General features: G+C 34.4%; 2 protein-coding genes, 3 long non-coding RNA genes and 1 pseudogene across 5 annotated transcripts; 1 reads left to right on the forward strand and 5 right to left on the reverse strand.

The window, feature by feature from the left end:
* Window positions 1-3,562: 3,562 nt before the first annotated feature.
* Window positions 3,563-4,128, forward strand: LOC123205112. Its single transcript, XR_006499780.1, has 3 exons — window positions 3,563-3,580; window positions 3,697-3,772; window positions 3,873-4,128. It is a non-coding gene; the product is annotated as an uncharacterized LOC123205112 (long non-coding RNA).
* Window positions 4,129-6,547: 2,419 nt separating this feature from the next.
* On the reverse strand, window positions 6,548-9,007 carry LOC123205210. Its single transcript, XR_006499826.1, has 5 exons — window positions 8,605-9,007; window positions 8,051-8,123; window positions 7,173-7,349; window positions 6,882-7,085; window positions 6,548-6,806 (listed from the first exon to the last, which is right to left on the reverse strand). It is a non-coding gene; the product is annotated as an uncharacterized LOC123205210 (long non-coding RNA).
* A 1,375-nt stretch (window positions 9,008-10,382) lies between these two features.
* Window positions 10,383-14,684, reverse strand: LOC123205213 (disease resistance protein RPP2B-like). Its single transcript, XM_044622143.1, has 6 exons — window positions 14,551-14,684; window positions 14,167-14,403; window positions 12,437-13,517; window positions 11,814-12,185; window positions 10,650-11,690; window positions 10,383-10,415 (listed from the first exon to the last, which is right to left on the reverse strand). The coding sequence occupies exons 1-6, from the start codon at window positions 14,682-14,684 to the stop codon at window positions 10,383-10,385; spliced, it is 2,898 nt and encodes a 965-aa protein (XP_044478078.1).
* Window positions 14,685-18,401: 3,717 nt separating this feature from the next.
* On the reverse strand, window positions 18,402-20,420 carry LOC123205114 (transcription factor TGA1-like). Its single transcript, XM_044621933.1, has 5 exons — window positions 20,359-20,420; window positions 20,184-20,261; window positions 20,000-20,063; window positions 18,864-19,135; window positions 18,402-18,661 (listed from the first exon to the last, which is right to left on the reverse strand). Exons 3-5 carry the CDS (start codon window positions 20,025-20,027, stop codon window positions 18,410-18,412), a joined length of 552 nt encoding a protein of 183 aa, XP_044477868.1. The 5' UTR covers window positions 20,028-20,063; window positions 20,184-20,261; window positions 20,359-20,420; the 3' UTR covers window positions 18,402-18,409.
* Window positions 20,421-28,446: 8,026 nt separating this feature from the next.
* On the reverse strand, window positions 28,447-36,971 carry LOC123205214 (annotated as a pseudogene).
* A 6,835-nt stretch (window positions 36,972-43,806) lies between these two features.
* On the reverse strand, window positions 43,807-44,622 carry LOC123205115. The gene is made up of 3 exons (XR_006499781.1): window positions 44,532-44,622; window positions 44,374-44,437; window positions 43,807-44,155 (listed from the first exon to the last, which is right to left on the reverse strand). It is a non-coding gene; the product is annotated as an uncharacterized LOC123205115 (long non-coding RNA).
* Between the last annotated feature and the right edge of the window lie 21,509 nt (window positions 44,623-66,131).

Here is a 66,131-nt window from a genome sequence, read left to right on the forward strand (position 1 = left end):
TCTTCCTCAGGCAACAAAATGCAACACTGGTGACTCTTTTCAGAACCTCTTCAGATTCTCCTGTGTATTAGTTTAACAAGTGATATGCACCGCATTACTGGAGTGCACACATGCTATTAACACAACTTTCTATCTTCTGTTAGTACACTCCTTCCACCGTTAACTTCTTCCTTTATTAAAAAATTTTACTCCTAACATCCTCCCTTAACCTTCCACTTGTACAAGTTAGAATTGCTACCAGAGTGACTTTTTTGAAATCTGCTGCAAAAAAAAAAACAAATCACCTTCTTTCACTCTTCTTCTGCAATTTACAGAGTTCCAAAAAAAATTCCTCCCTCAAATTTATCTTGGTCAACTCATCCTTCCTATTCATTAGTCCTCCCTTAACCTTCAACTGCTTTGTCATCAACCCTTTCTGCTATTTCATCTAGATCAAACTCCACACAACCATCTTCTGTATCTTCTACATTTATCACTACTTGCAGTCTTCTCATCAACGTCTCAAAACGGGTAGCTTAAAGAGGTTTAGTCAACACATCTGCCACCTGATGTTGTGATGGCACATATTGTATAGACACTGTCTTAGATGACACTTGCTCTCGAATGTAAGGCGTGTCTATCTCAATATGCTTCGTCCTCCCGTGAAACACAGAGTTAGCTGCTAAAAATGCTGCACTAAGATTGTCACACCAAATCATAGCCTTTCCAAACAATTCTACTTTTAATTCACTGAACAAAGTCTTTAGCCATGCAATTTCTATTGCAGTCGGGCTCAAGGCTCTGAATTTACACTCAGTAGATGAAAGAGCCATAACTTTTTGCTTCTTGGAGCTCCACTGAACCAAATTTCCACCAATATAAATGCAATAACCACTAGTTGATCCCCTGTCCTCCAGATTTCCAGCTCAGTCAGCATCAGAGAAAGCTTCCAGTTTCAATACACTAGATGGTTTAAAGATAATCCCATAACTCAGAGTACACTGCACATATCTGAGAACATGCTCCACTGCTTGCCATTGTATCTGAGTTGGTTCCTTAAGAAATTGACTCAGTTTATTCACTGAGTAAGAAATATCGGGCTTTGTAAGTGTGAGGTATTGCAATTCCCCTATGATGCTTCTGTATAAAGTAGGTCTGTCAAATAAGGGACTTTCTCCTGCAAATAAGTTGAGATGTTGAATTGCTTGTATGTTTATTTAGAAACAAATGAAAATTTGCAAAGGGGTATGTATCTAATGATTGAAAAGTAAGAAACCATTGTCTCCTCCTCAAAGATTCTTGGGGTGTATTCAGATGATATGAGTCTTATGACAACTTCTCAGAAGATATTGTATTTTAATTTTTAATTTTTGTATCTTTTGTTAAATAAATTTGTTTAAGTGCAAGTGCCCACTTTGTTAACTAATGTCTTCAAATAAAAAATTCATAAAAATATGTATGCTTACTGTTGCCGCAATTTGATTTGTCCATAGTTTTTTGGCTTTTTGTTTGGTTCATTTGGAAGTGCATGCTTAAGGTTGATATAATTTCATTTGGAAGTGATGCAGGGAACATGTAGGCATAATACTTCTTCACTAAAGGGAAGACAAGAGGACAACGTTAGATCACATCATATCTTTTAATTATTACGTATAGAGTTATATTTTGAGTCTTACTCTTTTATATATATATATTTTTCTAATACAAACAAGAAAACCCAAAAAATCATAAACACGAGAAAAAGACAACCAAAGTAACAATTTAATTTTCTCAAGAAGTTAGACAAGTTATACCTCTTAATTGTAAGTGTGATTAGGGCTGGATTCGAGTCGAGCCGAGCCCGGCTCGATTCAAATATGCCCAGCTTGAGTTTGGCTCTGCTCGAATTCGGCTCGTTTTTCGTTATCAAAACGACATCGTTTTTAATATATATTGATTAAAACGACGTCGTTTTGTATAAAAAATTTTAAAAAAAATCAACCAAGTCAACTCGAGCCAGTTCAAGCTCGGCTCGAGCTCAATCGAGCCAAGCCGAGCTCGAGCTCGAGCTGGCTCGGCTCGAATCCAGCCCTAAGTGTGATATAATTTTGACGAGTATTTTAATATTTATTTAATTTTGCATTGTTTTATTTTTATTGTGGATTCTACTGATAATTTTGGTAACGTTACAATTAAAAGTTTTCATAAAAGATATGAAAACCTATTGTCTTAGAGTTATCTTAACAATTATATAACTGAAATTTCATTGGAAGAGATATTAAAAAATCTGTTTTTATATAGGTTTCTTTCCCACATAAGTTCTTGTATTGATTCCAAAGATCTTTTTTTTTTTGAATTGAAACAATCCCTTGTTACCCTAAAGGTGCTTATCCCTAAACCCTAAACAAAAAATCTATTTTTTATTGGTTTCTTTCCAACACAAGTTCTTGTATTGATTTTAGAGTTTTTTTTTCTTTTTTTGAATTGAAACAATCCCTTGTTACCCTAAAGGTGCTTATCCCTAAACCCTAAACAAAAAATCTATTTTTTATTGGTTTCTTTCCAACACAAGTTCTTGCATTGATTTTAGAGTTTTTTTTTCTTTTTTTGAATTGAAACAATCCATTGCTACCCTAAGGGTGCTTATCCAAAATTAGTTACATAATTTTGTAGAAGTTTCAATTATGACTCTAGAAACTTGGTAGAGGTAAAGGTAGGCTTACAGTTTTAAGTGTAAAAGTGATACATTTTGCAGTTGCACTTGGTTACACTCTGGTTTTTCAAGACATATTTGGTGTGGCAAAAAAAGATATAAATTTAAGTAATGAGAATGAATTTTCAACTTTTTATCGGATAGCAAAGTATGAGAGATAAAACTCTTCAAGATACTTTAACTTTGTGGGTGGCACCAAATATGTGGTAAGAGTTTTACCTTCCATATTTTGCTGCCTAATGAAGGGTTGTAAATCCGTTCTCATCATTTGAGTTTATATCTATTTTTGGTGCACCAATTATGATTTGTAAGACTAGAATTAACCAAGTGTAATTGTAACATGTATCACTTTTATATCTAATACCGTAAGTCTACCTCCATCTTTACTAAGTTTTTTGAGCCATAAATGAAACTTCCAAAATTATGCAGCGGAATTTTGGATAAACACTTTTAGGGTAGCAGTGGATTATTTTAATCCAAAAAAAAAAAAAAAAAAACTTCTAATCAATACAAGAACTTATGTTAGAGAGAAACCTATGTAAACTTTTATACTTGAGAGGTATAACTTTTCTAGTTTCTTGGGAAAATTGAAGGGTTACTTTGGTGGTCCTCTTGTCGTGTTTATGATTTATCTAGTTCTTGGTTTTTTCTAAAAAAAATAAATAGAAGAGTAAAACTCAAATATGGTCTTGTACACAACAATTGAAAAATACGATGTAATCTAAAATACACATTGATGAAACATGTTTAAAATGGTAAAATACAACAAACATGTATTATACACATATAAAATGCATATTTACTAACTAGCTCAAATTTGGTGGTTTAGTGCAGCTGAAATAGGTGAAATATTTGCCAACTATAAAAGCCTCGATATACTTACCTCTCAACAACCAGAAACACCTGCAAGTATTGTTTCATTTAGAACCTTGTTTCTTCCAACTTTTTGACCCATGCAATTCATTGTTGCATTGATTTCTAATTCTGGGTGATTTATTTTTTATGATACCTCGTCAAACTCTTAGAAAGTTTAAGGATGGACACGTGTGGAGCAAAAAGAAGGATGGAAAGACTATTCAGGAATCTCATGTCAACCTCAAGGTTATTGCATAATTTGATTGAAAGAGATTTCAAAATGCATAGAAGTTCATCTCTGTAAATTTGTTGACATGTTACTAATTGCTAAAGTTTATTCATGCAGGCCCAAAGAAGAAACACCCTGAAGAAATCCAGATGCAGCAAAGGGAGAAAGTGGACTTGGGATGTACATGTCAGCAGCTCTAAATAATGACAAACGGCCTAAGACTGGGATGGAAATAGAAGCGGTTATGAGAATTAAAATGGGAGTGGGAGAGCATTGCCGTGTAGAAAGAATCATGTAGAAAAATTTGTATTGAGAGTTTATTTTTGTGGGGAGTACTGGCCTCTCATATTAGCCAGCTTAGTATTTTCATCTTATTGGAGTGTGTTTTTTCTTAAGCAGTTTCCAGTTTATTCCTATTGACAGCATAGTAATGAAATGAATTGAGGAGTGATTGAATATTACATTGATAAATGAAAGAAACATTTTCTGATAACATTCTGTGCTGCCCCCTATTTTTCTACTATTAAAGTGCTTCATATTGGTGGGTTAATGCTGTGAAATTGAAATTTGCTTGCTGGAGTAGTGATTCTGTTGTGCACTTGTTGATTGTGCTCTTGGGTGGCGGAGGAGAAAGGGTCTGAAGTGTTGGAACAAGGCTGAGTAGAGAGACTTAAGATCAACTTAAGTCAGAGAGAGGCTGTAGAAATTGCAGCAGCTGCCTTTTCACTGGTAAAACAACCAACGTAGACATCATTTGTATTCAATAGTTTCAGTTTTGCTAATAAATAATTTTGAGTTCTTTCAGGTGTTCAGCGTTGAGATGTTGGAGTGCTTGTATGTCCATGGACAAGAAATGAAAATTTTCAGACACTTGGTGATTAACAGTTGAGAATATATGCTCTCACAGATTCTTTGGGTTTATCCAGATTTTGTTCAGAAGTGCTTCTTTCACTGAATTTTTTTTTTTAAATCTCTTCTCTAATAATAGATTTGCTTAGGTGCCCCATTGAATTAAAAAATAAAATAGAAAAAGAATTAGTTTTTTAAAATTCATTTTTCAGGCTTTGACCGGCAGTAGAGATCGCTCTTCTCAGTCACCAGTTTCTGAGAATGTGGTTGTATGCTCTGTAAATGCTGATTGCTCTGACAGTCTGATTTGTTCCTTATGTTTTTCAGCTATTTTTGTTTATTTGGAAGTAAATGCTTGAGCTTAATATGATATCCATTTCCCCTTTCATTTTGAAGGAAACTGCATTTTTTCTGTTTTTGGCTGTAACCTAATTGAATACTACAGCTGCAGAGGGCCTTCAGACATAGCTCTTTTTCACCACTGAGAAAACAAGGTTAGTTCATATCTTTCTATTTTTGTGCTTCGTCTGTTCTCATCTAAATCTGCTTCTTTATTTCATGCCCTTCTTAAGTTCTAATCGTCACATTGTTTCTGAGAATGTGAGGAAGCCAGGAAATATTGCAAACGTGGTAAGAAGTCCACCAAAATATCAACTCAATTTAAGAAACTGGAAATACAATACCCATTTAAGGGGTGTTCTTGTTCTTATAACTTTAATTACAAGTAATAAGTTGATTAGCTTGCTTTGATTGGTTAAAATCTGTGCTTTCTGTTCCAGGAGATGGAATGCCGTATTACAATTCTGAGTTTGAAAATAAGCCTTCCCCCAAGAGACTAAGAATGACTTCCTCCCTAATCCTGGTACATCTAGTTGCCATTATGATTTGCAGGAGTCGAAGAAGTCCGTGGAACAATTTTCAGAGGTAAAGCTTGATAAGCTTGAAAACTGCCCTTTAGGTCAATCTCATTCTCTTCAATTTTTTTTAAAGAACATAAATTTGTTGTTTCAACCACAAAAAAGTATACTTTCTGAAAATCATTGAAGTGGATGTGTCTGAAAATCATTGAAGTATACTGATTGTTCATTCGTTATATATAGATATATTAGTTACAAGATTTTTGACAAAAATGGGAATCTTTGAATTTGTTTATCACAATGAGAAGAAAATTTGAAAAAAAAAAAAAAAACTCTATGAACAATTATTATTCAGTATATTAATGGAAAATTTCTCGTTAAGCATAAAATAATTGGTCTCTTATCAACCACTAAACATAAATAACTCCAAATTAACAACATAATTAATTATGTTAAGCATTGATTTGTTTAAGGATACTCAATTCTTGATTTAATTATTTCAAAAACGGAATCCCAAAAGAAGTTTCAATTCTGCTCTAAAATTGATTAAACATAATATTAACATTGTGATCCAGTGATGACCCCGAGCCATATGTAACAATATTAATTTTTATTTGTTAAAAAAAAATATTAATCATAGGATTTCGTTATTTTTGTTTCATTAGGGAATTGATGACTAATTAATTAGCTGAGAGTGAGATGGACATTTGTCACATGAGAGGTGAGGAAACCATTTAGTTTCGGTGTGATTAGAACGCTAATTAAGTTTGTACTATATTAGTTAACCCATTATTAGCAAGGTGAGTAGTAGATAATCAATTCAATTAGGAGTTGTTGTTTTCGGTGGTGACGTTATATTTGCTTCATAATTTTAATTTAAAATTAACTGTTAGGTCATATACAAGACAGAAGACATATATGCAACCAATTTTGTTGAATGGTACAGGGCGATTCAAGTGAGAGTAAAACAGTGCAGATGAAGATGTAAAGAAAAAGATTTAAAGAGTGAGCTGTAAGACTCTAGAGAATATTTTAGAAAAATACAATTTACCTTATAATATTTGATTATAGGACAGAAACACATTTTATAAGAATAGCGGAATAAGGGATAAATTCTCTGCATATCCACTAAAAGTTGCATACAAATACTGCATTTGATAACTACATAAATGGCTGGTGTGAAGACTGCACCTTAAGAAGTTAGATTAACTCTATCATCTTGGGGATAAAACATATTCTTCGATCATTTGGTTGCTGAGCAAAAACAGGCTGGCCAGGAACTTGATAATCATGAGCGTTTGGACCAGCCTGAGGGTATCTCTCAGGCATTCCTCTATATGCTTCCCTGTCAGAGAAAAAGTTACATTTCGCTCATTAAGTAAATTATAAACACATCAGAAAACAGGCAGAACATTCATACCGGGAGCTGCCTTGCCACTGTGAGAACGAAATCCACAGTATCCTCAGTTTGCTCTTTGTTTCTTGCACTTCTTATCAGATACCTCTCCAGTTGTTCAATCCTTTTCTGAAGTGGATCGAGAGGTTAGTAAGGTTCAAGCCTGTACTCTTGGACACAACTAACTACAGCTTTCAAAGCAGCAAGTTCCTGTGCATTTACATCAGTCTGTATTGAAAAGAAATTTCTCATTTAGCATTTAGTTACAAAGGAATTTCCAAGCATCACTCATTATGCTTTTGTATGAAAATTAACCTGTGCACTAGTATCTCCACCCAAACTCACACCCTTCCCCTGTGAGTTTCTCCTTCAATTCTTCAAGTATGTCTTCAAGACGGGAACAGAGGGAAAGCTTTTTAGTAAGCTGGAAGGCATGAATGAAATGTACGGCATCAATTTGTTTCCCACTGTTAACCGAGGACTCAACAACCCCTGTACAGATGGTGAGGCTAGATGATTAGCAAATTTCACATCAAATTATTTCTCCAAGTTATGCCAAGCAGCAATGGATGTTAAAACCTATCTGTAATAACACCTAATTAATTACTAGTTAATAGCAAGCTTACAATACCCTCTCTTAGCTTGGAGAACCAAATAGTAGTTAAATAGTAGTTAGCAACATAATCCAATTCCAGGCAAGAAAATCCAGAGAATATTAAAATGACAGTCAAGGGAATTTGTGTCCACACGCCTAGTTGCCAGCCTGAGATAAAGCCAACCTGAAAACACACTGAATAACATTTAAAAAAAGAGGCACTTCAACATTCTGTAATAGAGAACTACAGAGCATAGACCACGAATGTAAACTGCAGAAAGTTAGTCAAATACTTCAGAAGGCAACATGAAGTAAGCTTTACCTTGAAACTATTATACTACCATGCAGTAAGCCACATCATCTATAAAGAATACCATAGGAAAAAGTTCCAAGATTAGGCATATCGTGAAGATTAGGCAAACAAGAAGCCCTAGAAATGGAGTAAATTTCCTCTGGAAGCAGCACCTGCTTTAGTAAATTTGCACAACCATCAGCCATCCCTTTACCACATGAGAAAGGGACATGGGGACATAAAGGGGATCTCATCAACATGTTCTGACCTAATATTATAAGCTCAGGGATTTTGTACTTACATTACCTTTTCTATAACAACATTTCAACCTTCAAGTTTCAATCGCTTATGAGATCTTTCATCAATCTCATAAATCCATCTGTAAAATACAATGAATATTTCCATCAGTAATAACAATAATACCAATAACCGCATACTCTTATATAATTTCTACATATGACAAATTGAGTGACAATACCATTTTCCATAGACTATGGGTTGAGATCACTGTATAACCATTCTCTCTAAAATAAGAAGTAAAAAATAAGAATAAAAATCTTAATCATGTGAAGTTTATTGACAGCTGGAGTTATGAACAAAATCTAGATAAACCAATTTAAAAATATAAGGCATCTTTCATGCTTAACTTATAAAATGCATATTAGAAATGAAAGGGAAATAATTTAGAAATAACAAGAGGAAACAATTAAAGGATAGGTTACAAAAAATATATAATAAAATAAAATAAAGGATACCTTGCAAAATGTTTATTGTTATAAAAACTAAACAAAAAACAGGGTCTGGGAAAAATGTTTGCGTAATGTTTATATTTTTTCAACATTTTATTTAATTCAACTTACAGTTCATGTAACAACCGTCGCTTGTATATTTTTATTGGGGAAACCATCTATCTAAAATTTCATAAGATCTCTCCAAATCATGAAATTTGTGATGTTAACCGCAGCAATATAGACCACACTTCAATCAATCATTAATAGAGCAACTTATAGAACTCAATCTCATATCTTCATCCACTCTTGCATCTTTTCTCCAATCATCATTTTTGTGATACAATAAAGTCACTCCACATCTTTTCATTGGGCTTCGAACCATACCATTCTTAGTTGCATGTTCAACGAAGAACTCAACACCACCCTGGCTATTCAAATTGAGTGGAGGAAATTTCCCAGGCAGCTTAATGCAATTATAAGTTATGAATATATGATCTGATTTAATAACGTTCTCATCTTCAGGAGACCCAAGCCAAAATTTTAATGAGTCTGTTAACGCATTACGGGAAATAATCTCTCCATTAATAATCAAGCGAAATCCAACTCGAAAATTTCTAAGTTTTTGATAGTCTTGTGATGATACAACAACACACAAAGCGAAACCAAATAAGTTATCATTAACCCAGTCTTCTGGAAACTTTATAAAAGATCCATTACTTTTTATGTCAAACCACTTTGGAATTTCGCATCCAGGGTAATAAATGCTCGACCATTGCCAAAAAGGAACGATATTCTGCATGTACAACAGTAGTCCATTAAATACTATATATTTTAATAATATGTCGTAAGAAACTCTATATTCATAAATCGGTAGTCCAAGTAAGATCTTCAGATAGAAAATATTTTAATTAAAGAATTATCAACTTTGTCTTAGATTAAAACAATATAGTATTTCATTATATCAAATAAAAATAATTAAATATATTAATTATTTAGTTAACAATGGTAAATTTATATGTATAAGAATATTATATAATAAGAAAGCTATATTTTAAATGTAATTTTGTATAATATAATTTAAAGTTAAGATATGATGAGAATATAAATTTAATAGCATGTTGAGAATAAAAGTGTGAGAACTACAAATTGGTAGATCTGTTTATAATTGTGAAGAATATTACGGTGTTAGAATAGTTTTCATAAATTGGTGGACATGTTTTATGTTTCTCGAAACAAGTGGTGGTTTTTGGTTAATAATGTAAAATGGTGAGTTTCAAACAAAGCAGACCATTCCATAATAAAGGACAGCGAGTTATAAAAAAGGTAGAAGTTTCACTTAGACTTTCAATTCTCTTTCCTATTCTTTATTTTTTGTTTTGTCTTTCATCAAAACCTACATTCTTCTTTCATCAAATTTCTTCAATGTTTGTTCTGGATAGTTTAATTCAATATAATCTTTAATTAATCCTTAATTCAAAATCACTCTATCACAAGATGATAAATTATATATGTGTCTAATACTATACTCAATACTGAGTGTATATATTATTATTATTTTGTAATTATCCTTACAAATGCTTCTCCCTTAAAATTTTTATATACACAAGAAGTCAATTAATCTTTTCTTGAGATTATATTAAATTAAATTATCCACTAGTTTCATAACTCAGCATCATTAGGTGTGTGTTGTCCAAAAAATTCCATCAAGATGCTGAAAATAAAGGGAGTTATGTTTAAGAGAGATGTTTAGAATAAAGGTGACTCAACTAATAAAGTTATGTTTAAGGGGAGATGCTAAAGATAAAGGGAGTTATAAATTCCCTTTAAATTATTAAGTTTATTATTATGAAATTTGAGTTTAATTATTATACATTATATTGTATTCAATCTAATATAATTTTAAAAACTTACTGCAATCCAATACAACGTTCCAAATGCTCCTAAAAAATCACAAATAGGCAAGACACTATAAGGGTAGGGCTATTTGTTAAGCTTATAAAAATTAAAATTTTAATCCACACGTTTTTTACTTTTAAAATGAAATATGTATACTCATATTTAATTTTTAAGTCTTTTGAATGGTATATTAAAAGTTATAAAGTTTGAAGATTCAGAATTTATAGAAATGAATTGGCATCATAAGAAAACAGAAAAAGTGAGAGAGATAGACTTACTTTAAGGTGATACAATTGTTGAGGGAGATGGTCTGCTACACTTCTCTCAATATTCAACAAGAGAGCATCTGTCATCTCTAATTTAAATTTGAGACAATTAGCGAAGTCGATTATGTCAATAAAAGAATCCACACGTAGGAATAAACTTGATATTGATTCAAGAGATACGCAATCCCCTGCACAAATTTGCCGTAGACTGCTTGGAAGCTCAGGTAAGTATTTAAGCCTCTGGCAATTGCTTAAATCAAGCTTTTCCAGGTTAGACAGGTCTTTGATGCTCTCTGGTAGCGTCTCCAAATTGTTTTGGGCTATATCTAAATATTCCAGTGAGAGTAATTGGCCAACATTGCTGGGTAACACTTCAATGCAACAATCAATCAGGCATAGCGCTTTCATTCTTTGGAAGACAGATAAATCGACAAGTGGGATACCTAATTGCTTCTGCATCTTACATCTTGTCAAAGATAATGTCTTCAGGTTGATCAAACTTGTCATAAATGTTGGTATTTCTGCAAAAGAAATTTCCTCCAGTTCCAGTACCTCCAAAGATTGTAAATTTCCCATGTCATTAGGCAATCTATCAAGTTTGGAACAACCTGTGAGATACAAACATTTAAGAGATTTCAACTCAAGAATGCTATTTGGTAATCTCTCAAGCCTTGAACATTTTCTAAGACTCAAATTTACTAGTCTAAATAAATGCCCTATTGATGGGAATTCTTTAATGGCAGTTCCATCTAGGTATAACTTTTCAACTGTATTAGGGAGATATGGAACTTTTTTGAGATTTGAGCAACCAGAGAGATAAACTTCTCGAAGAGATTGGCAACTATCACTAATTGGAAGATTATTAAAGCTTCTACATCCTCGTAGATTCAGGATAACAAGTTTATGGAGATTATGGATAGATGAGAAACTCTCAAACAAATTTGTACAATCTTCAAGATTCAAGCTCTCAAGATTTGGCATAAGTGACAAATCTGGTATTCTGCATAGATGCTTAGAGTCACTGAGATCAATATGTTTCAAATTAATAAGAACCTGTCAAAAAAAGAAAAAATAATAAAATTGAACGAAGTATAGCTAGAAACATAACTAATTTACAAAAAATTACAATTTAAAGCATACAAAAAAAAAAAAAGAAATATAAAAGTTAACAAATACCTTGTTACCAGTCCAAAGTTTTTTAACTTTGCTATTAGGCATGTAAAGTGCAACAAGGTTCTTTGGATTAAAATTTGGCGGCAATGATTTGGCAGGATATCCATGAAAGCAAAAATATCTTAGCTTAGATAAATTAGACTCAAGTTTCTCAAAACCATGCACCTTCTTTCCATCATTGGAGTTTTCTCTTTTCAAGAACCTCAAGATATGGCGCAATGTAGAGGAATCAGATTCAGGCACCTTCTTTCCATGTTTAGACCCATGAAATTTCAAGAATTGTAGGTTTTGCATGTTGTTAAAAGCTTTAGGATTTAAATGCAACTCTTCTACTTTAGACATATCCAAGCATATGCTTCGAATTGCTCTAGTTCTCTGGTAATCACAAGCATATTGGTGAAAAGTCAATTTGAAATTGCTTAATTGCATCAATTCTTAAGTAATTTACTCTCAAATATATTTCTTTTCAGAATATGTAAATAAAAATAATAATAGATGTGTCATTACCACCATATACCAAATAATTTAATTCCCAATGATAACTAAAAATAAATATTCTGCTAGCAAATATTTTATTATAATTTATGTATAAAATAGAAATTAAAAATTAGTGTCTTGACTCTTACCGTATTATTCTTCAATACTGAAAAAATATCTTCATGATCCCACAACCGACTACGTTCGTCAGGATTATCAATTGATTCTTGCCGAACAATTTCTCTACCCATTTCTTCAAGTAAATCATGCATTGTTATGGTGTCAGATGATGTAGTTATGAGACACCTTTCAATGAGAACATTTATACAAATATGAGCATCTAAGTCACGAGCATTCAAGATTGTTTCTACAAAATCTCTTTTGTACCCTTTAAAAAAACATGCAATATCCAAAAATACACACTTCTGTTTATCATCTAATCCTTCGTAACTTATTTCTAACACTTTTTGGACATCTGCAGGAGGACTTGTTTTCAAGTTTTCTAGTGCACTTTCCCATTCTCTCTTCGTCCTAGTGAATAAAAAGGAACCTAAAACTTCAAGAGCTAGTGGAAGACCTTCAGCATAATCTACTACTTCAAATGATAGCTTGATATAATCTTCTGTTTGAGGGTTTCCTCTAAAGGCATGTAGGGCAAAAAGTTGAAAAGCATCAACAGGAGATAACTTTGTCATCTCATGAATGTAATCCACTTCACAATTTCTTAGCACATGTTTATCCCTTGACGTTATAATGATTCGACTGTATGAATCCAACTCAGCAAAAACTGCCATTAAACATTGCATTTGATTTAAATTCGTTACATCATCAAATACAATAAGAACTTTTTTTCTGCTAATAAGACTTCTTCTTGTGAAAGTGAATCTATGATTCGGATGTTCATCCCCTAAAACTGCAAAACTCAATTTTTGGCATAAGTCATATAATCCCTCACTTTTTTCTGATTCTTCTCTAATATTTGAAATGAAGTAAGATTCTTCAAATTGTTTAGAGATTTTTTTAAATATAGCATCAGCAAGAGTAGTTTTTCCTATGCCCCCGATGCCCCAAATTCCTAGCTTGCAAACACCCTTTGAACATAATAAACTTTCAATCTCTTTGATTGATGACTCTAGTCCAACTAGGTACTTGGAAGGAATAGCTGAGGAGTTATAATCCAATTTCTTCCATACATCATTGACAAGATCTTTTACCAGCGTTGCCTCATTCCTAAAAATAAAAAATAAATAATTAAATAATATGGTACTAAAATTAAATAACTAAATACGAAATAAAGAAATATAACATAATCATTGAATAAAAATTTTTAAAATGTAAGATTGGCATGATGAAAAACTGCGTCATGACATGAACTCAAGTTCATTTCTCAGTGGCACAAAATTTTAGATTCAAATATAATTTGATAATCACTTTCTATATCCTAAAAACTTGTAAAACTTATCAATGCTAAAATTCAATTCAATTCTTGGAAAAGATGAAATAATCAGTAAGTATGTATTCAATAATATATCATATTTAGATAGTAATTAGCTATCATTCAAAAAGGTAAAACTGACCGTTCGTATCAATGGATAGTGTTTATATTAAGTCTTTCTGTGTTTTTGGGCCAGAAGACACACAACAAGAACTAAACCCAAATTAGCATAGTTTAAAATATAATGTCAAACTTCTAACTGATTATTATTTTGACCATCTGAATCTGTCTCCAGTAAATCTGGAAAAGATAATAAAAATAGAAAACATATGGAACTGCTGTGTGTAAGATTATTACATTAAAATTGGTAATTTGCAGCTTCAAAGTACTTACCAAAAGAAAAGATTATTACATAAAAACATTGATAAAAAAATTTGCAGTTACCTAGAGTTCTTTGAGTCATAACCAGAAATGTTGGCTACATCCCTCAAAGCAGTCCTCCATCTCTGCAACGTTTCTGAATCATCCATAAAACGCTTTTCAAGCTCAGCAAATGCTTTCCCAAAATCCCCAGTTTGATTCCTCACATCAGGTGGATCTACGTCATAGAAGACTGGTATTATGATCTGATCATACGTGTTCTTACATTTAACAATCTCTTCAAGTTCTTTGAGACACCATCTGGAGGAAGCGTAACCTTTAGAGAAAATGATAACCGAGATCTTTGAATGTTCAATTGCCTTCAAAAGAGAGGGAGAAATTTCTTCTCCTCTATTAAGCTTATCATCAATGAAAGTTTTAATCTTTTTCTGACAAAAGGCTTCATACAGATGGCTGGTAATGTTTGTTCGGGTGTCCACACCATGGAAACTAAGGAAAACCTGATACTCTAGTTTAGGAGTAATGGAAGAAGAAGAAGAGGAAGCCATTAACTGCTGCAAGTGATGAGAGGTACTTCGCATAGACAAGGAAGGCTAAACTAAAACATCAGCTAATTGAGTAATTGAACTATATTCCAATATATCTAAGTCTTTTTCATCTCTTTTCCGGGAAGAAGGTCTGCTTTTTTCTTCTTTGCTTTATCTGGTTTCCGGGAACATGCCCTGTATTTCGTCTTTTTGACTTGGACTTTTAGACCCGTGAACATTACGCTGCCCTTTGATTTCAAGCAAGTTGCCTAGCCATTTTCCTTTTTACTGTTTTTCGGCGACATGACTATCTCCCACCCAAGTTCTAAAGAAATGACAAATTTTTATCCATAAGTTTTAAAAAGCATAAATTCTCACTCATCATCCACTTTTATTAATAATCTGTTAAGTTTTCTTTCAACTGATTATTTTATCTTTTTATTAAAATTACAAAATTATTATTAACCCTTACTATAAATGTAAAACTACAAATATATTGTTAGCAATTTAAAAAATTACCACTTAAACTCTTATAAAATACTAAATTTTTAATTAATTTTAAAATATTATATTTTCATTTTTTAAACTATTTAATAGTATATTAAAGTTTTAAAAACATGCTTGAACTTTTTTCAATTTCTTTAAAAGAAAAAACCTTAAAATTTTATTAAGAACTCTAATATCTTAATAAATTAATCCCATAAACTTATGAAAAGGGAAAATAAAAAGATAAGAGGGGAAGTTGAAAATAGAGAGAACAGGAGAAAAAAATTTATATATATATATATATAGTGATTTTATTACTCTTTCACTTGACGTAATTCTCTAATAGAATGTCAAGTAAAAATTCAACTTTTTGTAATTTAAAATATGAAAATATATCATTTCAATAAACTCTGGGTGAGAATTTATTGTTTGTGTTCATATACTCATGGCTCATCATGTTCTTAGAATCTTTTGCATATTCACATTAGAAGAATTCAACAATTTTTTGTTTGACCTAATGAATATGTTTGTTAAATTAGAAAATTCAACAATTTTGCATAAACACTTTTTTTGTTTTTATTAAAAATATTTAAACTTGTTATCTCAAAAATAATACTACAAAAGTTATATTTAAGTTAATAATTAGAAATTTTGGATAATCAAAATTTTCTATTGAATGACTCCTTAAAAAAGTATAATTCATGTTAATTGGGTACAATCAAGTTTACAAAATTAGTAATTTTTTTTCTTTTATTCTTTTTTTATCTTCTTGTCTTTGTGAAAATATTATTCCCTCGTATATCAAATAAAATATCTTTATCAATACAAGTGATTATGTTTCTTCATTTCAAAAGATACTTATTTAAAGAATTTATGAATCTATGGATTTTGAAATGAATTTACATACAATATATAGTCATTCTCCAATCAATCATAATGAATAAATATTTATTAATATACATCAGTATTTCACGATCAAATATCTTTTTATACTTTAAAAACACAAGATCTTGTGAAACACAATTTTACATAACAACATATGAAGTACGAAGACAGTTGTTTTGTAAAATTTATGTGACAACATTATATGAATACCTCGAAAACATAAACCCATGAACATTAAGCTGCTTTTTGATTTCCACATGCATTATATTTCCAAGCAAGTTACCTGGCCTTTTTCTTTTTTATTGTTTTCTGGCCAAATGACTAGGAACCACCCAAGTTTTAAAGAAACAATTAATTTTTAGTCCTTTAAGTTTTAAAAAGTTAAAGTCTCATCCGTCATCCATTTCTGTTAGTAATCTGCAAAGTTTTCTTTGAAACGATTGTTTTACATTTTCACTAAAATTACAAAATTGTTATCAACACTTAATATAAAAGTCAAACTACTAATATATTATTAACAATTTAAAATTTTACCTCTTAGACTCTTACAAAATATTAAAACTTTAACTAATTTTAAAATATTATATTTTCATTTTTAAAACTATTTAGGAGCATATTAATGATTTTATTGCTCCTTCACTTGACGTAATTCTCTAACGGAAATAGATGTCGAATGAGAATTCAACTTTTTGTAATTTAAAATGTGAAAATATATCATTTCAACCAACCTTGGGTGCGAATTTATTATCTGTATAAGTATACTCGTAGCTCATCATGTTCTTAGAATCTTTTGCATATTCAAACCTACAAGAATTCAACAATTTCATGTTTGATAAAATGAATATGTTTGTTAGATTAGAAAATAAGGATAACAAAGCCTAGATAGATCCAATTATCAGTTTTTTTTTTTTTATAGATCAAAAGGTTTTCATTAAAATAATTAAAGTTGTTATCCCAAAAATAATATTAGAAAAATTATATTTAAGTCAATAATTAGAAATTTTGGATAATCAAAATTTTCTATTGAAGAACTTCTTAAAAAGTATAATTCATATTGTTGGGGTATCTATCAAAATTAGTAATTTTTTCCCTCTTATTTTTCTTTTATCCTCTTGTCTTCATGAAAATACTACTCCCCTGTCTATCAAGTAGAATACCTCTATTACTATAGGTGATCGTATTTCTTTATTTAAAAAGATACTTATTTGAAGAATTTATGAATCTATACATATCAAAATGAATTGATATAAAATATGCAATCATTCTCCCACTAATCACAATGACTAAATCTTTATTAACATACATTGATATTACGCAATCAAGTATCTATTCATACTCCAAGAATACAAGATCTCGTAAAATAACACATATGGAGTACAAAGACTGTTGCCTGGTAAAAATTACATGACAACATTGCAATGGCACCTCAAAAACATAAACCCTAAATATATTTTTTGCATCAAAAATTGATTTAATAACAAAAATAACTTTGTCCAGGTAAAAAGACTATTTATATTTACAATTTCTCGAGACGCTTGCAGCTGCTACAAAAATGTCGGCAGTTTAAAGCATGCACATTATGTTTATAATAGCAATGTCCAGAGGTATCTCTGATCAGGAAACAAAGTTCCAGCAGTGATGATCTTCCAGAGATTTTGAGCTTGTTGATTTTCTCTGCTATAAGATTAAGCAGGCTCGTGAGGACAGGTTGCCCAAATTGAACTTAAAGCTCTAAGATGTTGGAAGTACTCTCCTAGCACAAGCTAGCCTCGAGCTGCCTGGCGAGTGGTTAGGATATGAAATATCTGCTGTAGTGTTTCTTGGTGAAAATGATCAGCCCGTTCAGGCAAGAGCTTATGAAGTTGGTAACATGTCAAGATGTTCCAAGTAAAAACTAACATAGACCAGATTGTATGAACCCAAAATTTAAGGAACCATGTTATGCTAAGATCCATATTAGACTCTGTAACCACACTTAAGTTTTGCAGAAATGCGACGCACTCAATGAAAAATCACGAAAATGATATTTCCTATGAATCATGACTGCAAAAAATAACCTAAATAATGAATTCAATGCCAAGAAGATGGTTTAAAATAGGTGTGATTTGTCTGGTATCACGGGCTTGCAGAATTTCGGCCAAAATAATAACTCAGTCATCACCTAGTTATTTTCCATACCAGCTGCATGGTGCCTTTAATAAGCAGTTGGAAGTAGAAGAAAACTTCAATTTCACAGATGAATGCAAATTTAACTCGCTATAGAGTTTCTCAATTTAAATCAGATGTGCTGATAAAGAACTAATTGATGGGTCAGAAAATGGATTACAGAAAGATATCGCAAGTTAAGATACCATGCAATAGAAACATGAGCTGTGCTTCGGAAGAATCCAGAATAAAGCCATACTTCATCAGGCAATGATGTGGATTCTTACCTGGTTCACAAAGCTAACTAGAGCTTCCAACTTCTCCATTGCAGTAGGTATCCTTGGGATGTAACCTCCTTCTACCAGTTGACCAGCAGCCACAGTTTCAGCAAGAGTTGACTGCAATTTCTCCATGCCTTGAGTTAGAGCATCTTCCGCTTGCTGACATGACTGTCTTAGATTATTAACTTCCATATTTTGTGACTCAGTCAAGGTGTCAAGATGAGGACCGAGAACCTATTATCAATTTCAGCTCATGAATCAGTGTTATTCTACCTGTGGTGAAAGACCATATATATAACAATTCAATTAAGACGAATGTGAGCAAGCAATATTTAAGTGTGTGTCCAAAACCACAGTTTCTTCTTACTATTATCCATAACTACCTTCAATAGAGCAAATTATTTCACTTTATTGAATAAATTGAAATATGAATCACCTTAAGAAGCTCGGAAGGGCAAAATCCTCCTATCCAAAAGAAAAAACGTTCAGCTGCTGTCCTCCACATGCCAGACATTATATAGCAAACATCGGCTTTTGCAGCAGTAGATTTCATGCGGAAAAGTTCAAAATTGTGGCTGAAGCCACCCTCCACTAGTATGTGAAGCTCCAAATCACTAATACGGGCCTGCAAAGCAGACCTCAGTTCACAAATTTGCCTAGTTTGCTCTTCAACCCAGTGTCCATACTCCATCTCAAATGCAGCAATTCCTGCACAAATCTCAGTGAGGACTTTTTATTGAATGCAAGAAGATGAAATAACAAAAACTTGTGGTTTATAAGCAACATGAACTAGAGGAAATCAAATTTCAAAGAACAGATTCAACACATCAGAGATTATACATAGCTTCATAACACAACATCATTTTTCATGGAGGTGCCAAGTCTGCAAAGTTCTGGAAACTTTTGCTTATGGATGGCTGGAATCTATTGCCAGGAACAATTTTGAGACATTGATTTATAGACACCTTCGAAAGGACTTCAGTGCGGATGAAGAAGTTATGCAGTCTTTCTTACGTACTTTTTGCAAGCACTTGAAATGTGGGATCCAAGTCTCATACCTTACACTTAAGAGTCCTAACATACCATCACACTCTATAGTTTTGGTGCGTCACCATCCGAGTCATACGATTGCAACTGAGAGACATGATGATGACTTTGATACCAACTAATATGAATCTTCAAAGAACCATATCTCAAAAGCTAGCTAGCTAGTAAAATTGGAGAGTCCAAAGTCATATAAATCTCACACTAAAAGTCTATACTTTCCAATGTAGGATTCAAATCTCATATTTTACACTTAGAATGCTAACGCAAAATTATGCAAATATCGGGGAATCATGCTTTAAAGGGAACACGATTAATCGATAAATAGCAGGAGCATACCATCAGTGGTGGTGGTGGTGGTAAGCTAGTAGTAACAAAATTCCACAAATAGTCTTATTATCATGTATACACTCTAGGCCTTGAGATTTAGATACCAAAACAAGCAACTAGAGACATGCAATTTCAAGAAATAGCAATGTTCGTGAGCAAGGACATCAAAACAAGTTATTCAGCAATACTTTGACAAACCTGGGTTTACAGGTCCACAGAACCCCATCTGACAACCTTCTACTCCACCACCTATATACGAACCCTGCAATGTAGGATTCGTTGTTTTGAATATTTGAATGTAAATAGGAAATAGGTGGGAAAAGGTTTATAGTATCATAATACCAACTAAGCAAGAAATAGAAATAGTAAATCTTCTTTATACCTGTTGTCTCGCTCGCTCAAGCTCCTGCTCCAACTGAACGAACTTTAATCTACTAGATTCTAGTTATTGAACATAGGTCTGCAAAACAAATAAAAATTCAATTTAAAATCCCAAACCACTTGTTGTTGAACATAGTCATGTTAGGGAATCTGTTTCAAATCAGGCCTCATAATACCTTTTTCCGCAACCGGCTTTTACGAGCAGCCTCACAGTTTTGTGCAAGACGTCTTTGTATCTATAGAAGTTTGTAACAAAAAACAAAAAGAAAGAAAACTCACTTCATGTTAAGGGAATAACATTAAATCTACCTTAAAACCACATACAAAATTAGCAATAAATTATGGTTAAAATTGGTCAATTATGAGACTGCAAGTACTGAATACACTGAAGTCAAAGGTAGTACATAGTACATTAAGTAGTTTATGTGCCAATCCTTAGCTTTGTGTAGATATAAAATATTTGAGTAATTTCTATGTCAAGGATAGAGAAGAGGATCGATTTAAAAATAGTTGTTATAAAAGAAAGCCGGAGAAAACAATAGAATAGTAAATGCTAACATTAGCATAATACAAATATACTAGAACACAGAGCTATGACCAAACATCCTCACAAACTAATACAAGAACCATCTTGATTGCATTGTGTTAGGGTGAAGGTATATGTGAAAAGGAAGTTCAAGAAAGGGAGAATGACAAGTGGCAGCCGTGTAGGAAGAGCACAGGATAATCAAGCAACTGAGGAAAATCTCTCAAGTCAAGAGCAGCAGGGGACTGAAGAAAGAAGCTTGTACTTGACCCAGGGAAATTCAAGCAATGAAGTGACAGAGAAAAGACATGGAGTGGGGGAGTAGATATAATCTTGGGGGATGGAGTATAGGAGGTTAAGAAAAAAATTAAGAAAAATGAGTGATTAGGAAGGGAGAGATAACAGCCTCTCGAAGTGCTGTAGGTGATGAGCGGTTGCAGTAAGAGTAGTTGTTTGGGAGTGATTTTTGTTGTTACTGTTCTGTATTTTTTTGTTAACCCAGCATTGTAATTGTAAATCAGGGAAGGATCCCTTGACCATTGTAATTGACAACAAAATGGAAAAGAAATGAATGCATGAATTATATTATTTTGTTAAACTTGGTGCATTACATAATACTGTTACATTGAAAACATTGAGATGGTTAATGTGGGTTGGATGTGAGTGCGATTCTGGAATTCTTGCAAGTCCGTTCTGCAACTCCTGGTGAACTGCAATTACCAGGTTCTGTAGTCTGCAGTCTGCCAAGTCTGTAATAGATTGGTATCAGAGCATGACTTGGATGGAGACAAGGATGAAAAAGTTAGAGGCAGAACTAACAGCTGTGAAGGAAGGGATGGAAATCTTTCGATTGGAGGTGAGAGACAACAATGCCAGGATGGAACGAATGGAGTCCAACCTGAAGACCATCAAGGAATTTTTAAGGGAGTTGAGGGAATCGGTCGTCGCACGTGAAGACGACGATAAAGGGAAGGCACCGATAGAGGCCACCCCTTTGACGTCATACTCCCCTCCAACCAGGGGTCCAACCGAGCCGTCTCCAAGAAGGACAGAGGAGGGAATGAATGAGATAGAAAGAGACGTAGGTGAAACGTGGGGAGGTAACAGAAGGGACCTACTGTACCGACGATTAGAGCTACCCCTCTTCAACGGGGTGGAGGCACTAGATTGGGTTTCTAAGATTGAGCGATACTTCCAAGTGAATAGGTTGATGAAGCCAGAGAAACTGACAACCGCTGATGTTGGCATGGAAGGAGATTCACTACATTGGTTGTAATGGCGCGAAAAACATTAGCCATTTGTAGGGTGGGAGGCGTTCAAACAGAAGGTGCTAGAGCGGTTTCCGCCACCAGACGAACGCTCGGCAGAGGAAGAGCTCTTCAATCTCCGACAAACGGGATCGGTCCAAGATTATTGTAGTAGGTTGAGTTGCTCTCTACGGCTGTCGACGATCTTTGGAAGACAAGATGAAGATCATCTTCATGAATGGATTGTTGGATGAAATCCGATCAGATGTGAAGATGTTTCATCCCAGGACGTTATCGAAAATGATGACGCGCGCACGCCAAGTGGAGATGAAAAATTCGATCATTGACGAACGATATGTGCTACGTCCAGGTAGAAGTTTTCCCAGGAACCAAACACAGCAGACTCGTTTCTTATATCCGACCCATACCAGCCCAATTTTGGTTTCACCCAGCCCTCATACGCTAGTCTCCAGTTTCAAGTCCAATATTCCCACAAATTCAGCTCTAGCCCACACAACACACCAACCCCAGCCCAAGGATTCAGTAGGACCTTCACATAACCCAAATGAAGGCCTGACTCGAGGCCAAAATGAAACACGCCCATCCAATTTTAAAACATTGCGAGCGACTGCTCCTTCACCTTCAATAACAAGCACAGGAGCTTCATCTTCGCGGCCACGACGAGAGAACAATTTTTGATGGCTTTCAGATGATGAGTTTCGAGCAAAGGTGGAGAAAGGACTGTGCTTCCGTTGTGACGAAAAATTTGTTTCGGGCCACCGCTGTAAGTTTCACCAACTGAGAGTCATGATAACCAACGAAGAGGAAGGCGAAGAGAAGATGGAAGATATGGAGGATGAGGAATTTCCAACAGAAGTTTTAGAAGAGGAAGTCAATTTGAACAGTAGTTCCGTAGTGGGGTTGGATTCTCCCAAGACAATGAAATTGATCAGAAAAATTAAGGGCAAAGAAGTGGTCATCTTGGTGGATAATGGGGCTACACACAATTTCCTTTCAAATAGGGTGGCTTAAGAGTTGGGATTATAGGTGCAGGCTCCCAAATATTTAGTAGTGCTGGGGGATGATAGGAAAATAAAAGAAGTGAGGTGATGTGAGGAGGTGGAGTTGACGTTGTCAGGACTTTCCATGTTATTAAATTTTCTTTCCTTTCCTTTAGGGGGAGTTGATGTTATTTTGGGGATTGAGTGGTTGCGGAAATTGGGGGAAGTCAAAATTGATTGGAACACTCAGTATATGAGATTTAAGTGGGCTGACAGAAGGGTAGAATTAAGGGGAAATTCTTCTCTAGTCCGACGAAAGGCCTCCTTAAAAGCACTATGTAAACTGGTGGGCGATAGTGGAGATGGGTTTTGGATTGAATTGGGTACAATGGCAGGAGAAGAGGTAGAAGGTTCGTTTACAAATCCAGAGATTCGGGAAATATTAGATGAATTCAGCATGCTATTTACAAAGCCACAAAACCTCCCTCCCCAGAGGAACCAAGATCATGCCATCCATTTATTGTCAGGTTCTCGGCCTCTTAATTTACGACCTTATCGGTATCCCTACTACTGAAAAAATGAGATTGAAAAGATAGTGAAAGAGATGTTGGCAACAGGGGTGGTACGCCCTAGTGTAAGCCTTTTTTCTAGTCCTGTGATTTTGGTTCGTAAGAAAGACGGAGGTTGGCGATTCTGTGTTGACTACCGAGCACTCAACCGAATCACCATCCCCGACAAATTTCTAATTCTTACCATTGACAAATTGTTAGATGAATTGGGAGGCGTTGTGGTGCTTAGCAAGCTTGATTTAAAATCGGGATACCATCAAATAAGGGTTCGAGAGGAGGATATTGAGAAGACCGCCTTTCGAACTCACGAGGGGCATTATGAATTTAGAGTTATGTCGTTTGGACTGACCAATGCACACGCCACGTTTCAAAGCTTGATGAATGAAATCTTTAAGCCTCATCTACGGAAATTTGTATAGGTTTTCTTTGATGATATACAGATTTACAAGCGAACATTTCAAGAGCATTTAGAACACTTGAGGGTGGTGTTACAGCTGCTACGGGATAACGAGTTGGTGGTCAATAAAAGGAAATACTCATTCGGTCAGACACGGATTACATACTTAGGTCATATAGTGTCAAAGGAAGGGGTAGAAGCTGACCCGAAAAAAATTAAAGACATAGAATCTTGGCCGGTTCCACATGATCTAAGAGAGTTTAGAGGATTCTTAGGATTGACAGGGTACTACTGTAGGTTCGTAAGGGGGTATGGATGAATCGCCGAGCCATTGACAAATTTGTTAAAAAAGAATGCTTTCCGTTGGGGATCCGAAACGCAACAAGCTTTTGAAACTCTCAAGACTGCCATGGTTTCTGTCCTTGTTCTGGCAGCTCCGAACTTCTCCAAACAGTTTATAATTGAGACAGATGCATCTGGTTCGGGACTAGGAGCGGTGCTTATACAAGAGGGTCGACCTATCGCATACTTGAGTAAAGCTCTTTAGCTGTGAAACCGCGATAAATCAGTGTATGAAAGAGAATTAACAGTGATAGTATTGGCATTCCAAAAGTGGCATCATTACCTTCTCGAAAGACATTTTCAGACTCGAACAGACCAAAAGAGCCTAAAATTTTTGACAGAGCAGAAGATTATAGGGCATGAGCAATAGAATTGGTTAGTAAAAATGCTAGGATTTGACTTCGAGATTGTATATGACCCAGGATGCGAAAACAAGGCGGCAGATGCATTATCAGGAAATTTGAAGTTCACTCCGAAATGCAGAGCAGTCATCACAGTGCAGTTGGAAGGAGTCGAAGGCTTGCAACAAGAAGTGAAAAAGGATGAGAAATTACGAGGTATTATCCATGATTTACTGTGCAACCCACTTCTCATGTTGGCTATACTCTGAAGGGAGGCAAACTGCTATACAGGGATAAATTGGTGCTACCGAGACACTCCAGGTTTATTCCCTCTTTAATTGCTGAATTCCACTCTTCATCCTTTGGGGGCCATTCTGGGTTCTTCAGAACTTATAAGAGGTTAAATTCTCTTCTGTATTGGGAAGGAATGAAAGGAGATATTAAGGCTATTGTCGCAGAATGTGATGTTTGTCAAAGGATGAAATATGAGGCGAGGTCGCTAGCTGGTTTATTGCAGCCCTTACCTATTCCGGTCGACACGTGGGAGAACCTATCCATGGATTTTATTGAGGGCCTTCCGAAGGCAAAAGGCTTGAGCGTAATCTTGGTAGTTGTGGATAGACTATCTAAGTATGTCTATTTTGTAGCATTGCGACTGATACGAACCTTAGGAGAACCACACCTCAAAAGCTAACTATTGAGATGAGAGAGCCCAAGGCCAAATAAACCCCACACTAGTTGTCTATACTTTCTAATATGGGATTCAAGTCCCATACCTTGCACTTGGGATCCTAACATACCACCACGCTCCACAGCCCTGACGCCCACGTGGGTTGGCTGTGCGCTAGCTCCCTGCTAGCCCCGAGCGAACACTGCAATGTCAGCGTCACTACCAGCGCCGCACGATTGCAACTGGGAGACATTGTGATGGCTCTGATACCAAATGATACGAACCTTAGGAGAACCACACCTCAAAAGCTAGCTATTAAGATGGGAGAGCCCAAGGCCATATAAACCCCACACTAGTTACTCATACTTTCCAATATGGGATCCAAGTCTCATACCTTGTACTTGGGGTCCTAACAGCGACACCCATATAATGCTAAGGAGGTGGCTGAAATATTCGTAAAAGAAGTGGTGTGCCTCCATGGGTTTCCGCGAACCATAGTGTCGGACCGTGACTGTATTTTCTTAAGTAACTTTTAGACAGAAATTTTCAAAGCTGCAGGAACTTTATTAAAGTATAGCTCTACATACCACCCTCAGACGGATGGGCAAATAGAAGTCGTAAACCACAATTTGGAAATGTATCTCCGTTGCTTTTGTTCAGGGCAACCTAAAGAGTAGCCTCGATGGCTAGCATGGGCGGAATATTAGTATAATACCACCTTCCATAGCTCCACAAGCATGACTCCGTTTAAGGCGATTTACGAGAGGGATCCTCCTCCTCTCCTCCGATGGGTAGAAGAAGAGTCCAGAATTGAAGGTGAAAATTCTATGATTAAAGAAAGAAATCTGATTCTGGATGAGTTAAAGCATAATTTACACCTTGCTCAACAAAAAATGAAATTGGCAGCTGATAAACATAGACAAGATGTTGAATTTCAGGTAGGTGATTGGGTCTTCCTCAAGTTGCAACCGTATAGGTCTCGTTCGTTGGCGTGTCGCCCGAATGAGAAACTTAGCCCTCGCTTTTATGGGCCTTTTCAGGCGATTAAGAGAGTAGGAAGTGTGGCCTATAAACTGAAATTGCCAGAGGATGCAAAAATACATCAAATTTTTCACATTTCTCAGTTGAAGAAGCAGATTGGCACTGCCGGGGTGCCTCAACTACTGCCTGATTTCCTCAGCGAAGGATTGGAACTCCAGGTTTAGCCAAAAGCAGTTTTGGAGCATAGGTATTCAGAGCATGGGGACCTTGAATTGTTGACAAAGTGCAGGGGTTACCGGACTGTGAAAATTCATGGGAATTGTATGAGAATCTCAAACACCTTTTTCCCAATTTGCACCTTGAGGATAAGGTGCCTCTTGATGGGAGCGACAATGTTAGGGTGAAGGTATATGTGAAAAGGAAGTTCAAGAAAGGGAGAATGACAAGTGGCAGCCGTGTAGGAAGAGCATAGGATAATCAAGCAACTGAGGAAAATCTCTCAAGTCAAGAGTAGTAGGGGACTGAAGAAAGAAGCTTGTACTTGACCCAGGGAAATTCAAGCAATGAAGTGACAGAGAAAAGACATGGAGTGGGGGAGTAGATATAATCTTGGGGGATAGAGTATAGGAGGCTAAGAAAAAAATTAAGAAAAAGGAGTGGTTAGGAAGGGAGAGATAACAGCCTCTCGAAGTGCTGTAGGTGATGAGCAGTTGCAGTAAGAGTAGCTGCTGTTTGGGAGTGGTTTTTGTTGTTACTGTTCTGTATCTTTTTGTTAACCCAGCATTGTAATTGTAAATCAGAGAAGGATCCCTTGACCATTGTAATTGACAGCAAAATGGAAAAGAAATGAATGCATGAATTATGTTATTTTGTTAAACTTGGTGAATTACACAATACTGTTATATTGAAAACATTGAGATGGTTAATGTGGGTTGGATGTGAGTGCGATTCTGGAATTCTTGCAAGTCCGTTCTGCAACTCCTGGTGAACTGCAATTCCCAGGTTCTGTAGTCCGCAGTTTGCCAGGTCTGTAACACATTGATACATAAACCACTTTTGAAAGGTGTAATATTTCAAAAGTTTCAGACAACTAGGAAAACATAAAGCAACAATAATTTAAGAGCAAAAACAAGGATAAAGGGCTAAGAAGCAGAACAAGCGTTTGTGAGTCTGCCGAAACCAGAAGATGCAAATAAACATGCAAAATAGCTAACCTGAACTAGAAAATACAACAGGGAAAAGGAAGGGTCGGGCGGGGGGTGGGGTGGGGTTTGAGCGAACATGGAGGAGAAAAAACAGTTTGTACTCTTCTAGTTTTCAGTGGAAATCTTTCAACGAACTAACAAATATGTCCACCCAATACAAAGAGTATTCTTACAAATGGCCAGAAACGTGATTGAACTTACCTTATCCAAAGGTTTACTTGCTTCTTGTTCGTACTTGGTAGGAGGCGGGAACATTCCATGTGAAGTATCCTCTGACTGAAAAGTTGAACAAAAGAATTATTTAGATTGGGGATGCTTATAATGTGTCCTCTAGTATCAGAACAAGTAAGAGTAAATGTCAACAGTTTGCACCTGAGTGTCTAGTTTTGTATTCACCTCCATGATCATAGGCGTTGATGAATTTGGATTGCCATTACTTTTAAAGTTTTCCCCCCATGTGCCAAGTTGATGAATCGGCTCATAAATTCCAAATCTTCTTGAGGTGACAAATTGGGTGGATGAAGAGTTGATGCCCTTCGAACTTATGATGGGATGCAGCTCACAAATACACCATGTCCCCGTAACCACACCTAAGTTTACAGAAATATAAAGCACTCAAGGAAAAATAAAATACAGTTTTTTAGCATATCACTAAAATGATATTTCCTGCAAATCATGAATGCAAAAAAATCACCAAAATAATGAATTCAATGCCATGAAGATGGTCTAAAATGATTGGTCTGGCATCTCGGGCTTGCAGAATTTCGGCCAGAATAATAACTCAATCGTCAGCTAGCTATTTTCCATACGAGCTGCATAGTGCAGATGAATAGTAGAAGAATAGTAACTCATAAACAGTTAAAAGTAGAAGAAAACTAACATTTTGCATATGAATGCAAATTCAACTCAGTATTAAGTTTCTCAATTTAAATCAGATGTGCTGATAAAGAACTAATTGAAGGGTCAGAAAACAGATTACAGAAAGCTATTTAATGTTAAGATCAGCAATACTTTGGAAGAATCCAGAATAAGCCATACTTGATTGAGCAATGATGCAGAATCTTACCCAGTTCACAAAGCTGACTAAAGCTTCCAACTTCCCCATTTCAGTAGGCATCCTTGGGATGTAACCGCCTTCTACCAGTTGACAAGCAGCAACAGTTTCAGCAAGAGTTGGGTGCAGTTTCTCCATGCCTTGAGTCAAAGCATCTTCCGTTGGCTGACATGACTGTCTTAGATTATTCACTTCCATGTATTGTGAATCAGTCAAGGTTTCAAGATGAAGAACAAGAGAACCTGTTATCAATGTCAGCCTATCAATCAGCGTTAGTCTCCTATGGTGAAAGACCATAGATAACAATTCAATTAAGATGTGAGTGAAAGAGAAATATTGTGACATCTCTAAGCAAATCTCACATTGACAAAATATTAAAAATCTCAAGACAAGTGTCCCAACCCTAACACAAAACACCAGTGATATTGGGTATCTCTATGTGCATATCCACATGTCAGACATTATATAGAAAACATCAGCTTTTGCAACAGTAGATTTCTTGCGTAAAAGTTCAAAATAGTGGCTCAAGTCACCCTCCACTAGTACGTTGTTAGAGACCTGAAATGAACTGGACAGCACTTTCCCTATTTTCTTTGTATTTGCCAATTCCTCAACAACAACAGCAATGTTATTCTATTATTTCAACTCAGCCAGTGCAATCTATACAACCCAATTCTTATTCCCAGCAATCAGCATAAACATTCAAATCAATTTCTCAGCAAACAAACACAAAGCTAATACTCAATCTCAATGGAAACAAACATCTCTTCTTTGTATTACTGAAATTACATAATAGAGTTGAAAAAGTTCGTTACAACTTCGATTATTAAAATGAAAATAAGAGCAACATACTGAAGACCAAAATGGAAGAAGAAAATCTGAGATCCCCAGGCATTTTGAGAGGCCTGTGCTCTCCCGCTGCTACCACACACTTAATTTTCTGCTTCCCCCTCTAACTGATTTCCATCCTTTTTGTTCCCCGCCAATTCCCCCTCTCTCTTCATATTGCCACGTGTCCTTATTGCCTCAAAATGCCCATGCACATTTTGGTTTGCCAATTGCTCCAATCCTTTGATGCCAGCTAGAATATTTTCCTCTCCCTTGCTGCTATGCGACTTACTGCTGCTGTACTCCATTCTTCTTAGCTTCCTCTTCATTTTGCAAGATACATACACCCCAGACCTAACATTTCCCCTCCCATTGAGAGGCATCTTGTCCCCAAGGTGAAAATGAGGAAAAAGATGCTTGAAGGCTATATAAATTTCCCATGAATCCTCACAGGCAGGTAAATCCTTCCATCTCACCAAAGTTTCCAGGTCTCCTAAAGCTGAATAATGATAAGCCAAGATGTCCAAAGGTTGTTACTCTAATTCGCCATCTTCATTCATACAATCAGGAAGCGGCTGGGTGATCAGAGTTGGTCCAAGCTGCTTCTTCAACTGCGAGACATGGAAGACGGGATGGATTTTGGCAGCAGGAGGCAATGAAAGACAATATGCTACAGCACCCACTTTCTTCAAAATTTTATAAGGCATGTAAAAATGCAGGCTGAGTTTCTCATTGGGTCTAGTGGCCAATGAGCGGAAACAATATGGTTGGAATTTTAGGAAGAAATGATCCCCCACCTCAAAATGAATTTCTTGTCATTTCCTATTTGCAAACCTTTTCATCCTATTTTTGAATCAACACATTAAATTCTCGCTGTAAATTCTCCTTCAACTCATCAAGGATGGCATTATGCTCTCGAATCAAGACATTAACTTCTTCTATTTTTTATTCTTCTTCTACCCAAAGCAATACTGTTGGTGGGTCTCTCCCGTAGAGAGCCTTAAAAGGAGACATGCTCGTAGAATTGTTGTAGGTAGTGTTGAACCAATATTCAGCCTATGGAAGCCAATTCGGCCACTGTTTGGGCTGTCGAGAGCAAAAACATCACAAGTAAGTAGGCTGAACTAAACTTCGAAGTGGTTCCCACTGCCTTAAACAACTCTCCCCAAAACTGACTAAAAAAATCTCTGTCACAGTTTGAAACTATAGAATGAGGAAAGCTGTGTACCTTCACTAATTCACTGATGAACTTACGAGCCACTTCAGCTTCTGTGAAAGGGTGTCAGAGGGCTATAAAATGGTTGTATTTTGTTAGCCGATCTACCACAACTAAAATGGAATCCTCTCTCATTGTTTTTGGCAGCCCTTTGATGAAGTCAATCAAGATATCTTCCCAAACCTTGTAAGGCAAGGGAAGCGGCTAGAGTACGCCTCCTGGAGAAAGCGCATCATATTTTATTCTTTGATAGATATCACACTGTCACATATTTCTTGACATCTGCCTTTATCCCTTCCCAAAACAAAACTGCAAAAAATCCGCTTGAAAGTTCAAAAGAACCCAAAATGTCTACCGAGACGTGAGGAGTGAAAATCAGATAAGAACTGAGGAATGTAGACTGAGTTTCGAGGAAGAACAAGCCTACCTTTATGCAGCAGTCTGCCCTTTTTTAATTCGTAGCCTGGATGCGCATCTACTCTGTTCAACAGGTCATGAATGATGTTCTTATTCGAATTTCGGATTTCATTACCCTCTAACCCCCACCACTTGAGTTGTCGTCACTGCCCAAAGCCCTTTTTTGAATTTCGGAATACGAGAGAGTGTATCTGTTGCTTTATTCTTGCATCCCAGACAGCACTGAATTTTGAAGTCGAAACCTAGCATTTTCATGACCCACTTTTGTTGATCACTGCTGATACCACTGATCTGTTAAGAACTCCAAGCTGCATTGGTCGATTCTAACTTTGAAATGTCATCCCAACAGATAATGCCTCCATTTTTAGAACGCCATAACAATGGCCATCAGCTCGCTTTCATATACCAGTTTGCTTCGGTTTCTGACAGACAACGCCTTACTCATGAAAGAAATGGGACAGTCATCTTGCATTAATACAAACATTACACCTAAACCCGAAGCATCAGTCTCAACAACGAACTCTCCCAAAAAATAGGCAGCGTAAGCACGTGAACCATCATCCTTGCTTTTTTCAACCTATTGAAAGCCTCCGCAGCTTCATCATTCCATACAAAAGCGTCCTTTTTTAATAAGCTAGTGAAGGGCTCTGCAATCTTCCCGTACCCCTTTACAAAGTGCCTATAATAGCCTGTTAAGTCTAAAAAACCCCTGAGTTCACTTAAATCCTTCAGAGCAGGCCAATCTTGCATCGCCTGAATTTTTTTCAAGTCAGTTTTGACTCCTCCTACTGACATAATATGACCCAAATAGTCTATATGATCTTGTCTGAATGCACATTTCTTCAAATTAACAATCAACTTGTGATCCTTCAGTAACTCTAAGACAAACGGCAAGTGCCTCAGATGATCCTCCATTTAACCACTAAAGACTAAAATGTCGTCCAAAAAGACTAGTACAAATCTTTCTAAATATGGCTGAAAGATCTCGTTCATCAAACTCTCAAAGGTTGTTGATACGTGTGAGCGCCCAAACGACATCACAAGAAATTCATACTGGCTGTCATGAGTGCGAAAGACAGTCTTCGTCACATCCTTCTCCCTCACGTGAATCTGACCATAGCCTGATTTTAGATCCAATTTGTTGAATATGTCGCCCAACTAATTCATCAAACAACTCATCTATGGCCGGGATTGGAAATTTGTTTGGTATCATTATTTTATTTAGGGCACGGTAGTCCACACAGAATTGCAACCCTTCATCTTTTTCTTTACTAACAATACCGGGCTTAAAAACAAGCTGACACTTGGTTGAATCACCCCTGTTGTTATCATCTCCTTGACTATCTTCTCGATTTCATTTTTTGGAAATGCAAGTACCCATAGGGTCGTATATTTGGAGGTTAGGCTGGTGGAAGGAGTCGCATTGCGTGATCATGTACTCTTTTGGGTGGCAATCCAGATGGCTCCCTAAATAATGCCCCATATTCCTCTAACAAACTTCTGAGTCTAGACTCTGTTTCAACCTCTGTATTCTCCCCTGAATGTGTCACTCCCTGTATTCAGGCTAGAAACCTTCTCCCCCCACTTTGACCGAATTAACCTCTGCCTTTAACGAAGACTCCAATCAACTCAAGAATGCATCCCCTTTCGGTTGAACTCTCTTCCCTTCTTAATCAAAAGTCATTGTTTGCAACCTCCAATTTACTTTCATCTCACCTAACCTACATAATCAATCCATGCCAAGCATGATGTCTATGCTCCCAATTTGAAAGGGAAAAAATTCAGCTTCACAATCATCCCCTAAAATTGAAGTTCCACCGACTCAAATCTACCCATGCCTTTCACTCTTTTCTTATCTCCTAACATGACAGCAAAGCGAGCTGGTGTCATGGGAATCCTCAATTTCTCTATTAATGCTCTTGAAATGAAATTATGGGTGGCCACACTATCCAATAAAGTCACCACTGCCTCACCCTTCAAAAACCCAACAAACTTCATAGTTTTGGGTGTGTTAAATCCCACCACAGAGCTTGAATTCAGTGTTAATTCCATCTCCCTTTCTTCCATGGCTGGTTCTTCATCTTCACCGACATCTAGTTCTTCTTCTTCGCCTTCCAAAGCGATCATAACCTAGAATTATCAAAACTTGGACTTGTGACCCAGAGTGAACTTCTCCTCACATCTGAAGCAAAGGTCTTTCTCTAACTTTGACCGAAATGCCTTGTCAGAGAGATGATGGTAATTACCATCACGGCGTGGAAAAGTGGCGTTACAGTTGCTCGCTCCTCAAGACACCAGCAGTGTGGCTGAGTAATTATGGGTTTCATTTCTAAAGGCTTGGGTATTTTGTGAATAGGTTGGTGGTCAGATTGGGTCAATTTGGGTTGAGTTCATGTTAAGTGGGTTGGGAATGGTGTTGGACTAGGCTTGGTAAGCTGTTAGGCTGCTGAACTGGGTCAAAGTTACAGCCTGATGGACTGTGGGGCTGGATGTGTTTGTGAAATGGGCCGGCTGATAGGAGTGGGAGTCTTAGGCTTTTGCATTTGGATGGGTATATCAAGTTTGGAATCGGGCATCTATCACACAATGTTTCTCTTCGATTTTTTGCACCTGAATCATGGCTTCTTTTAAGGTGGTCGGACGGAAGAGTTTAACTTCAGCCTTCACCGTTCTCCTTAAACCAATCATAGACGCTGACAGTAACACTTCTTCTAATGCATGTCCGAGCAATGTAGAGATTGCTTCAAATTGCTCCAATACTCTTCCACGTTGTCAAACAGCCTCAACGCCATTAAATCTTCATACAAAGAACCCTCCAGAATTGAACGAAACCAAAGCAGCATTTCACGCTTCAGTTAATCCCAATCAGAGAAGGGTTGACGTGTTTCACTTCATTGAAACCACTGTAACGCTTCCCATCCATACACATGCCAGCCGCTGTCAACTTCTCTCTCTCGGTAATTTTGTTAGCTGAAAAATATTGCTCTGCCCTAAAAATCCACCCAACTGGATTTTCCCCATAAACACCGGTAGCTCCAAACGACGATGCATTACTTCCTAGCGTACCCCCCAGTATTATCATTCGTCTCCTAGTGGTTCTCTCACAGTTTCCACTTGTTCTGGCTCTTCTGTCGTAGGCGATGGTAATGGCGTTGTTTCCCTCACTGGTGTTGAGTGCGAGGGTGAAGATGGACCCTCCATTGGAGCCTTCCCTTTGTCGGTCATTGCTCCATCTCTCACCGCCACTAGCTTCCTCAGCTCACATAAGTATTCCTTTATGGTCTCTATTCCTTTTTCCACCCGCTGCAAACGTCCATTGACAACTTGTATGTTCCCATTCATCTCTCTCATCTTGCTGTCAAACTCCACCATCCTTCCCTTCATAGATTTTAGCTCCTTCTCCATTCCATCCACTTTTGCTTCCATCCTCATCATTTGGCTCTGATACCAAATTGTTAGAGCCCTGGAATGAATTGAACAACACTTTCCTTGTTTTCTTTGTATTCACCAATTCCTCAACAACAGCAATGTTATTCTATTATTTCAACTCACCCAGTGCAATCTTTACAACCCAATTCTTATTCCCAGCAATCAGCATAAACATTGAAATCAATTTCTCAGCAAACAAACACAAAGCTAATACTCAATCTCAATGGAAATAAACATCTCTTTTCTGTATCACTGAAATTCTATAATAGAGTTGGAAAAGTTCATTACAACTTTGATTAATAAAATGAAAATAAGAGCAACATACTGAATACCAAAATGGAAGAAGAAAATCCAAGATCCCCAGGCATTTCGAGAGGCCTGTGCTCTCTCACTCAACCACACTTAGTTAATTTTCCGCTTCCCACTCTCTGACTAATTTCCATCCTTTTTGTTCCTCGCCAATTCCCCCTCTCTTCATAGTGCCACGCGTCCTTATTGCCTCAAAATGCCCATGCACATCTTGGTTTGCCAATTGCTCCAATCCTTTGTTGCTAGCTACAATATTTTCCTCTCCCTTGCTGGTATGCAACTTACTGCTGCTGTGCTCCATTCTTCTTAGCTGCTTGTTCATTTTGCGAGATACATACACCCGAGACCTAACATATGTGAAGCTCTATATCACTAATATGGGCCTGCAAAGCAGACCTCAGTTCACAAATTTGCCCTGTTTGCGCTTCAACCCAGTGTCCATACTCCATCTCAAATGCAGGAATTCTTGCACAAACCTTGGTGAGCAGTTTTTGTTGATTGCAAAAACATGAAATGACAAAAAGTAGTGATTTATAAGCAACAGGAACTACTGGAAAGCCATCTTTGTATCTGCAGGAGTTTGCAACAAAAAAGAAAAAGAAAAAAACTCATTTCATTTTGAAGGGAATATCTTTTAATCTATTTAAGTCCCTTTAATGAGCAAATTATTTCACTTTATTTAATAAATTGAAATATGAATCACCTTAAGAAGCTCAGAAGGGCGAAATCCTCCAATCCAGAAGAAAAAACGTTCAGCTGCTATCTTCCACATGTCAGACATTATATAGAAAACATGGCCTTTTGCAGCAGTAGATTTCTTGAGGAAAAGTTTAAAATAATGGCTCAAGCCACCCTCCAAAGTATGTGAAGCTCCACATCATTAATATGGGCCTGCAAAGCAGACCTCATTTCACAAATTTAACTTGTTTGCTGTTCAACCCAGTGTCCATACTCCATTCTCAAACGCTACAATTCCTGCGCAAACCTCGGCGAGGACTTTTTGTTGAATGCAAGTACATGAAATGACAAAAAGTAGTGTTCTATAAGCAACAGGAACTACTGGAAATCAAATTTCAAAGAACAGATTCAGCACATCAGAGATTATATACATAGCTTCATAGCGCAACATCATTTTTCATGGAGGTGTCAAGTTAAGTGCTTGAAACTTGTGCTTGTGGATGGCTGAAATCTATTGTGAGGAACATTTTTGAGACATTGATTTATGGACAGCATCGAAAATGACTTCAGTGCGGATGAAGAGGTGATATAAATTTTGAGACTTGAAATGATTAGGAAACAAAACTATGAAAAATTCGCGGGAATCATGCTTTGAAGGGAGCACAATTAATCAACAAATAGCAGGTGCATACCATGAGTGGTGGTGGTAAGCTAGTAGTAACAAAATTTCACAAACTGTCTTAATATGATGTGTACATTCTTGGTTCCGAGATTCAAATATCAATAAAATGCAATTAGAGTCATGCAATTTCAAGAAATAGAAATGTTTGAGAGTGAGGACATCAAAACAATAAGTTATTCAGCAATAATTTGACAAACCTGGGTTTACAGCTATCTGAGAACTTTCTACGCCACCACCTATATACAAACCCTGCAGTGTAGCATTCGGTGTTTTAAATATTTTAATGTAAATAGGCCCGCATAACAGATACAAATTCAATTCAAAATCCCATACCACTTGTTGCATGTTAGGGAATCTGTTCAAATCAGGCCTCATCATAACTTTTCCACAACCAGCTTTTACGAGCAGCCTCATAGTTTTGTGCAAGACGTCTTTGTATCTGCAAAAGTTTGTAACAAAAAACAAATAGAAAAAATATCACTTCATGTTGAAGGGAATATCTATTTGAAAACCATATAAAAATTAGTGACAACCTATGGTTAAACTTGTTTTATTGTGAGACTGCTAGCATTGAATACACTGAAGTCAAAGGTAATGCATAGTCCATTAAGTAATTTATGTGCCAATTCTTGGCTTTGTGCATAAATAGACTAGTTGAGTAATTTCTACGTTAAGGATGGAGAAGAGTACCAATTTGAAAATAGTTATTATTCCACAAAGCCAGAGAAAACAACATAATAGTATAAAGGTCCAAATTCAAGATACCTTGCACTGCATCACATTAAACAATAAAATAAACAAGCATTGATCTGAAATTTGAAATTGCAAATTTTCCAAGGCTCAAAATTTAGAGATCAGATTAACTTCTAACTAAAGTAAGGGCATGTTTATACCATGGATAAAGAAAAATAGATAAGCAACTATAAACATATCAGAAAGATGAGTTTCCTTTTGCAAATAAAAACTCATCATTCATCTCTAGTATTGTAACAAAAACAGATTTTGCAACTGTATCTCACATGTGTCCTCCCACCTACTCAGTCTCCATAAATAGATAAACTCAACCCACTTGTAAAAACAGAAGAACCAATATCAAAGTTCCCTGATTTGACTTGCTCACACCCTATCTTATTTTAAATGTACTCTTTAAACTACTTAATTTAAACACAAGTTTCACATACCAAACATTGACCTTAAACTTAAACTTTAAAAAGAACACTAAACATTAAATTGAACAAACCTACAAAGAAAACAACAAATGTTCATCATAACAGCACATTATTACTCATGAATTTAGTGCAGTACAAAATTATTGACCACCACTAGTTAAAGGACGATTTCCAAAATTCAAAACAAAATTTATAAAGTTTCATTGTAGTTTACAATCATTTTCAAAAGCTTGGTAATATCTAAGAAAATCTACTCATAAGCATGAAGAAGAAACTCTGAGAGCTCCGATATGATAAAAGGAACACAAAAGTTTACTTACAATGAAGAAGAGTAGCTTTCTAGACCAATTCAGCTAAGAAAGATATTAACATAATTATGTTTATTAAGAACACAACAAAAACCCCACAATTCAGCCAAGCTTTCAGCCAAAATATCATTAAGATTTCCTAAATAAGAACAAGCAAGCGAAAGATAACACCAAACTTCTATCTAGCCACAGTGAGTAATTCCAATCTAAATAAATACATTAGGTATTGAGAGAATTTTGTTTTATTTCAGTCTTTGACATAAAAATGTTGTTGTCTATTTGAAATTAAAATTAGGGGTGAGCAGGTCCAAATACCCTAATGTAAAACAAGCAACCAAAACTGGCTGGTTTATGGGAAAAGGAACTGGAGCCCGAACCCGAGCCAGAGCCAACCAAGTTCAGTTCCTACCTAGAACCAACATGGTTAGTTTCAGTTCCAGGTCCAGTTCCTACTCAGAACCATTACTATCCATTCATTTTGTTATTTCCAATTTTCCAGCCGGTTAAATTTCATATCAAATGGACAATATTGAAAACTTTTAGAAGGAAATAAAGCACAGAACAATATTTGTACATAGCACTAAAAGAAAACAAATGAGAACAATTATAATCAAGTATCCTTTCACAAAAGAAAAACAATCAAAGACTTCAAACCTAAGCTTGCAATAAGAGGTTATTCAACGTAGATTCATAAAATAATCATTATAACCAGAAAATTTACAGAAAAACAGGGGAGAAAACTTAACAATAATCAGGCTTCTTTATATTGGTTCGGTAACTTGACAATATCAGTAACTCTAACATCAAGGCAATGGAACAAGTTGCAATCATCTCTGAAAATCTTAATCGACCAAATAGGTAATTAGTATTTTTAACAGGACAATATACTATCCACTCTTTTGCTTATGCAAAGAATTCCTAGAACTAATAAAAGATAACAAAACCTCATATGGACATTTATCTAAACCCCTAGGCAAATAAAATTCGTGATACAACAAAGAAACCCTGGCAATAAACTTTAACACTATAACAACTATATAATGTTGATAGAACCTTAAGAGAACCACACCTCAAAAGCTAGCTATTGAGATGGGAGAGCCCAAGGCCATATAAATCTCACACTAGTTGCCAATACTTTCCAATGTGGGATCCAAGTCCCATACTTTGCACTTAGGATCTTAACATACCACCACGCTCCGCAGCCCCAGCGCCCACGCGGGCTAGTTGTGCGCTAACTCCTTGTTAGCCCCGGGCGAACACTACAATGCCGACGTCACCACTCCCACCGCACGATTGCAACTGAGAGACATGGTGATGACTCTGATACCAAATGATACGAACTTTGGGAGAACCACACCTCAAAAGGTAGCTATTGAGATGGGAGAGTCCAAGGTCATATAATCCCCACACTAGTTGCCCATACTTTTTAATGTGGGATCCAAGTTCCATACCTTGCACTTGGGATCCTAACAAATGTATTGTTAAATATAAAAATAAACAAGACAAAACCCAACAGGGTCATAATCATAAGTATATGAAACAAATGTAGAATAAGTCCAGACATTATGATGAATGACTGCACACTAGAAGTGCTGATCCACAAAAGGAAAGAAAAGGAAGAGAACAGAAAAGGTGATCTTTCAACCAATTTGTCTGTCAATTGAAAGGCTGCTAAATCATATATCAATAAAAAGAATATTCATTACAGCCATTCACTAAGGAGCAATGAAGATTGCACCAAAACAAAAGCATTGAAAAGGTAATAACTTAGCACATCAACGGGAGAGTTCGTCTCAGTCAGGGAAGAAAAAATCATATTGAACTCTAATGAAGACAAACAGTTCGATGCAATAACGATTTGAAGACAAGTTATGGAGAGTTCGTCGAGATTTCGAGTGCTAGATAGGAGACGAGTTGAGAAGCTGTAGAGGAGACGAGTAGGAATGCTGGAGAGGAGACAAGTTTGAATGTCATAGAGCAGACGACTTTGTGACACCGGAGGGCAGAGGAGATGATATATATATTAGGGTTTTTGGCTTGGGAATGTATTTGAATTTTTCAAAACTTACTGTAGGAATTTAATAGCTGACCAAACCTTGGTTAGTATTAAGTCGTTTGGCAAAAAAAATTTATTTTGTACACCTTTTCATGTTAATAAAATTATTTGTATAAATACATTTACACATATTATTATATTATAGAATAGTTTTGAATTATGGAGTCTAATTATACGATGGTGCACTCATATGAATATTTTAAATGAGTAACTATAGTATTACATAAATAACATGTTACCACCCAAGGTTTGTTGTAAAACACTTTCTACTCTTGATTATCATAAAAAACACTTTTCCTAAAATAATAGTATTTTAGGAGACTCAAACATTTTAAACATAATAATTTAATTTTTAAAAGATTAAAAAACTCATAAATTAATCTTTCAATTACATTATTCAATTCTTTGGGGGTGTAACATTATTTATTGAAACTACTGGGTTATAATGTATTTTAAAAATTTTCAAAAGACTCAAAACTTTTATAAATTTCCAATAACCCTCTAAAAATTAAAAAAACCCTTTACATTTTTATAAATTATAATTTATCTCATAATATACAATTATACAGTAAAGATACTTTTATTATAAAAAGAGATAAATAAAAAATAAGAGTGAAAATACAAAGAAATAATATGTTTTTTTATATAATTTAAATATTTTTAGTTTTTTGCTAACTTTTTTAATTTATATAATTATTGTGAAAAATAAAATAACAATTTTACTTTTTAATTATGTTGTTTCAATAAAATGGTTTAATTTTGAATAAGAAAATATTATTTATGTCTATGATTTTGGATGAAGAAATGTTGTCTATGTCAATTAGAGATGAAGAAGTGTTTTACAGCCAAACTTGGGTGGGAAAATGTGATTCACTCGCAAATAATTCTCTGCACATTCCGTAAGGTTGCACTCAAATCTTGCATTTGATAACTACATCGTGGGGATAAAAGCATATTCTTTGATCATTTGGTTGCTGAGCAAAAACAGGCCGGTTATGAACTTGATAATCGTAAGAGTTTGGACCGGCCAGAGGATATCTCGCAGGCATTCCTCCATATGCTGCCCTGCCAAAGAAAATGTTGTGTCTTGCTCACAAGTGCACGACACATCAGAAAACAGGCGGAACATGCCTACCGGGAGCTGCCTTGCCACTGCGAGAAAGAAATCCACCGTATCCTCAGTTTGGTCCTTGTTTCTTGGAGTGTTGACGTCTACCAAAATGTCCACCCCTTTTCTTAGCAGATTTCGACCTCTCCAGTTGTTCAATCCTTTTCTGAAGTGGATCGAGAGGATAGTCAGGTTCAAGCCTGTAATCTCGGACACAACTAACTACAGCTTTCAAAGCAGCAAGTTCCTGTGCATTTACATCATTCTGTATTGAAAAGAAAATTCTCATTTAGCATTTAGTTGCATAGGAATTTCCAAGCATCACTCACTCATTGTGCTTTAGTATGAAAATTAACCTGTGTACTAGTTTGTCCACCCGAACTCACACCTTTTCCCTGTGAGTTTCTCCTTCAATTCTTTATGTCTTCAAGAGGGGAACAGGGGGAAAGCTTTCCGTAAGTTGGAAGGCATGAATGAAATGTACGGCATCAATTTGTGTCCCACTGTTAACTGAGGACTCAACAACCCCTGTACAGAGAGTGAGGCTAGATGATTAGCAAATTTCACATCAAATTATTTCTCCAAGTTATGCCAAGTAGCAATGGATATAACACCTAACTAATTACTGGTTAATAGCAAGCTTACAGCAGTATCTAAGAGCAATCAATACCCTTTCATAGCCTAGAGTACCAAATAGCAGCAAAACATATCTGTAACCATATAACACCTAATTAAATAGTAGTTAGTAACATAATCCAATTACGGGCAAGAAAATCTAGAGAATATTAAAGTGACAGTCAAGGGAATTTGTGTCCACACGCCTAGTTGCCAGCCTGGGATAAAGCCAACCTGAAAACACACTGAATAACATTTAAAAAAAGAGGCACCTCAACATTCTGTAATAGAGACCTACAGAGCATAGACCACGAATGTAAATTGCAGAAAGTTAGCCAAATACTTCAGAAGGAAACATGAAGTAAGCTTTACCTTGAAACTATTAAACTACCATGGAGTAAGCCACATCATCTATAAAGAATACCATAGGAAAAAGTTCCAAGATTAGGCAAACAAGAAGCCCTAGAAATGGAGTAAATTTCCTCTGGAAGCAGCACCTGCTTTAGTAAATTTGCACAACCATCAGCCATCCGTTTACCATATGAGAAAGGGACATGGGGACATAAAGGGGATCTTACCAATATGTTCTGACCTAATATTATAAGTACAGGGATTTTGTACTTACATTACCTTTTCTATAACAACATTTCAACCTTCAAGTTTCAATCGCTTATAAGATCTTTCTTCAATCTCATAAATCCATCTGTAAAATACAATGAATATTTCCATCAGTAATAACAATAATACCAATAACCGCATACTCTTATATAATTTCTACATATGACAAATTGAGTGACACAATACCATTTTCCATAGACTAGGGGTTGAGATCACTGTATAACCATTCTCTCTAAAATAAAAAGTAAAAAATAAGAATAAAAATCTTAATCATGTGAAGTTTATTGACAGGTGGAGTTATGAACAAAATCCAGATAAACCAATTTAAAAATATAAGACATCTTTCATGCTTAACTTATAAAAGGCATATTTTAAATGAAAGGGAAATAATTTAGAAATGGCAAGGGGAAACAATTAAAGGATAGGTTACAAAAATAAAAATAAAATAAAGGATACCTTGCAAAATTTTTATTGTTATAAAAACTAAACAAAAAACAGGGTCCGGGAAAAATGTATGCGTAATGTTTATATTTTTTCAACATTTTATTTAATTCAACTTACAGTTTATGTAACAGTCATCGCTTGTATATTTTTTATTGGGAAAACCATCTATCTAAAATTTCATATGATCTCTCCAAATCATAAATTTTGTGAGGTTAACCGCAACAATATAGACCGCACTTCAATTAGTCATTAATAGAGCAATTTATAGAACTCAATCTCATATCTCCGTCCACTCTTGCATCTTTTCTCCAATCATCATTTTTGTGATACAATAAAGTCACTCCACATTTTTCTGCTAGGCTTCAAACTATACCATTCTTAGTTGCATGTTTAATGAAGAACTCAACACCACCCTAGCTATTCAAATTGTGTGGAGGAAATTCCTTGTACATTATAATGTTATAAAAATATTACATGATCTGTATCAATTCCAGTGCTTGATGAGTACATTAAATAATCAGAGAAAATCGTCTTTCCATTAACAATTAGGCGAAATCCAACTCGGAAAATTCCAAATTTTTTATAGTCTTGTGATACCACAGCACACAAAGTGAAACCAATTAAGTTATCATTGACCCAATCTTTTGGAAACTTTATAAAAGAGCCATTACTTTTTAAGTCAAACCACTTTGGAATTTCACATCCAGGGTAATAAATGTACGTCGATGGCTGAAAAGGAATGATATTCTGCATGTACATTAGTAGTCTATATTTTAATATTATGTCGTAAAAAACTCTGTATTTATAAATCAACAGTCCAAGTAAGATTTTCAGATAGAAAATATTTTGATTAAAGAATTATCAACTTTGTCTTAAATTAAGACTACATAGTATTTCATTTTATCTAATAAAACTAATTAAATATATTAACTATTTAGTTAACAATAGTAAATTTATATGTATAAAAATATTATACAATAAGAAAGGTATATTTTAAATGTATTTCTGTATAATATAATTTAAAGTTAAGATATGATGAGAATCGTAAATTTAATAGTATAATGAGAATAAAAGTATAAAAACTACAAATTAGTGGATCTGTTATAATTGTGAAGAATATTGTGGTGTTAGAGTAGTTTTCATAAAAACCAAGCAGAACCCAAGCCTAGAAAAAATCTGACAAAAACAGAACTTCAGTAGGTTAGGTTTTTCATTATTATATCATTGAATTCTAATACATATGTGTGTGTACAAGGTCACTTTCGTAGGTACCATTTCTAGTGCAATCAAATAAACACTCCAAACAGACTCCATCCAAATCAAATAATCATCAAGTAAAACTCTCAAATTTTTAAAATGTTGATGCCTTGAGAAACACACAGGCTTTGTTCTGAAAAAACAAGTATAACCCATGTGGCTTAACTGCTAAAATCACTGGCATGTATGGAGTTTTGCTACAATATATAGTTGTATCAATACAACTACATAAAACTTTTGCAGAATTATACAGTGAAAACTTGTAAACCGCACTCGTACAATGATGTATTATAGCTACAGTTGTACAGAAAGCGTAACGATAGTAAGAAACTACAGGGCAAGCATTGAAGCCAAACTTTAGTGTATTTAAAGTGAAATAAGGAAATTATCTGTCATCTAAAAATACAGCCATGGGAGAGACACTCTTCTTATGCTAGCAGAATGTTAAACCAAAAGAGACTTGATCAACTCAGGCAGGCAGCTTCAGCTTCTCATGGTTCTTCCAGCTGCATAAAAGCAAGCGTTTTATGTTCACAAAGCTCAAAAAAGAAGCAACTGATTGCTTCTTAAAAAAAAGCCAACAATCAAATCAACCACCTCAAAAAATCAATTCCCACTCAATATTTCTTTTTTCTAAACCAGAAATGAATTGATTGCTTCTGATTACATCAATACAAGCAGCAAAGTTGGGAATATAAATGAAAAAGAAAACATGGAAATATACCTTTTAAAATAGTAGTAGAAAAAGTCAGCATAGAGGGCAGTCTGAATCAGGCCTGAAACCCAAGCTGTTTTCAACATTTTGACATAACTGCTGGTTAGTAATGATATACTTAAGTAGAATTAAAAGTTTGATGAGACATATAGCAGATAAAAACTTACGTATCCATCTGATTTTGTTCTCCGTAAAGTAACGATAAACCCAGTTGAGGATATATAAAGCCCAGTAAGCACTATTTAGGGGAAAAATAACAAAAAGAAATATCACCACCAGTAATCTCATCGAAGGAAACCCAGAGAGAGTAGATGAAACATGATGGAATTCGGTAAAGAATAGAACAAAATTCTTCCAAATATAAACTAATTTACATAGAAAAAGGGAAATGATAGAAGAGATAAACATAATAGGCTGAATTCTCATCTATAAACTTGCATCTATGAACTTATTATTCCAATACTAATTTCCCTTTTTAATAATTGTAGAAACCCAATTATCACTCTTACTGTATTACAAGAATTATTGCTGCAGACATAATGTGCAATCAAGAGAAAATTGGTCTATGCAAGTAGCCTGCCAGGGACCATTTCACTCCATTGTAGTTGAATGACTGCGACCAATCTAGGTCAGTCATATTGGGATCCTCTGCCAGCAATACTGATATAAATCTAATTTTTTGGTTTACATAACATGTTTTGAGAACACTTCATACCACAAGAAAGTGCAAAAGGAATACGAAATATGTTGACCAACTTTACTACATTGTACAGTACTAATAGATTCTATGTGCTTTTTGAATAGAAGAGGCTTCAAATAATTCAAGCAGTAATAATATTTTGGATTATTCCAGCCCAGTACACTCATAATCACAAACTATATCAATCTTTTGGATACTGAGACAAAGCAATGGTTCTAAGGAAATATTTTGTTTTGGACTTTTGGGAAGAACCTTGAAGAAGTAATAGAAGATTTTGGCCTTGGCCACATAATATTTTCAAGACATTTTCCAGTGCTTTAAATTGAAATAACATTGGAGATTTTGGACAGTTTTGATACTTATAGAGTAGCCTATCAAGGCATTTGATTTGATTGATTATTTTTACATCTAAATACAATTTTGAGGACTCCAACAGTAACTCGAGAAAATGAAACAATATGATGAATAGATGAAAGAAAGTAAGCAGCTTTGGGAACACATGCGGCTTACCCAAGCAGGAAAACATAGTTTCCAGTTAAGTTGTCAATATTGCTTGACCTTTGCAGCAAGACCAGTTGGGGCAAGATTGCCACAGCTTCAAGATAGATAGAGAAACTCCACAAAATCTGTCAAAACAGGGTGAGTTTTCCATCAGAAGTCAAATCTATTTATCCAGTAAAAGGTAATTTTAATGAAACCATGGTTGAATCGTACTTTGAAGCAAAGGAACAGATTCATACCAAAACCCAAATTAGAGGGTTATATAGCTAACAAATAAATAGTTGACAAAATATGACTAGAAGACAAATTTACCAGAAATGGAAAATTAAGAATTATTTACATCAGTAAGACCTCCTTCCAAAACAAACTGTATCATGAAGAAATTACACCTAGAGCAGAAAAATTAACCAGTTGTAACCATGTTGGATAAACAACTATAGGAAGCTGGTCTGGATTCGAGCCTCTATCACGCTTGTGAAACCTTGATTTGAATTACTTACCAAAAAAACCTATGGGAAGCTCACATGTAGTTAATTATTTGACTGCTTTATCATGCCAAACCTTGACTATGAAGACAATAAATTGCTTAGGTTTCAGAAAAAAGGATAATCAAACACCATGTAACTGACTTATCTCAGCCAACTTGTGAAGTCTATATATTGTTTAGTGCATCCTTCATTTGTAGAAATTTTAATGTTCTAGGATGAGAGAACAGTAATTCACAAAAGCTCCCAATCCGTGATTAGATAAAACTCATATATTAGAACTCATTCAAAACAAGATAATAAAGTCCTTCATTAAAAAGGAGATAAATAAATGCTTTCATAGCTATAAGAGATGATAAGCTCCTTGTTGTATTAATTGAAGACTAAGAAAAACCTAATCTACTGTAGCTCCCATGCACTTTATGTGTTTACAGAGAACAATAATTTTCCTTCTGTTTTCTGTTCTATAAATCAGCAATTGGTATTTGAGCTATAAGAGCAAAATGGAGAACATAAAAAAGTTTAAAAATTTATAAATGTTCTAAGGGACAGAACATGTGAAAATCATCATTATTTTAACTTGAAGATTCAATTCCTGTATAGGGATGAACCAGCTTTCAAATTAAGTTTTTTTACGGTGACTATGATATTATTATTCTATATATTTATAGTGATACCCGTATGTAGCAAACATGAAAGTAAGTCTCTGAAATTTGTGTTTCTAAAGGGGACTCAAAACACCAAAACCTAACATTTTAGTCACTTGATAAATGAACTATTGTCAGAGTATTAACATGTATAAGCATTCCAAAATAACATTTCTAACGTGACAGAAAATGTGATAGGGGGCATATGTGAATTAGAATAGAGAATTATGACGGCATCAACTAAAAGAAATACACGTGCTTTATCATGGCCTAAGCATTGTAACATTTTCAACAATAAGCAGCAGCATTTGTCAATAAGAATTGCTTTCACTTTGGCATAGTCCAGGTCATTTTCTTTAGCCAAAAATACATTGAAGGGGAAACAAAGGAAGAAGAAGACAAGAAAATTCCGTACCTCAATAGTACTATACTCATGGGGAATTAACAACGCCAAAACAAAACATGAGAGAATCAGGTAATAATGTCTAAAGGTGTCTTCATCCTTGTTATATGTTTGCTTCACAACTTTATGGTACCGCATATACCAAACAATAGCGATTGAAGTTCCAAGAAAGACTAGCTTCATTACAGAGTTGTAGAATGAGACATACCTCGTGAACAGATCAAGGTAACGAGTGACAAAGATTATCACACAGAGTTCTTGAGTTTTAAGTGAAATTCCTGGGGCAATTAAAAGATGCATTAAGCACACACATAACAAGGAACCCCCGGGAAACCATAAAGCACAGATATTTTCAGAATCTATGAATTAATTAAAAAAATAGGTATCCCTCATTTCAGTAAAGATTATGAGGAAATGAAGAAGAGACCAAAGCCCTGTAAAGCTCTTTGGATATGGATCTGAAACATATATGAAAGAATAAAAAATTCAAGATTCATACAAAATTTCAGGAAGCAAGGTCAAAGAAACAATAATAAAGTCATGCTACTTATCCCCCTTTGAGTCTCTAAAATAAGTAAATTATGGTCAATGAAAATTCTAACTTTCGATGCAAAAGCAACTCAAAATTTAATAGAGCATCAGTGAATAATGCACACATTAATGTTCCTTCAAATACAAATTTCCCCCAAATTAAATTTCTCCTAAATATACAACAGATGGAAACATTGAATTTTGAAAGCATTTCCACTAAAAAAACCTCTCTTTTCCCAGTCGATAAAGTCCTTAGACATTACATTGAATAACTTCCAAGAAAATAGAAAGACAAAAATGGGAATATAGATAATTTGGGTTGACAAGATTTAAGTTGCAGGTTGAACGATACAAATTATCCAAGAAAATATTATTCACTATTGATCTCTAAATCACTTTCAATAATTATAAGCACAAAGGTAAATAATACAATAAACAAAGCCAGAATAACAATGGAGTTCAAAATGAGAACCAATTTCGCAGTTAAAATGCTAATAATACCCAAGACCAGCAACCTTCTATCAAGCATTAAATTCTACGAACAACAAAGGCTTTTATGAACATGTAATTCTAGAGTTTGGAAACTAAAGTTTTTATAGTCAATATTTCAAACTGCACAGATTGAAGCACAAACTCTTAAATACCGTGCCCGAAGAGCTCAAAATGTAACCACAGACTCATCTTTAATAAGATTTTGGATACTTTTCTATCACAAAGGAAAAACAACAAATTTCGTAAACTAGAAACCCCTTAAACTCTACTCTAGTATAGAAAGAACAATTTAGCTGAAATTGCATTTCAAAAATAATCCCATGATAACTTTCCAGCAAGTGAGGGATAAATTAAAAATTAGTGAAAAAAAATAAAAAGCTCCAAAGAAAAAAATTTCGCATTCTCGTATCAAGTACATATTCTTAACAAACAATGAAAAAGCTGAAAAAACGAAGCTAAAAAAGGCTCACCAGAACCGGGTACTTGCAGACTTTAAAATGATAAACTAACCCAAAAACCCGAGAAACCCATAAAAATTCAACCAAACAGCCAAATTCAATTCTTCAACAAAACAAGATATTCATTAAAAGCCAACAAAAAACAAGAAAATGGGAATCTAAAAATGCCTTAAAAAATCACTTAGAGCAAACCCAGAACCAAAAAAAAAAAAAGCTAAAAGTAAACTTTTAATACAATGATTAAGAGTTAATCCTGATTTTAACTCAATTTTAATACAGCAGAATTCAAATGCCCAGGGAGGCATTTGAATCTATTCCTGAATTTAGAGTTGATCCTGTCTTGTTTTGTACACTCGATACAATCACGAAGATGTGTCACAAACAAACTTTTTCAGTTAAAAATTGACAAGGGTAATTAAGTAAATATGACATATTTATTAATTTATTCTTAGCCACTACTTACGTTGGCGTTTACTTTAGCAGTAGACCCAAAAAAGGGAAATTTTAAAAAATGGCCAAAATGCCCTCCCATTAAGCAAAAATACCCAAAATCACTATTTTCAAGCCAAAATGCCCAAAATCACTGTTTCAAAAAAAAAATGCCTATGACTTTTTTTAATACCAAAACTACCCTTCCCCTCATATTTATATAACTCTCCCACTTACTATAGGGTTTTAATGTAATTTTAGATAAATATGAGGGGTTTTTGGATATTTTACATTATAAAGGTATTTTGATATTTATTTATTTATTTCAAACTTTTTCTAAAATATCAAAATTACCTTTCCCTTCATTTATATAACTCCCCTCACTCATTATGGGGGTTAAAATAATTTTAGATAAATATGAGGGGTTTTTGGATATTTTACATTGTAAAGGCATTTTCATTTTTCAACTTTTAGAATTCGAATTTCAGTTCCGTTTTTTCGAATTTCACCGTTTTACAATATATCGACTCGTATTTTTCAGATTTCTGAAGGATTTTCCGTTTGTTGCCATTCTAGGGTTTTTCAACTTTTACAATTCGAATTTCAGTTCCGTTTTTTCGGATTTTATCGTTTTACGAGATATCGACTCGTATTTTTCAGATTTTCGAAGGATTTTTCGTTTGTTGCTATTTTAGGGTTTTTCAACTTTTAGAATTCGAATTTTAGTTTCGTTTTTTCAGATTTCACCGTTTTACGAGATATCAACTCGTATTTTTCAGATTTCTGAAGGATTTTCGATTGTTGTTATTCTAGGGTTTTTCAACTTTTAGAATTCGAATTTTAGTTCAGTTTTTTCGAATTTCACCGTTTGACGAGATATCGACTCGTATTTTTCAGATTTCTGAAGGATTTTCTGTTTGTTGCCATTCTAGGGTTTTTCAACTTTTAGAATTTGAATTTCAGTTCCGTATTTTCAGATTTCACCGTTTTACGAGATATCGACTCGTATTTTTCAGATTTCTGAAGGATTTTTCGATTGTTGCCATTCTAGGGTTTTTCAACTTTTAGAATTCGAATTTTAGTTCAATTTTTTTTAATTTCACCGTTTGACGAGATATCGACTCGTATTTTTCAGATTTTCGAAGGATTTTCCGTTTGTTGCCATTCTAGGGTTTTTCAACTTTTAGAATTTGAATTTCAGTTCTGTTTTTTCGGATTTCACCATTTTACGAGATATCGACTCGTATTTTTCAGATTTCTGAAGAATTTTTTGATTGTTTCCATTCTAGGGTTTTTCAACTTTTAGAATTCGAATTTCAGTTCTGTTTTTTCGAATTTCACCGTTTTACGATACATCGACTCGTATTTTTCAGATTTCCAAAGGATTTTTCGATTGTTGCCATTCTAGGGTATGAACTCAAATACGATACACATCCATATATAACCACAAATAAAGTATATCATATACATATGAACATACACTAAATATATACATCTAAACATAGGAATAACTATAAATATACATTCGTGAGCTACTCGATACAATGAAAATACAACTGTGTCGCTAATTATCGACGCATAGAGGTAGATGACTCTCGGGGAAAAACGTAGCTTCGTGCCAACGCCAAACACTCAAAAAATCACAACATAAAGACGCCACAGTCACCGGAGCCCAACCCCTACTGAGGGACATCCGACGCTCGATGTAAAGTGAGGGGATCACGTCGTGGAGTCCTCCTAGAAGCTGTCCAAAAAGTCGTCGCCTCTAATAACGCAGGAATAAAGGTCATGTACGGTCGCATGCGCTGCTCCAGAGTCCCTATATTCCCCGAATATGAAACATCTGAATCGTACACCGTAATCGACCACTCACGAAAATCTATAACTCCGACGACCCAATGTGCGTTTTCGAAGTTTATAGGGATGAAAACCTATAAACAATGAGACATTTTAGTTACTTATCGTTGTCGTTAACCAATTGAATAAAATAGAAATATATATAAACTCTACCTGATCGACCATCCCCCATGGTTTGTACAACAACCCCGGGGTGTACGATGCATCAACCATCCTCGTGAAGAGCCCTGAAAACTCAAACTCTCCAATCGGTGTGGTCTGCCAACTCTTCCAGGCCATCTCAATATGGCCTCCGAAGAATGTGTGGGCAGTCGTCCAACGCTGTGAGATAGTCGACTGGTGATCATCCTGCTGCCGACGTAATAAAGCCAAAAAGGAATCCACATGCTAAAATAGTATAAACAAGTTCACGTGTTAGTTATTAATAAATATATCTAGCTTTTTATCAAATTATATAGTATAAACAACTCACATCGTTGGTCAACCATTCGCGCAACTCTACAACAAGCCTCCAGAAGCTGTCCTTTGACTTCGACCCGATGAAGTAGACATCATGTGAGTCAGAAGTCACGGCGCTGGTGTACCACGTGAGGAAAGATTCCTCACGCTCAGAGGCAGAGGATGGAATGGTCGTAGGTCGCTGTTTCGCCCTCCCTTTGAGTGGATTCGTATACGGGGTCCGAACCAGCGGACCCTTCCGGACGATCCGACCACGTGCTGTACGAATCATCTACATGATCCCAAAAAAATAATTAATTCATCATTCATCTTACACAATAATTAGTATTAATCGATTTATCTTACCTTCTCCACGTATGCGGGAGGAGGTTTAGCTGGAGAATCTTGAAACACGGTCAAGTCCACCACGCGTGCTCCCTCAGCAGACTAGAAAATACAAATTTTGAACATCTCAATGACCAGTATATACAACTATTTATATACTAAGTATAATTGATATACCTCAATAGGGATGGCCTCAAAATCGTCCTCCTGGAAGTCCTCCTCCTGTGAACCAATATCCACAATTTTTTTGGTCGAGCTCGGGATATTAGCAAGTAACCATAATCGCTCGTCCTGAAAAATAGTCAAAACATCATTAAATAAATAATATAATTGAAAAGATAGATCAATCAATGACAATTTAAAAATAAAGTTAACCTGAACTTTTGGGGAAGGTATTCGGGGAGAACCCTCGATCGATGCAACAGAAGGACTAACCGGTGCGTCCTCCGGGTCACTACCCTAAGATATTAGTAATAATAACTTAATTAGTGACATTTCATATATAACAATACTATAATATAATAATGACATTTAACAATAAATATAAATTTGAACTATCATACGGACCTCGTGTGGGTGACGGGATGGTATTGCGGTATCAACAGGGGATGTCGGTGGGATATCCTCGTCCCTCTCCTGTGCGAATGTAATAATAGTTGTCAGAATAATAACACTGTAGACATTTTATGTAAGTAATAAATTAAAAGTGGTTTTACAACCTGAGCGACGGAGGCTGGATATGTACGCATGATGATGTCCTCCAAACGAGTCTTATGATCCTCTAATCGAGTCATCTGGGAAGAGACATCGTCACATAATCGGGTCATCTGGGAAGAGATATCGTCACGAAAACTCGATATCTCACATAAAATCGTAGCACTCCAGTGTGCTAATGTAGCATCTAATGTAGCAAAACTGGGTGATACGAATGGGGGACATTGCTCGGTGGCATGATGGGTGGAATCGTCTTGTAGTCCAGGGTGGTCCTCCACTGCAGGATGGTCTGTATATGGACTCTGAACAACAGGGGAACATATCGGCTGATCCATAACAGGATGCTGAATGGGCTCCTCATGTGTCTTAGAAGTCTCCACGGGTACATCTGAAGGGTCTGAGGATAGAGAAGCCCCGTCTGTAGTAGCGATCAAAACCGAAGAAGATGAGGAAGAATCAGCATCGGGTAAACCGAAATCCTTCGGAAATCTGAAAAATACTAGTCCATATCTCGTAAAACGATGAAATTCTAAAAAACAGAAATGAAATTCGAATTCTAAAAGTTGAAAAACCCTAAAACAGAAAAAACGGATATAAAATTCGAAAAGTACACAATCAAAAACCCTAGATAAGAAAAATCTCAATTTACCCCCTAATGAAAACTGAAACTCTAAAAGGTCCACTGTGTTCTAAGGAATTTCCCCAGCTTCCCAATATTTTAAAAAAGCTACTTTTCCCCCCCAAAAACAGCCAATCTTGGCTAAACGTGGGATACACGATTTTGACGTGGGAAACACTGTTCCCACGTCGGACTGCCGATCTCTTCGGCAGTCATTTTCGGCCAAATTTTGGTTGTTTCAGCCTCCGATTTTCACATAAATCAAATCTACACGTTGTCTAACACAAAACCCCCCAATCAATTCAACAAAAACAACCAAGAATCAAAACATTTTAAGCATTATTCAAACCGTAAACCCTAAAATTTCAAACCGAAAAATCTCAATCAAATCTCAATAATATGAGCAATAATTTGATCCAAACAAGATTAAGGGAGATTTACTAACCTTCTTTGCCATTTGTGGGTGCCGGAAATCAAGAAAATCGACGGAAATCAGATCGCCCGTGGGATGAACGTGGTGACGTGAAAATGTTTTGAAATTTGAGAGAAATGCACAGTAAATTCGCTAATATTAACGTGAGAAATAGCAATTTTTTTCTGTGTTATATATATGGACATTTTCGTAATTTTGCAAAACTCGCGTTGACGTGATAAATTTCAAAAAAACCCCACGTGGGCTAAGGATTTCCCACGTCACCCCAATTGTTTTAAAAAGCTAAGTTCCCCCCTTAAATTAGGCTGAACGTGGGATTCTTGATTTTGACGTGGGAAACACTGTTCACAGTCGGACTACCGATCTCTTCGGCGGTCATTTCCGACCAAATTTTGGTCGTTTTAGCCACCGATTTTCACATAAATCGAATCTACACGTTGTATAACACAAAACCCCTCAATTAATTCAACAAAAACAACCAAGAATCAAAACATTTTAAGCATTGTTCAAACCGTAAACCCTAAAATTTCAAGCCGAAAAATCTCAATCAAATCTCAATAATATGAGCAATAACTTGATCCAAACAAGATTACGAGAGATGTGATAACATTATTTTCCATTTTCGGTTGCCGGAAAGCAAGCAAATCGGCGAAAATGACGTTCGCCATGGGATTGTCATGGGATGCGTTTAAAATTCGAATTTTCTTTGAATTGTACAGTGAAAATTTGCTGTGTTTATATATGGGGGCATTTTCATCATTTCACAAAACCTGGGCATTTTTGCTTAAACCTGAATTTTTTGGGCAATTTCGCTTAGACCCCTTTAATTTTGCCTAATTTTTAAAATTTCCCCCAGAAAAAATACAACATATTTTTTTTTTGCGAAATGGCTATGTTATACTTAAATTTAAACACAATTTCCAAAATACACATATGACAAATAAAAACTCTAAATATTTACTCATTTCTGACTTTAGTTAAAATTATTATTAAATATAAAGATAAAATATCATTTAATAATAATATTAAAAAAAAACACTTTCATCTCATTTTTCTCTTTAGGTTTTAAAAATTAATATTTTATCCTCAAATCTCAACTTTAAAAAATGACTTTTTTCCTCCCAAATCCTAGGGAATTTTGCTAACAATCTAGATGAATCATCATTCATTGGACGATGCTTGTTGTCCTTAGATGACAATTGTTGTCTACAGGTCATCCTCTAGATGACGTCTACTCTTTTGTCAACAATAGGGCTATCATTCGTTGACAAAAGTGATTAGATTTCAAGTTTGGTATTTTAAAAGAAAAAGTAATTTTTTCAAAACTTAGTTTTAAAGAAAATTGTTAGTTTTTTAAACTAAAATGAAAAATGAGATATAATTTTAATAATTTTAATATTATAGTAAAACATCGATTTTACCCTTTAACTTCAATAGAAAATTTGCGAATATGTCTTAATAGAGTAAAACTTTGATGGATATTTGAGTTTTTAGTTTGTCGTGGATATATATTTGTCATTTCATCAAACTTAGGTGGAAAATAGTCCTTTAACCTATAATTTTAAGTTAAAAATAACAAAAATATCCTCAAATGATTGAAATAACAGACTATAATTTTTAGGTATCAAAATAAATGGTTTAATGATAATCATGTAAATATTTATTAACTTATAATAGTGTTGTTGTGTTAAAATTCCTTGTTGCTTGAACTAATGAATTTGACATTCTAAGAGGTGACTTGTTATAAATAGTGACAAACCATACAATTTACTGTTAGTTAGTTTGAGGTACCAGTAGAAACCTTTATATTTAAAGATAATGTAGACTTTTTTTTTTTAACATGAAACCCTTACTCTAACAAAACCAATCAACCATGCAAAATAGGTGAAAACCTTGAGTATTCAGCCCCAAAAATTATTACACCATGTAAATCAAGAGTTTGATATTAATATATCTCAAGTGGTTTGCCTATTAGATATTTGAGAATGCCTTTGGTTACTACTTGGTTTTGACATTTTGATCGTCAACCTTTAATTAAGCAAATTTTGTCTAGGATCAAGTTATAAACCTTGGCTTCACTAACTTATATATATTGGGCGACTACAATTGATTACATCAATATGTCTCTTTATATAGACCTATTGGTCTTCCATGTTTATCGTAAATGCATATACTATGCAAAGGATTGAAAGCATTTTGACAACTTTCCTTTGGTAATGCATTTCTCTCTCACATTCACGTATGTGCTAAGGTACCATGGGTGTCAATTTGTTATCCATTGAGGGAGAAGAGTTTCAGGATCAAGAGAATATAAGCCTAAAATAAAGTGACAATTCTAAAGTATGTTTAGAGACTTCTTACGGATTGGATATCTATTTGGTCATGTTTGGTTCACAAGATTCTCTTTCATGGTTATTCCTTTTGGTATGTTATAGTTACCTCAGAAAGTTCATGGTCATGGAGTTAGTTTTTTTTTAGCCAATACTGATTTTGAGGTCTTATTGTTACTTGTGTTGATGATGGATGAGATAACTCTATATTATTGGATTACTGATTATAGTATGGGTATTTATGGGACATGCTCTATAGGGTATTGTCTTTTACAAGATTACATTGGGATGTCAAGGCATCAAATATTATTTATTATAGTTCAAGAGACGATCCAAAAGTAACTTCAATCATCAACATATGTGGGACTCAAACACAATTTTTACACGAGTTGAGATTTATGATCATTTTGTCAAGAAGTATGCATGAAATGCGCTAAACGACATTGAAGGGATGTCGATTATCCCTACATGATCCATTTTACTTTAGTTTTTTTTTTTTTTGTAATGACTAGGGAACCTACCCAATTAGCTGAATAGATAAACTCAAATGAATTTTTGAGTACAATCATTTGATCTATAATCATTATACAAAATAATTTAATATTTGATTTGACATGACATCATCAGGTCTCAAACCCATTCCCATTACTCAATAATTGTATAGTTCATCCACTCGAACCAACCCATGGGGTCAAACGACGAGAATGTCTATAATATAATTCAAAATAGTGTTATGGATTTAAAGTCGAGATATGAGATCTTGGCTCACTTTCCTCTTATTTTGAGTTTTTTGCAACATTTGTTTAGGGTATGTCCCGCGTATCTTGCTATTATATTACATATATATAAAATTCTTAATTTCCCTTTTTTTTTAAAAAAAAAAAAAAACCTCTCTCATTTAAGTATCATTTTGCCACTCGAGTTACTTCTTAAGGGTAAGGTACTTTTACTTCCCCATTATGTTTAACTTTATTTTCTCTATTACATTGTATGTGATTGTGTGATGTAATTATTAACTTTTTCTTATTAATAAACTACTAATGATTTATATCTATATTACTAATAGTTAATAAATATTATCAAATTATCCTTCTATCGCACAATTTATTTTAACATCTAAATTTATATATATGAGATTTATATTATTTTCCAAAATAGTGTGTTTAATATAGAAAATCTTTTTATTCCAATATGTATAAATAATTATTATTTTATATAAATTGTGAATACATTAAGCTAAATTTATTAAGTTGAGACACAGTTGTAACAAGATTGAGATTATATTGATAAATTTTTAATAACTCATAAAAAAGTGATAATTAGATTATCGTATAATTCTTATCATATTAGTTTGATAATAAAATATTATTACTTAATGAATAAAAAATATAATATCAATAATAAATAATATAATATTAGAAAATTCCCTTGAACCAATCTTACAACAAAGAGTAAATATATAATAATAAAAATATGTAAATTAATAATATGATTGAATGTTTTTAATTAGAGATAACATAATACACGGTTGTATGATAGATACACAAATTAATTCTCATTCTTTGTGTATACAAATTTACTTAATAAATAATATAGAATTTAGGTTAGCTGTTGTACATTGCAATCTATAACCTAAAGGCAGTTGTGGGGGTGACACGGTCTACAAAATTTACGCATATGTCAAGCGAATAAAGTGGGTCATGTTGAGCCCCACCAGAAGGCCTACAAGCTAATTTGACACAATCCTCAAAAATTTTAAAAATTTTTAAAATAAAAAAATAAAAAAAAAAACCTTATATTATTGTAGGTCAACCTACAATAGAGCTCACAAAGGCATGTCTGCTACTGCTATGCCACGGGCCATGTCATAGGCTTTGAAGTTTAGGGGTCTTGGTATGATACAACCTGTGACATAACGAGCCTTGTTATTTTTGACCCAATATGACACGGGAAATTTTAAAAACTAGGCAAAATTAAAGGGGTCTAAGTGAAATTGCTCAAAAAATTCAGATTTAAGCAAAAATGCCCATGTTTTGTGAAATGACGAAACTGCCCCCATATATAAACACAACAAATTTTCACTGTGCAATTCAAAGAAAATTCGAATTTTTTTCACATCCCACGGCAATCCCACGGCGAACGTCATTTCCGCCGATTTTCTTGCTTTCCGGCAACCGAAAATGGAAAATAATGTTATCACATCTCTCGTAATCTTGTTTTGATCAAGTTATTGCTCATATTATTGAGATTTGATTGAGATTTTTGGGTTTGAAATTTTAGGGTTTACGGTTTGAATAATGCTTAAAATGTTTCAATTTTTGGTTGTTTTTGTTGAATTGATTGAGGGGTATTATGTTATACAATGTGTAGATTTGATTTATGAAAAAATCGGAGGTCGAAACGACCAAAAATTGGTCGAAATTGGCTGCCGAAAGGATCGGCAGTCTGCCGTGGGAACGGAGTTTCCCACGGCAAGACGAATTCTCCCACGGCAGTTGAATGGACAATGGGTTTGGGGGGGGGGGGGGGGGGGGGGGTAAACTGGCTTTTTTAACACATTGGGGTGTCGGGGAAATTCTTAGCCCACGTCGGGTTTTTTTGAAATTTCGCAGGTTGTCGTGGGAAAAGCCAAATTACGAAACTGCCCCCTTTATAAACACACCAAAATTTCACGAAAATCCCACGGCAAGTTCTGTTTTTACTGTGCATTTCCACGAAAATTCCACAAGTTTTCCTCCTCCCATGTCAATCCCACGGCAAAGGTCATTTCCGTCGATTTTGAAGCTTTCCGACAACCGTAAATGGCAAAGAAGGTTAGTATATCTCCCGTAATCTTGTTTGGATCAATTTATTGCTGATATAATTGAGATTTGATTGAGAATTTTGGGTTTGAAAGTTTAGGGTTTACGCTTTGAATATTGGTTAAAATGTTTGGATTTTTGGTTGTTTTTGTTGAATTGATTGAGGGGTTTTATGTAATACAATGTGTAGAGTTTATTTATGTAAAAATCGGAGGTTGAAACGACCAAAAATGAAGCGAAATTGGCTGCTGAATGGATCGGCAGTCTGCCGTGGGAACGGAATTTCCCACGGCAGGACGAATTTTCCCACGGCAGCGTCCTTTGCAAGTCTAGTTGGGGGGTAAAGTGGATTTTTTAAAACCTTGGGGAGCCGGAAGATTCATTTCAAAAGAGGGGGTTTTATGGATATTGTTCTGTTTCCAGGCACCCACATTAATTGCATGCCAGTTTCCTGAAAAAGCAAAATAATTATGTGTACAAAATCTTTATTTAAGTCCGATTAGGACCTAATAAATCATTAAAGAATTTTTACGAGGGGTTAAATTGCAAATTTTCTTATCTACGGTTTCCGATCGTGTAGTTTTCGAATTTTATATCCGTTTTCGAATTTTGGTGCTTTTTGACACAATTTACGATGTAATGACGTTATTTCAACTTAATATTTCGATATTTTCATTTATAGGATATATCAAATCGATTTTTTCAATTTTTCAAATGATTTTTCGGTTAGCGACGTTCATAAGTATTTCAACTGATAGAGTTCGAATTTTACCATTTCAGGATATATCGAATCGTATTTTCATGATCTCCGAACAATTTTTCAATTATCGTCATTTTAAGGTATTTCAGCGTATAGAATTCGAATTTCAGTTACGTTTTTTGAATTTCACCATTTTAGGATATATCGATTCGTATTTTGACGATTTCCGAATGATTTTCCGAGTATGGTCACTTTAAGGTATTTCAACGTATAAAATTCGAATTTCAGTTCCGTTTTTCCGAATTTCACCATCTTAGGATATATGAATTCGTACTTTCATGAGTTTCGAATGATTTTTCGATTATCGTAACTTTAAGGTATTTCAACGTATAGAATTCGAATTTCAACTCCATTTTTTCGAATTTCACCATTTCAGGATATATCGAATCGTATTTTCATGATCTCCGAATGATTTTTCAATTATTGTCACTTTAAGGTATTTCAGCGTATAGAATTCGAATTTCAGTTACGGTTTTTCGAATTTCACCATTTTAGGATATATCGATTCGTATTTTAACGATTTCCGAATGATTTTCCGAGTATGGTCACTTTAAGGTGTTTCAACGTACAGAATTCGATTTCCAGTTCCGTTTTTTAAATTTTACCAATTTATGATATATCGATTCGTATTTTCAAGATTTTCGAACCATTTTTCGATTATCGTGCCTTTTATGTATTTCAACGTATAGAATTCGCTTTTCATTTCCGTTTTTTCGAATTTCACTATTTTAGGATGTATAGATTCATATTTTCAAAATTTTCGAACAATTTTTTGATTATCGTCACTTCAAGGTATTTCAACCTACACAATTTGAATTTCAGTTTCGTTTTTTCTATTTTTCGTCATTTCATGATAACTTTTTAGATTGTTAACATTTTACGGCAGTTGAACGTATAGAACTCGAATTTCAGTTCTTATTTGTTAAGTTTTGTCATTTCCTTTTTAATTATTTAGTATTTCTCATCTTTTTATGTTTTTTTCACTAATACATTTGTTTACATATTTATTTTTATGAATGTCTAACAAATTTTATGTGATTGTTACAGGATATTTCTCGCAAAAGAAGACGGGTTGACACAGAGCTGCGCATTCCCGACGAGTCCAGACACTTCCGGGCAGATGCGATATCTCGTGCACAGCGTACTGCATTATCCCAGATTTCTTCTACATTGACCCCTCGACAGCTGCGACTATTTGAGAGGACATGTTTCGGGTCCTTCCTTCGTTTACCCGAAACCAAATTCTGCGGGATATTGATGTATATATTTAGCGTTATTCCTATGTTTAGATGTATATATTTATTGTATGTGCATATGTGTATGATATACTTTATTTGTGGTTATATATGAATGTGTATCGTATTTGATTTCATTTTTTAAATAATCTTATCATGAAAAAACAATAAAAACGTATGATTACTCAAACATTTACACAATTGAAACAATTAGAGAAAATAAAGTAATACTGAAATAAAGTAACACTAAATTTATTACATCAAATGACAATACAATTACACATTAAAAACAATAATAAAAATATATCGGTTACATAAACCTGAAGTATAACAATGAAAAATCATATAAAAAACAAAATTGAGTATAAGCATGTCAAGATCTCGTTCGAAAATCTAGAAAATACAAGTCCATATCTCGTAAAACGATGAAATTCAAAAAAATGAAATTGAAATTTGAATTGTAAAAGTTGAAAAACCTTTGAATGGCAACAATCGAAAAATCCTTCAGAAATCTGAAAAATACGAGTCGATATCTCGTAAAACGGTGAAATCTGAAAAAATGGAACTGAAATTCAAATTCTAAAAGTTGAAAAACCCTAGAATAGCAACAAACAAAAAATCCTTCGAAAATCTGAAAAATATGAGTCGATATCTCGTCAAACGGTGAAATTCGAAAAAACTGAATTAAAATTCGAATTGTAAAAGTTGAAAAACCCTAGAATGGCAACAATCGAAAAATCCTTCAGAAATCTGAAAAATATGAGTCGATATCTCGTAAAACGATGAAATCTGAAAAAACGAAACTGAAATTCAAATTCTAAAAGTTGAAAAACCCTAGAATGGCAACAAACGGAAAATCCTTCAGAAATCTAAAAAATACGAGTCGATATCTCGTCAAAAGGTGAAATCTGAAAAAACGGAACTGAAATTCAAATTCTAAAAGTTGAAAAACCCTAGAATGGCAACAAACAAAAAATCCTTCGGAAATCTGAAAAATACGAGTCGATATCTCGTCAAACGGTGAAATTCGAAAAAACTGAACTAAAATTCGAATTCTAAAAGTTGAAAAACCCTAGAATGACAACAATCGAAAAATCCTTCAGAAATCTGAAAAATACGAGTCGATATCTCGTAAAACGGTGAAATCTGAAAAAACGAAACTGAAATTCAAATTCTAAAAGTTGAAAAACCCTAGAATGGCAACAAACGAAAAATCCTTCGGAAATCTGAAAAATACGAGTCGATATCTCGTAAAACGATGAAATCCGAAAAAACGAAACTGAAATTCGAATTGTCAAAGTTGAAAAACTCTAGAATGACAACAAACGGAAAATCCTTCAGAAATCTGAATAATACGAATCGATATATCGTAAAATAATGAAATTCGAAAAAACGGAACTGAAATTCGAATTCTAAAAGTTGAAAAATGAAAATGCATTTACAATGTAAAATATCCAAAAACCCCTCATATTTATCTAAAATTTTTTAACCCCCATAATTAGTGAGGGGAGTTATATAAATGAAGAGAAGGGTAATTTTGACATTTTAGAAAAAGTTTGAAATAAATAAATAAATATCAAAATGCCTTTATAATGTAAAATATCCAAAAACCTCTCATATTTATCTAAAATTACATTAAAACCCCATAGTAAGTGGGAGAGTTATATAAATACGAGGGGAAGGGTAGTTTTGGTATTAAAAAAAGTTATAGGCATTTTTTTTTGAACAGTGATTTTGGGCATTTTGGCTTGAAAATAGTGATTTTGGGTATTTTTGCTTAATGGGAGGGCATTTTGGCCATTTTTTAAAATTTCCCATATGACACATACCCATTGCCAACTCAACCACAACTCATATAGTTCAAGGCAGTATGTTTTGGGCCTAAATTGGATGCTTTAAACTTCTTGAGGCCTTCCAAATTTATTTGAATCTTCAACGTGAGATGCCATCCAATGACGTTAAGACAAATAGCACAAGTCATATCCCATTCTCACAGTCTAGTGATTGTAGAATCTCCATTGTTGACCTCAGTACATACTCTATACGGTCGCCAGTACCCAAATAATTATGATATATTGTATTTAATTTTAATAATATTTTATTATTAAATTAGAAAAAAGATTTTAAAGATAAATCACCTTAAAAATAGATTATTTAAAAATTATTAGATATAAATAATTATTATATTTGATAAAATTTAATAAATATAAATAATTATTATGTTTGATTAAAGGTAATAAAAGAATACTAATAAATTATTTTACTTAAATGTCATTAAATATAATTATTTTTAAATATTTTTAAATTATTTATTATTTTAATTAAAAATAAATATATTTTTATCTTAAAAAATAATAAATAATAATATAATTATAATATAGTCAAGATCACTTTGATAATCTTTTAATACCTAAGGTAAATGTAAAAATTAGATTATCACTAATATTATCTATTATATCAATATTGATAATAAAAAATTATCATAATATTTTATTATTAATAAATCAAATAAAATAATAAAAAATACATTAACTAGATAACTTTTAAATCTTCAACCCAAATGGGCCTTACCTGTGTTATTTTACCAGAACCTTGCGGAGGAATTGTCATTAACTCTATAAAACAATAACCTTATCCACGTGCAGCTGTAAACCCACAACCAAATACCCCCTCAATCTCTGGATCCTTCCTCCATATGAAGATAATTATTTTAAAAAATATTTAAAGAGAGAACAATTATATTTCATCTGAATTAAATCAAAACAATAAATCTTGTGAAGTCCAAAAATTATATTTTTTTTCTCATTCCATCCAAACATAAACATTAGTTTTAATTGTTAAAAATATACTATTTTTATTTCTATTAGACCAAAAGACTTATTCTCACCCAAGGTTTAGTTTATTATCAACCTTTTATTTTTAAAATTTTAAAAATTTAAATATCTATTTATTAATTATTAAAATTAAAAAAAATTATTAATATGAAGGATATAATTTTTATTTAACTAATAATATTAAAAATTAAGATTGTATTTCATTTCTCTACTTATATTTTAAAAGTTAACAATTTTTCTCTAACTAAAGTTTGTTGATGTCAAAAAGATGAAGAGTTGTTGATTGAATCGTCCTCTCTCACTCCCAAAGACAAAATGCCATATGTTCTTTGTCTTCATTTTCGAACACTCGACTTCGGTTCTTATTCTTCAATTGATTTTAGCTCTTCATTTAATTCTATCTTTGTCTTCTTTGTTAACAAGTCGATCAACTTTGGAGTGGAGAGAGAGCATTGATTGATTTCAAAGATGGGCTCTCTTGACAGCTCAAATGTCAAGAGAGCGAGAATCAAGTATGCATGTCAAAATGAGAAGATTTAGAGATTTTTACTTATTTCTTTGCCTCCAATGGATATAAGGTGATGGATTTGAGTCCTCCAAAGGAAATCCACTTGCAAGCAAATCCTTCACTTCGTTGAACCAAAAGGGAGAGAGTGTATTTTGTTTAGTGAGAGAAGAAAAAATGTATAAATGAGATTAGCTCATCCAAATGAACTCAAATGCCTCCTTTTATAATGGTGGCTTTTTTGCAATTTCAAAATTCTCATTTGGCCTACTAATCTTTTAATTTAAAGATTTGTCATGCTTGTGTATTTTTTATACATGTTAACCATATTAATTTTATCTTAATAACACTTTATCTTTTAAGATGCTACCTTTGCACCCATATAACTTTTATATGAATTTTTATTATCCTTCAGAATATGCTAGCCAACTCTGGATAATTAACCCTCCCTCTTGAAAGCTAGGTTTATTGGTGTGACCCTTTAAATTCACCATAGCGTAGCCATGAGTCACTTTTGGACAATCCGAAAGTATATCCGAAAATTCAAAGACTATGATAAATATTTAGTAATGTGTCATTGCCCCTAGACCAAGATGAAGAAATTCTTCATCAAACCTAATATCTCCAATTGTACGTTCCGTGTAGGCGATTTTTTTTGTTGTGTAATCCAAATTGATTTCAGACTCATAGATCATCAAAGCCCTAGTTTTGATTTTATACAGAATGCCAATTTAAATATTGGGAACATATCCCAACGAACATCCTTGGTATAACTTACATTATAATCTGGTCAGAGATTCGATTTTCAATATTTATCAATGTTCACTTTGGAACTCGAATATGGGTCCAATCAACGAATATTCACGTCTCTACTTTCTGAGTCAATGAATTCTATCTTGGCCATCATTCTTTTTCATATACAAATAACATATGAGCAATATGGTTTGTCTTACAGGATGTGATTAACCCTGTATTTATGCACCAAATAAATCATGTGTATTCGTATTGAATCTAACTATGACGTCTCAAGTCAAAAGATTACTTCGTACACTAATACGTTCTTACGATAAGTCATTAACTATGATTTAATAACTATGTGACTTATTGTTATTAGTCATATTCAAAAAATGATTTTCTAATTATTGATCTATACCAATATCTTAATGACATGACCATTATCGTCACCCGCACTAATGTCATTTTAGGGTATTCAACAGAGGTATTCGATATGTCTACTATGTGATATAATTACACAAGTTATGTCACGTTCGTAGGGAATAATTCGATGACTCAATTTGTATATTAAGTAAGTCATCGGAATAGTTCACTTACATACTTTATACCATCACAAATAAAGGGAATAACTTATGCATATGTACAAAAAGATTACTTCTTTTATTAATAAGTCACGATAAGTGTACATATAAGATAAAATGCCTCAAAACTGACAACATAAATAGTTTCTAAGGCATACACTAACAAGATTGAAAGTAGTATTTTTTCCTGGTTTCAAAACCATAAAGCCAAGGAAAGACAAAAGCATCACAAAATATCAGATAAGTCTCAAAGACAAAAGCATCATGGTCTCTCTGCAAATGAACCTCAAAGAGTGATGGAGACTCTTCAACTTTTCTCATTGAACTTCTCTGAAGAACATGAACTAGAAAAGCTAAGGATGCATGGAAATGATTGCAAGGAGACTGCGAAAATATTTTCAAATATAATTGGAACTAAAAAAGATCATCCACCATTGGATCTACATTTAAGCTTCTTGTAAAACTTCCAACATTTAGTTAGTGTTGGGATTGACTACTTTTAGTTAGTGTTTAGGCTTGGTTTTCCCCTGATTCTCGTCTCTTGAATTCTATCTTTGAAGAAGATTTGACACACTTTCAAGAGTTGTGGTTGGGGCTTGCTTTCTTTTGGTGTAGGTTTTTGTGTTTACTCTGTTGGATACTTTTGTTGCATGGAGATTGCAATGGCTAAAAGACTATTTTCCACCCAAGTTTTAGCCTAATCTCGAAAATACACTTGCGACAGATGAAAAACCTAAACACATACTCATGAGTTAACTTCTGTTAAAATTTTTAGTTATAAATAAGGATAAAATCATCATTTTAACAATAATATTACAAAGATATATAATTCATCATATTTTTCCCCTAGGTTTTAAAGACTAACACCTTTACCCCTATATAAAATTTTTAAACTTTGAAAAGTAACATCCCCCCCCCCTAAACCTATGGTTTT

The sequence above is a fragment of the Mangifera indica genome, unplaced genomic scaffold, assembly GCF_011075055.1.
Source record: "Mangifera indica cultivar Alphonso unplaced genomic scaffold, CATAS_Mindica_2.1 Un_0002, whole genome shotgun sequence".
NCBI lineage: Eukaryota > Viridiplantae > Streptophyta > Magnoliopsida > Sapindales > Anacardiaceae > Mangifera > Mangifera indica.

Coding starts and splice junctions, on each gene's coding strand:
- LOC123205213 (XM_044622143.1), bottom strand. CDS start 14,684: ATGCGAAGTACCTCTCATCACTTGCAGCAGTTAATGGCTTCCTCTTCT. Junction 14,404..14,550: donor ACAAACATTACCAGCCATCT/GTATGAAGCCTT, acceptor CGCTTCCTCCAG/ATGGTGTCTCAAAGAACTTG. Junction 11,691..11,813: donor AACTTTGGACTGGTAACAAG/GTATTTGTTAAC, acceptor TTTTTTTGACAG/GTTCTTATTAATTTGAAACA.
- LOC123205114 (XM_044621933.1), bottom strand. CDS start 20,027: ATGGGGTTCTGTGGACCTGTAAACCCAG. Junction 19,136..19,999: donor CTGTGGACCTGTAAACCCAG/GTTTGTCAAAGT, acceptor AGATTTGTGCAG/GAATTGCTGCATTTGAGATG. Junction 18,662..18,863: donor GCCCTTCCGAGCTTCTTAAG/GTGATTCATATT, acceptor AATTGATAATAG/GTTCTCGGTCCTCATCTTGA.